The sequence below is a fragment of the Squalius cephalus genome (genome assembly GCF_949319135.1).
Source record: "Squalius cephalus genome assembly, chromosome: 20".
NCBI classification, from domain to species: domain Eukaryota; kingdom Metazoa; phylum Chordata; class Actinopteri; order Cypriniformes; family Leuciscidae; genus Squalius; species Squalius cephalus.
The window spans coordinates 25,390,368-25,444,503 of record NC_137141.1 but is presented as its reverse complement, the minus strand read 5'-3'; the positions used below and the strand labels follow the sequence as shown (position 1 = coordinate 25,444,503).

The 54,136-nt window shown below is 36.8% G+C and overlaps 2 protein-coding genes and 1 long non-coding RNA gene across 5 annotated transcripts; 1 reads left to right on the top strand and 2 right to left on the bottom strand.

Annotated features, from left to right (window-relative positions):
• Window positions 1–6,188: 6,188 nt before the first annotated feature.
• Window positions 6,189–16,412, bottom strand: gcfc2 (GC-rich sequence DNA-binding factor 2). 2 transcript variants are annotated; one of them, XM_079852947.1, is made up of 18 exons: window positions 16,046–16,412; window positions 15,872–15,964; window positions 15,634–15,774; window positions 14,689–14,919; window positions 14,508–14,605; window positions 14,274–14,377; window positions 13,479–13,662; window positions 12,606–12,729; window positions 12,375–12,435; window positions 12,091–12,173; window positions 11,629–11,828; window positions 9,685–9,829; window positions 8,668–8,789; window positions 8,488–8,564; window positions 8,305–8,371; window positions 7,430–7,576; window positions 7,209–7,348; window positions 6,189–7,104 (listed from the first exon to the last, which is right to left on the bottom strand). In XM_079852947.1, the coding sequence occupies exons 1-18, from the start codon at window positions 16,317–16,319 to the stop codon at window positions 6,993–6,995; spliced, it is 2,403 nt and encodes an 800-aa protein (XP_079709073.1). In that variant the 5' UTR covers window positions 16,320–16,412; the 3' UTR covers window positions 6,189–6,992. The 2 variants fall into 2 exon arrangements, with proteins under 2 accessions (XP_079709073.1, XP_079709072.1); XM_079852946.1 differs by having other exon boundaries at window positions 6,875–7,104; window positions 14,274–14,407.
• A 1,396-nt stretch (window positions 16,413–17,808) lies between these two features.
• On the bottom strand, window positions 17,809–29,853 carry ywhaqb (tyrosine 3-monooxygenase/tryptophan 5-monooxygenase activation protein, theta polypeptide b). 2 transcript variants are annotated; one of them, XM_079853732.1, is made up of 6 exons: window positions 29,717–29,853; window positions 28,011–28,402; window positions 20,714–20,837; window positions 19,975–20,138; window positions 19,790–19,885; window positions 17,809–19,205 (listed from the first exon to the last, which is right to left on the bottom strand). In XM_079853732.1, exons 2-6 carry the CDS (start codon window positions 28,302–28,304, stop codon window positions 19,146–19,148), a joined length of 738 nt encoding a protein of 245 aa, XP_079709858.1. In that variant the 5' UTR covers window positions 28,305–28,402; window positions 29,717–29,853; the 3' UTR covers window positions 17,809–19,145. The 2 variants fall into 2 exon arrangements, with proteins under 2 accessions (XP_079709858.1, XP_079709859.1); XM_079853733.1 differs by having other exon boundaries at window positions 29,691–29,812.
• Window positions 29,854–43,605: 13,752 nt separating this feature from the next.
• Window positions 43,606–48,924, top strand: LOC307148637. Its single transcript, XR_013819472.1, has 5 exons — window positions 43,606–43,881; window positions 44,141–44,219; window positions 45,257–45,323; window positions 46,934–47,059; window positions 47,882–48,924. It is a non-coding gene; the product is annotated as an uncharacterized lncRNA (long non-coding RNA).
• Window positions 48,925–54,136: the final 5,212 nt, after the last annotated feature.

The following is a 54,136-nucleotide window of genomic DNA, read 5'->3' as shown; positions in this document are numbered from 1 at the left end:
CACTCATTAAGCTGAGTTTCTGTGGCTTTTATAGACCATAAAAGCCTTAGATAGTCTTTGACCTGCCCACCCAATGTGGCCATCTTCCTCTAATCTGATAGGAACCACTATAGCTGTCTGTCTGTGACTGAGACCTGAGCTTTTGATCGCTCAGCCTGATCTTCTAACAACTCCATCATCACCATCCATGAAATGATCAAAGTTAGTTAAATGTGACCGGAAGGAACTGTGGTTAAAAATCAAGCAAATCACTAACGAACAGTGTTTTAATATCTGAAATCTAAATCAATGAAAAGATAAGGAATGGACTAAAAAGTGGGTTAGATTTGCTGCAGCTTACATTATTTTCATTCTAAACAATGAAGTGCCATATTAGTAGTTGCACAAATAGTCCATATTGCATGAGAGTGCATGATCAAAGAGTAGCCGAGCGTTGACATGCCTCATGTAACCTTACTAGATAATGGCTGGTAATAAAAGCTGTTTGAGCAGAGACAGCCCGCGATAAACAAACAGTGGAAAACAATGAGCTCTGTACATTTGTTGTCTTGTCTGTCTTCTATTTTCAATTCTCAAATGGCTGAAAAACACTGTCACTAACCAGATAAACGTAATGGGGCTGTCATGATTAAGAAAACCTCTTTTCCCAGGGAAGGTAATTAAGCATTTAATGGGCATGTTAATAGTTCACCAAAAGCACACGAGACCACATGAGCGAATACAAGCAGAGAGACAGAGCCGTGCTCTGCCAGATGAGATCCACAGATTCTGAAGGCACATTATGTAGCAGATTGCAGAGCTACTGAAGTCCAAACTCACTCATGGAGATGATTAGATTAGCGTGATTGTTCAAAAGCTTTATGTAACGTCGGAGCATCTCTGGGGAAAAAAATAATGAGGAAATCTTTTCCTGGCCAAAGATTACATCTACAGCAAAAACCATATTGATGATGCACACAAAGTGAAAAACAATGCATTCAACTAAACTATGTATTAACAGGTACAACATTAAGGCCTGGTTTCACAGACAGGGCTTAGATTAAGCCAGGATTAGGCTTTAGTTCAAATAGGACATTTAATAGCTGTTAAAGAAAAAAGAAAAACACTACCGGAGTGCATCTTGAGACAAAACAGTTATGTTAAGATACGTCAGTGCAAGTTGCTTACAGTTGAAACAGCTCAAACATGCATTTTAGTCTGCGACTAGGTTTAAGATTTGTCTGTAAAACCAGGGGTATGACTTACCAGCTTTGCGATTCAAAATGTTACTGCTTTAATTTTGATAATCTGGATCCAGAACTTTTCAATGGATATAAACATAAACCACATCCTTAACAACACCCCGTCCCTCATTTGTGTTCCTGTTGAACAGGCATAAGGGTCTGCTGAAACAGCACAATTCAGCATCAGCCTTTCAGCTGCCCCATGTGCTGGCCTTTACTGCCCTGCTGCCCAGAGTCAACACATTTCACACAGAGCCCCTGATGGGTCAGCACTGGAAAAATGACAGTATGAAACTATATCAAAAACACTGATGCCTTGCATACACTTTAGGACATTCAACAGTATTCAGTTCAAGGTGTGTGGATTATTTTAATTCTTCCGAGATTTTGTCTATTTGATGCAGAACAAACATAAATGATGTTACATTCTTATATTTCAAGTATAAAATACACTCTTGGGCAAAAAAACAAACAAAAAAAAGAGCCCAAAATGGCTATAATATGTAAGGGTTAATGCCCGACGAGGTGTCCATTGTCAGGTATTAATGGACGACGGCGAGGCGTGAACCGTCCGACGCGCAGCAAAGTCCATTAATACCTGACAGTGGACACCTCGAAGGGCATTAACCCGCTTATACCATGGTCACTTGCCAAATAACACATTTTTAAAACATTAGTTTATATTTAAATTAGTTTTACAATCGAAATCTAAAGTTTTTACAAACAATAGCTTGGTTTCCCTGGTTACGCCTGACAGTTTATTTAGCAACTAGAGATATTTATAGTCCGCTCGATGTATAGTCCGTATAGATACTTTGACTGCCTGTTGCTATGGTTACTCACAGCTGATGTAGCCAGCGCATTTATTTATTAATTTCGAACGGTAAACAGTCAGTTTCACCAGAACTCCTTTACTAGGTGTCCTCTATCACTTTTTAATGGACACCCTGCACCCAATCAGAATTGAGTATTCACCCAGACCATGGTATAATGATTTAAAAATGATTGTATTGCTTCCGCTAAAGAAAATAGTCCGTTCCGTCTCTACGGTTAGAATCCTGCATCCATAGCAACGCTCTGTTTTTCATGGCAACGGTGTGTTATACTTAGCAGCAGTCTGTTATCAAGAAATAACAGGCCGCATTCTACATTAGAATTATATAACCTTTATTTAAACAGGAAAAGTCCCATCAAGCCATGTAATAAATATATATATTATAGCCATTTTGGGCTCTTTTTTTTGTTAATTAATTTTGTGTCAAATTATTGATTTATTTGGTAGGTAGCCTTGTAATAAGCGGGATAATGTAGAGCGAGGCGGTTGTTATATAATATTATATAAACACAACTTTTATTTTAGAATCAATTAATCGATTTGACAGCAGTGGCACTAATTATTAATAATAACAAATATCAGCATTCAGTACCAATACTGATTAATAGTAATAATAATCATAAATAAAATAATTATAATAATAAATTACAAAAAAATGCTGCTAATGGAGTACATGGAGATGATGCTATTCTGGTCTCCTGACAGGCTGTCTGAACAATGCCCACCCAAGCATTTATATGCCCTAGTTCCTACTTATCCTGCTGGCTATGTCTGCTTTCACATGAAATGTTTTGATAATGGTCGTCTTTTTGATATTACATTAGCTGAACATCTTAAAAAAAATCTCTCACTTTTAGAGACCACAGAATAAATTCTTAATGACGAATTAAAATGTGTATGTGTACATGTATTTTATTGAAATGTATTTTATCATATTTTATTGTAATCTGTGAATATAAATAAAATATGGATTAGCATAATTTACTTGAAATAAAACAATATCTTTATATATATATAGCTAATCAAAACCAACAGATTAGAAATCAGAGCATGGCCGTAGCATTAGACGTGGTTAAATCTAGAGTTACTTTAACAGTGCTTGACATTTGGAGTCCTGCTCTTGTTGCCTCCAGATAGTGTGTGTTAGCCTGGATTTGACAGTACAGTTATAGTGCATTAGACCTGAGTGCCCTTAACTCTCCGTGTCTAACAGCCTCCCTACAAGACACAATTAATCATGTCCTTTTGTGCCTGACACAAAAATATGGACTCTGTGAAGCTAGCAGACAAATATTACCTCAGTGTACAGTGGAGTTCAGAAGACACATTGAAGAGCTGGGATTCAGAATCTATTTAAAACCTGCAAATAAACAGAACGTTAAAAGGGTTTTAAATATTGAAAACAAAGAAGTGTTATGATGCTCTTTGGAACATAGTAAATGCTTTAATTAAACGTTTTACTCCTAATAAAAATTCTAAATCATTTTTATGTGTGTACTAAAATATCTGTGTTGATTCGTTTTACTCGTAAATGTCCTGTTTATTGTGACATGCTTATTGGATTCTTTGTGAGTCATCTTCAGAACTGACGCAAAAGGCTCTCGCTGTGTGCGTAGAAACTGTAGAAAGGGGGCTGACGATATAATTCTACCTTGTGACTCTTAAGATGGAGAAATCTGATAGGAAAGCAAAAGTTCAGGCTGAGGCAAAATAAATGTATTCAGCAACTCCCGTTCAAATGTTCGGCCTTTGTTTTCACAGAAGTTGAACTGTGTCTGTTTAAGTCATTTAGAAGGATTACCACCCCCTCCTGACCGAGACTGGAGAAATTGAATCCTCATCAAACTCTACCCCTGGGATAACCTCTGTAGGTATTTTGTGTAACCAAAAAGACATGAATGAATCAAGAAAGACACAACAAGGATTGAATGCCTCTGCCTGAGGGAAGGCAAAAGAAAAAGAATATTGTAGTTTTATGAGACCCCCATCTAACAGAATACTTAATTCAATCTGAGAATGCAAGCCAAATCCTTTGCCCCAAATCTGCTTTTCATGAGATTTTTAGACCATTTGACCATTTAGACTTGTACTTGTAGTGTATCCATAGTTGGCATATAACATTCATGCCACTGCAAATCCTGGATCAGAGCTTTTGAATTGCCAACCTAAACTTCAGAGAAAAGATCTTTGAGGCAAGTACAATTCAGGGCCGTTTTAGGTGAGTTCATTTATAGAGAAACTTTAGATTCTACAAGATTTCTTGATGAGCAGTTTTCTTTTCTGTCTTCATGTACTTCCTATTGAGCATTGTAAATTCTTAAAAAATAATAATAATCTTACTCACCCAAAACCTTTGAATGGTAGTGTATCTAAATACCAAATAGCTTGCTATTGCTAGTTCAAGGAGTGTGGTTTTGGGGGGCGGGATTTTTTCACTCTAGAGAGAATCTGATTGGACAAAATGAGCGAGTGCAGGATGAGTCATCAATTTTTTTGTGCGAACTAAAAGCTACATAACTCAAAATGTGAAGTTGCAGTCTACAAATACATACATAGTTGATTTGATATTGGCGCATATAGTGAGATCTGAGACCATCAGATGAACTCCAGGGGCATCATTTATAAAATGTTGCGTATAAACCGTCCTACATTTGATCTTACGATCATTTGCGTACGCTTGATTCAGAGAATGAATGTACACACAGAAAACGTGCGTACAACTCTTCCTGATGTGAAATTTATAAATCGCAAATGATCATGAAATTGTGTGCAGCTGATTGGTGTCAGATCTCGGCTTTGTAAACGCCCCCTAATTAATATCATTAACATATGAAAGAGCACCAGTCAGCGTCTAAATGCTTTACTTGAGAACGGCGAGTGGAAATAATCGCTTTGATTTCCAAATACCTGCTTTACTCCGACTCTGCCACAAGGAAAAGTGTGTCCGTCTGCTAAGACCCTGACGTGGCGTTAAACACTTTTCCACGTCAAAGACAATTTGTTTTATAAAAATGAACGTTGGCATGGATATTAGTGTATGCACACTCGAAGTTAAAATCTGTGCGTAAACGTTTTATAAATAAGGCCCCAGAATTTCAACTGATAAGGTTAAGATAGAAGACAACAAACAAAACCCCTGTCTATCTGTATAAAACAATTGAGATCTCATCTGTCATGTGGCTGGTGTATAGAGCTCATGTGATGTGAACCTCATACAGCATGATAACACACTTCCATTTATCTAGAACTCCTGATCATATTGATTCTGCTATATTAAATGTGAATCAGCACTTCAAAGCTTTGAAATAAAAAACTTCTGATATATCGCATGACTCTGATCACTTTGAACAGACTACTCAGAGCACTACTATTAAATAAGACAAATTATTTTAGCCTTTTGTCACACACCAATTCCATTGTTTCCCAGGCCCATGGAACACATCCATCCCGACAGCAAAACCTGATTATAATATCCAGCCTGATTTGAAAATGTTACAAAGAGCATCTTGTGTTGTTACTGAATGCTTGGTTTTGTTGTACCTTTTGTTTATTTCCAGGGCTAAATGAAACTTTAAATTCCCAGATTTTCAGTGAGGATTTCTTATCCCTACTGTAGTTCTGTTCCTACATTTATTCCTCCTTTTGCAGAGCTTTCCTGCAAGGTTTTTAATCCTATTAAGTTTGCAAAGCCCCACTTCAGGGGTCAAAGGATAGAACAGTAAATATTTCACAGCATAACAAATCCTCGGACAAAATACACTTTCTCAAGAGGCTTCTGGTTGACATAGCAACAGTAATGAAACCATTTCACGAAATATCAACATAGAAGAATCAAAGAGAAATAGCTAAATTAAAACAAACCTCAACGCAATGACGGACTCGTCAAGAGATGAGATAGGCTAAAATGTTCTGTGACAAATGCTGAAGATCTCAATCGCGACGCATAAACGATTTAAGGGGCAGCTACGTTCTTGTCATGTGTGTCTACTTCAACTGGTCTGATAGAAAGGCATTCTGGAAATGCAAGTTGTCTCTGAGGATCCATTCAATAAAATGCCATTGTTTGGTTTAGCGGTAATGATGTCATCAGTCATCCTCATAAATCGAAACATGCACAGGGGAAAACAAGCCACAACAAAACAATAAACCTATTTATTGAGTCTCTTCAGTCTCTACTGAGAAATAAAAAAACCCTATAAAATATAACCAGGCTTATATATTTTCTGGATGCTTGCCATTGCAAAACTCGCAGCATCAATGCCAGTGTGTTATCAATTTGTTAAAAGTCGGTATGAAATGAAAGACGCTACCTCATCGTCTTCCATTTAGGTATTGACGATAGTCTTTTCTTCCCTATTGTGACCGAGTCAAATGGCTTCCCCAACAAGAAAAATGTAAAAATGATATAGCACCACTAATAATTACATCACTGAAACATGAATCTCTGTACAGATGCAAATAAAGTGGTGGAAAAAAAGGTTTGCAATTGGGGAAACATCAGTTGGATAGCTTCTCAGATTCAAACATCTGCAAGATTATTTTCTTGGAAGGCTGAGTTACTTCACAACAGGAAATCTTCTAAAAAGAATCATATTCATGGAACCTAAATCACCGTTCATGGTGACTCTGAATGGTACGTCTTTGGCTAAGCCAGTAATGTTAGATCCAACGCTACTTAAAGTCCAGGAAAAAGCTCTTTTGGGATATACATGTACAATGAGTACCATATATCATTTCATAAAAATAACTTGTGGAATAATAAAAACTAAAATATTTCATTATTTTGACAGAAGTAAATGACAGTTCCAACCAAGGTAAGGAAAATCAAAACCATGTGGGCCAAAATAAAACATTTTATTCACTATACATACACATATCAAACTGACTTTGCAAATTAAAAACGTATAAAACCTTCTGCAAACACAAGATGGCTGCTACTGGAGAGCTTTTAACAGATCCTCACAATGATATTTTTCTGTTATTGTCCTAATACTGTCATGTGCCTTTATGTTCTTAAGGACGAACAGCACATCAGATAAAAGTGCTCTGAAAAAAAAAAAAAAAAAAAGGGAAAATAGAATTAGATCTATTATACAATACAATATAAATAATACCGGTAGACTGCACACACACTACTGTACAATACATACCGCGTGTTTCTGGAGTCATTGTTGTCTCTGAATATCGCATGAGCGGTCTGAAGAAGATGTTTGCTGAAGTTCTGCAGCTGAGGAAGTGACGATCCAGTGTTCACATCAATAAACCATGAGTTTGGAAAAACATCTGCAATCTTTTTAGAAAGATAAAAGTTAGTTTTATAACTACCCTAGTAGTAACCATGAGATTAGATTGACACTGTAAATTTATGCACCTTTTTGCATTTCTGGATGGTGTGTTTCGGATCAGATATGTTAAGAATGGTTATCATCAAGTAACGGCCAAGAAGTTTATCCAACATTAGCTCTTTAAGAACATGTTCAGGAATCAAACCATCCCATAATGCCATGTTACCAAGCAACTGAAAAAAATAAAAATAAAAAAGATTTAATCTACAAACAATCAGCATGTCACAAAGAAACAATTCACTCTAAATATTAGTTTAATTAACATGAACACATACTCTACCATTCAAAAGTTTGGGGTCAGTAAGAAGAAAGAAAGAAATTAATATTCAGCAAGAACACATTCAAGATCAAAAGTGATATATAGCAGTTTGCTCTAGTTTTCAAACTTGTAAGTATTATTCTAACAGACATAACTATAAATAAATTCAGTAAATACACTGAATTAGTTATACAGTTTTTAATTTAAATAGATCCTGTTCTTTTATCAAAGGATCCTTACAAATGTCATATGTTTACATGCAGCTCAACTATTTTCAGCATTATTGATAATAAGAAATGTTTCTTGAGCACCAAATCATCATATTAGAATGATTTCTGAAGGATCATGTGACACTAAAAACTAGAGTAATGTTGCTGAAAATAATCTTTGCCATAATAGAAATAAATTTCATTTTAAAATTGAAATAGAAAACAGTTATTTTAAAATGCAATATTTTTCACAATATTACTGTTTTGATGTATTTTTGATTTAAAAAAATGCCGGCTTGGTGAGCATAAGAGACTTCTTCCAAAAACATTTTTAAAAATCTTACCTGCCCCAAACATTTGAACGGTAGTTTACATTAATGTACAGAAATATGATATGAAAAGTCACAACATGACCAGAAGTGAAATGTCACACCTTCACTGCTGACCAAAACTGTTTGTTCTGAAACTGGAACTGTGGTGACCTCTTATCCTCTAAAAACCTTACACAAAAACACAATGTCTTTCACACACAAACGTAATGTAATCTTACAAAACACATCAACCTTTTAAATTATGATCAAATAAAATATTCAAAACAAATCAAGATAAAACTTACTTTTTTGGGTACAGTGGGACAAAGACGTCATTATCAACTGAACTCCTTAACCTCTGAATAACTGCTTCAACAAAGGCCTGCAGGATGAAATCACAGGTTCATTATACTTACTGACATTATATCCATAAAGTTACATTCGTTTTTATCCATACAGAGTTTTAATGCATTATAGGTCAATACCTTGACAGGTTTGCTTTGTTCACCATCAAATACAGAATAATCATCCTGTATTCTCTTGCACAGTGTTGTGAGGGTTTGAGACTGCTGCGTAGACAGAGGGTCCCAGACCAGCTCCACGAAACCTGCCCAAAACAACAAGCAACATTTTAATTAATTCGATAATTAATTCTGATCTTCTGAACGAATCCTACAGTGAAAGCAAGACATTCTAATCTACTTAAAGTGCAACTTCATGTTTATTTGTCAGCAAGTCTGCCGGACGCAGGACTTTCATGAAAACTACAGATTATACTTTTGCATTTTTGTATCCCCGACCACGGACAGTCGGATAGACAGAGTGTTATTAACAGAACAGTTATTCTAAGGGTAGGTTTATCATTAAAAAAAATGATATCATTCTATGTCTACTCTTTAAACAGCAATTTAGTAAAAATGGAAAACTAAGGCAACAGCTTGCTTTCTTGTACGTAACAGCGTTTTGCTTTTACTACACTGTTCATGTAGTCATTTGAAATGTTGACTACAAACATTTAGTTTTTTGTTTTTTCCAGATTTTCTGTTGCAGCATTCTCTTTGCAGCATTTAGCCACTGCTTACAACACTGGACCCTTCACTGGAAACCGAAAGTAACTCACTCCCGCTAAACGTTTACTCTTTGAATTCTTGACCCGGGAACAATACAAGATGACACCATGACTAAATGTTTGCTAAGAAGTATTTCCTACTAAAGCAAGGTAGTATTTGATTCTGGTAAGCGCATCCATAGCAGACTAGTGGGAGTGGCCTTGGACGACAACATGCCCAGTGCATTATAGATTGGAAAACTTCAACACCCATATGGCAAAAATAAAGGCAACAGCCTTTTTTCTCTGATTTCTCTAGTCGGGTAGCAACGATTTAAATTTTTCATGATATTAAAATATTTTCTGAAATATTCTGTTCCCAAACTCAATGTAAATTGTAGCAGACTGGAGGGCATTATAAAAATGTTGGCGTAAATATGTGCAAATGACTCACCTTGAACTTTAGAGAGGATCGTCTTCTCAATTATGGTGGGCAGTGTCGTCTTATCCATGTTCTCAGATTCCTCAAAACCCAGACCGTGACAGAATTTCTCAACAGCAGAATACCACGGCAATGCCTCAAAGTCATCACCTTCTGCCTACATTACAAAAAAAAAATAAAAAAAATATATAATATAATATAATATAATATAATATATATATATATATATATATATATGTTAGTAAATCCATTACGTATAACATGAGTGGCAAGACGTCAGTGACAGACAGATATAAAAATAGTGAACATTTAAAGGCCATTAAAAGGAAACGGACTGATGCTTCTCTGATCTAAATCAAATCTGAAGATGGAATAGAGTTCTGGAAATAAGTGCCATTTCATTAAGTGAATCACACATTTAAAATACAAGTGTAGGGAGGCAGAGAGAGAGTTTGTAACCATTACTGTACAAAAGCACTTCCAGCAGACTATTTTTTTCCCAGCCCATTTTTTTTATGGAATCCTGAAAACTCCCACAATTGCTAGTTAACTTATACTCAAGTGCAGGTAGAGTGTCTTGCTTTTGCGTGTCATCTCCTCAAACATGATTCAGTGCGGCTGTTGTAGCTATGTTTTGTGACGGGTGGAAACCAGCGTTAAGGTGCAATACCGCCATCTGCTATATTGGATTGTCAGTGTGGTAGATTTCTTTTAAACCTACCTGACCTAAGTCTACCTCGGTCTCGTCTACAATCGACGTCCCCGAACGTCTACAGTTGACGTTAGTTTCTCTGGGTCTCGTCTACAATCAACGTCCCCGTTCAATAATATTTATACTCTAGCGTGTCTCCTCATTGACGTCGGCCGAGTCCCCTAACCCTAATTTGCTGCGCAGCAATAATTACCGACAGACTTCAGACAATGCCTTTGAATATGCTTTAATCACAGCCGGAGGATCTCAGACAAATTCAGAGAGAATCCCACCCGCAAAAGGATTACAACAGTTTTTATTGAATAGAAGCATGGCGAAAATGACATGAGACATTACATAATTTCCCAACAATTTGATTGGTTCTTCATAGGCAAACCCTTCTGTTACTAGTTTCTTCTGTTACTCAAACTCCGTTTTCTTGATTACTTCATTGTTAGTCACAAGTTTTCAAACCTAGACATCTGTCTAGTTTAATTTCCCCTATTTGTTATTTATACACTCACACACTCAAAGTCACGAGTTTTAAACCAAAGGTTTTGGAAACATTTAAGATTCAAAACCATATGAATGTTGTTCCTGCAAGAAAAATAAATGTTAGTTATGATTAATTAAAAAATCCATAGTTACTGTTAGTTACTGGTGCTGGATTATTTACAATATTATTGTATATGTACAGTAGTATTAACACAATATCAGTATTTCTTTTTTTACTATCATGGTTATCGTCAATACCAGAATAATTGGTGACTCAGCTTTTAGTGTTGACACTGCACAGCACTGCAGTTCTAATGATCTGTAATGTAATTATGTTTGTTAATGTTAAAAAGCTAATATAATAAACTAGTAATTTAGTGAAGAAATATGTAGGTTCTTTTGTAGAACAAAATCAGTTTAAATTTTATTCAGTACAGTAATTTAATTTGTCTGACGCATAAGTTGCTGAATACACACCTTCAAATCTACAATGCAGTCTGAGAGATCTGGCTTATAAAATAACAAAAAATATGCAGCAGAAGTGTGATATGTGCTGTACTTAAGCTGTAAAAATGCAATATTTGTGATAGCATTTGACAGTAATTATGAGTAGTAATTAAGTAAACTAATGAGTTTGTCCTGATCCACAGATCCTTATGGATGGAAAACGGGGTGTTTCAGGTCCAAACACAGCACATTTTGGTCATTTCCAGCTGATTTGAATTTAGTACAAAATGATCAGATGGAACATCAAAATAACCATAGATCACCTGAAGAGGATTCCAGCCAATGAGCTGGTGTCGGATCAGGGGTGCCAGGAGCTTAGGGAGGCACAGGCCAATGTAGGCATTACTGTAAGACTCTTGGAAGGAGACGCGCCACTCATTAAATCTGGAAAGGATTTTCTTCACGTCCCAGAAATCTGTCTGAACATCTGCAAACACTTCCTGTGCCTTTTTCAGTAGATCATCTGAAATTGAATCAAAGTTATAGATGCTGTACATATTCCACATGGACTTTAAACAAGTGTTGGATGCAATGTTTGTATTCTCAAAGTATTAGTAGGTGTAGGTGGGGTGAATTAGCTATTTTGAAAAAAGATTACAAGTGCATGGATCTATAATTTATAATAAATACTGCAATATTAAAAAAATAAAATAAATAATAATTTCATTTTCATTTCATAGTGACTAAAAATTATTTTATTTGTGCTTCAATAAAGCTTCTCCCACCTCTTTTACTTTGTAGCTCCGCCTCCTGCTCTACTGTTGGTTCCCAGTCACAAGGTACGCACCCAATGTCTTCATAGGACAAGCTTAGACATGAAAACACATAGAGAACAGAAAACCCAATGATAAATGACTTTGACAACTGTAATTTAAAGATTATAAGCATCTCAGAAAGCCTCCAAAGGCTATAATCTATAAAGACTCAAAATGTCAGGCTAAGTATATCCAGTATTTACAGCAATAACATTCAGTAATGGTGAAAGTGCATACATTATAATCCATCTCACCTCTGCCGAGTTGGGCTAGAGCCTCCGGTTGCGTCACCATTGCTGTGTGAATCAGTGTTATCTACGAGACATCCACAATACACAATATTATATGAATGAATGTGCATTCAGTCCTGTGACAGATGGAAGTTATGATTATTATAATCATATGTGAGGGCATAAGATGTGAGGCCTCCTCTACAAAATAATTTTGCAATGAAACTAAAAGGCAGTATACAGTTGTAGTCTTACAGGTTAATTTTTGAATCTGTGAGGATTCCTCCAGTAGTGAGTCTCTTCTCTGACTCAACAGCGCCTCAGCCTGGTCAATATAGAGACTGTGCATGTCCAGCTCAACAGAGTTTATTAAAGCCATCTGAAAAATAAAACAATCTACTTAAAGGCTGTGACACACCAAGTCGTCGTCAAAGAACTAGAGGTGACGAAAGCCGATTGTGTTGTCGCCTTGCGTCGGCTGCATCTGGGCCAAAAAGCTGTGCTTTTACACAACTCAAAGACTACAGCTGACTGCCAACTAGCATGTGTGTTCTTGCGCCTGTGTGTAAGAAAATAACTTTATATTTATTATTCCTCATTCAAAAAGGGAAACCGAAACTAGGATTGCAGCTATACAAACCGTAAATAAAGCAGCATTTGTTTACCACTTTGAATATCAATCATGCTGATCACTTTATTCATTCCAGGTGGCTCATGTTAATATGAAAATATTCATGTATTCAGGTAATGCTCAGGTAGGATGACGTAAAATTAGAACAGCTTTCTTTGACTTCTTTGCTTGCTTTCACCATTTTTGCTTTTATTCTCGTGCACACCTGCTCCCTAAACTAACCAGCCAATCAGAGTTATCTCTCACCGACAGCCCCGGCGCAGAGTCAACACGTTGAATTGGGCGAACTCCCGCCTACGTGAGCCCGACTACAGCCGTCGCGTGGAACACACAGCAAAAACTAGCCCGACAGATGATCACCAATGGCCCAACGTTGGCCGACTGTCGTCTTGGTGCGTCATAGCCCTTACACCATTAAATCAGTGGAGCATCTAAATTGGATATAATTATTCTGTATTACATGCATACTTCATTTAGTAAAGATTAACTTTGCCTACCTTCTCAGACAGGCATTCCAGTAGGTTCTGTGAGAACGCGTTCATGGTACGGTAGAATCGGAGCTGCTCATCTGCGGGGTGGTTTTCAAGGCTCTCTAAAGAGCTCTTGGCCATTTCCACATCCAGCTGCATCCTCCTCAGCTCTGCCTCCCGCGCCCTGTGCACCTGTTTCAGCGAATCCAACCTGGAGTGAGATTTTTTTAAATATAAATTATATACACTGCCATTCAAGTTAGTAAGATTAGTATGATTTTTTTCTAACGTTCTAGAGGCTGCTTTTAATCGATTAAAAATACTGAAATTTAATATTGTGAAATTTTCTTACAATAATAAAAAAAAAAATTTCTATTTGAAAATATTTTGAAATGTAATTTATTCCTGTGATGGCAAAGCTGAATTTTCAACATCATTACTTCAGGCTTCAGTGTCACATGATACTTCAGAAATCATTCTAATATGCTGATTTGCTACTCAAGAAACATTTCTTAGTATTAATCAATGTTGAAAACAGTTATACTGCTTAATTTCTTCTGGAAACCATGATACATTTTTTTCCCTTAAGATTTTACAAAAGCATTTATTTGAAATATAAATCTTTTGTAACATTACATGTCTTTACTCTCACTTTTGATCAGTGCGTCCTTGCTCAAAAGTATTAATTTATTCTTCAAAAATAAATAAATCTTACTGACCCAAACAGTAGTGTATATATAGTTAATATTCATATTTTGATTACATTTTATTTATTTATTATCCATTAAAATCATCTAAAATGAATGCATAACAGCAGCTTACTTTCCAATTATTCTCTTCTTAATGGCATCAATTCTGACTGGTGGTAGCGTTTCAGGGATGTCCATTTTCTTCTGTCGGGCTGGTCTAGGAGCCTGCCAATCCTTCTGAGAATACAAGGAAAGGTCCTTGAAACACTATGGAAGCAGTGTGTAATATAAAGCAAGTTAATGTTTAGTTAAATATTATCTGAAAAGGCTCATGGAGATTAAAATCTGTCACAGTGGCGAGTCTCACTTGGTGTCTTTTGACTCCTTTTCCAATCTGTTGCTCTTCCCACATCTGCTGGTCTTCCTCCTCCTGGCTATCAGAAAAACTCTCGTCACTATCACTTCCTACAGAACACAAACACAGAACATTCGATCTCTCTCCCAACTACTTATATACTTAATATACACAAGTAACACAAGTTTCTCACCCATCTTCTCAGCCATTCTCTCTCTCACAGTCTTGGGTTTGGGTGCAAACTCAATTCTGCGCTCATGATCATCCAGATCATTGTCGCTGTCTTGTTCTTCATTGCTCGGATCTTCTTCCTGTAGGCTTCCAGGAGTGTGGGGTGAATCCAGTGAGATGTAATCTTGCTGGGCTCTGGCATTTCTCCTTTTCTCTTTGGCAGCACGAATATTTCTAGCATCAGGAATGATGACTGCCGCAATTGACAAATAATGACATTAACAATTGCACTTACGTGTTAAAGCAATAGTTCATAAACAACATGATGATAGTGAGTAAACAATGACAGAATTTTGAACCACTGCTTTGAACCTCTGGTGGGCTTTGGTAATTTTAGACAGAACAATTTAATGTTTTAAAGTCCCCCTGTAGTCCAGTTGCAATAGTATCTTCTTCCCTATTACAACGTATATTCGATTGAAACGGCTTCTCAAACAAGAAAAAAAAAAAGTAGGGCGGGACTTGATTTTGTCGATCGGGAGTTGATTAGACAGTTTGTGTCATGTGAGTGACAGGTTATCCCGGCCTCAAGCCAGTAAACGAAGAGAAGAGACTAATTTTTGATTTTACGGCGACTTTAAATTTTGTACTTCAGTTGATGGTACGAAACTTGGTGACTTTTCTGGCACTTGCTATATAAACACAGTGGATTATTTATGGTCACAGTGGACCATAGGAAGTAAATGGGGAAAATATTATTTCCAATTAATACCGTGTTTTATTTATACATAAACAAATAGTGTCTAATTCAGAGGTACCATGAGGTCCCCTCAAAATACAAAATATTAATGAAATAATATAGCCTAGTACATTAATTTCATTAAAAAACGTTAATCATATTGTATTTAATCTGTTTTGTTCAGAGGGTAATGGTTACTTAGGCAAATGATTTAGTTGCAGACAGAACCTCTTTGTGGTTTTGAAGAACCAGATGAACTTGACATGGTAGAAGAGCTTTCATCATCATCATCACTGTCAGGAGGTATTTCTTCAACAGAAGAATCAGCATCACTGTCAGATTGCAAACTGACACCCTTATTCTTCTTAACTGAAAACAGATGAAGTGTTATGGACCATAACATTCACGGACAGATGAAAAGCATGTCTTTGCAGATCAGAACTATGTAGTTTTTCAGTTACTGTACCTTGTAACGGTACAGGAGAATCCTCTTTATTCCGTGCCTGGAACACAACTTCTCTATTGACTGACCGTTTTACTTTAAAACTTCCCTCAATGCCTGTAAGAGTAAGGTTTCTTCGTTAAAACGAATCTATTAGCCATTAGAAGTGCATATGACTGGTTATAGTAAAATGCTTACCGTCTTTATCGTCAAAGAAGCTGAGCGTTTTGCTCTTCGACTGGTGTTTTATGTCTCTGGACTGGAGTCCAGTCTCCTCTTCATCACTGGAGTCACACTCGCGAGCCTTGGAACTAACGTTACTTGAAATCCCTCCTCGCGGCAAATCTGCTTTTGAATCTGCTTTCTCCGTTTCCTTTCCACCGTCAACACCGCCGAGCTTTTCATTCTCATCTTCATCACTGGATTCATTTTTCCTTTGCCTGAAATTTCTGCGCGGCTTTTTATTAAACATTATTTTAAATACAATCCAATGTGAACGTGAAATCAACGTTTTGTAGTGACGTATTTTGTACTTCCTGGTCGTCGTATAAAAACATTACATAATAAAAGTCCTGCATCTGTATAAAGAAAGGCATATTTAATTTGTGTTGTAAAAGTTGGTAAATACATGCTAAATGTTTCCGAACTGAGTCTTGATTGTTTCTAATTGAAACAGAATTTTTAAAGGCTGTTTTCTTCAGCCTATAAGCTGAAGCTCTAGGAAGTATCACAGTACTATACTATATAACTTTTTACTTTATATTTTGTTATTGTTTTAATATAGCCTAAGCCTCTGCTCAACTAAAACTGGGAATCCTATCTTTAATGTTTGCTGTCTTATTTGGGATTTTAAAAAAAAAACGAATTACTAATTACTTTTACAACCAACTGAGGGTGCTTTGGGTAATACTGTGAATTACTGTATTAAAACTAGTCTTCTATTTTTAGTTTGGTAGGTAGGTAGCTTTATTGATCCCACGTGAGAAATTGAAGTGTTTTAGCAGGACAACAGATTATAATATAAACCCAATAAAAATATATAGCCTATAAAAATAAAAACCACATACTATACACATGCAATAAATTAACAAATTTAACCCACATTTAGAAATGAATCAAGTAGTTATATAAATTAAAAATATATATTATTGCATATTGTAATTATGCCAAGACCCTATAAAACAGTGCCAAAACAATAATTATTGCACATATTTGCTGAAGTATAATTTATTATTATTTTTTTTTAAACAGTAAAATGTAATAAATTGCACTATTCCTTGAATTTACTGCATTAAGGACAGCTATGAGATGAGCAGAGACCTAGTTCATAGAGTGAAGAGTTATAGATGATAGATGAATTCACAACAGTAAGCATAAATGACCTCCTGTAATGGTCTTTGATGCACCAGGGCTGGATTAATCGATTGCTGAATGAACTTCTCATTCTAGCATGCATGTCGTGGAGGGGGTGTGAGGTATTGTTTGTAATGGACAGCAGTTTGGACATTATTCTCCTCTCTGCAACAGCCTCAATAATATCCAGATCCACTCCAACAACAAAGCCTGTCTTCTTAATAAGCTTATTCAGCATCTCCAGCTATAATCCCAGTTCCCCAGCACATACAGCGTAAAACAGGGCACTCGCATTGACACACATTGAAGGACCTGAATCTTCTCAAGAAGTAGAGTTGGCTCTGGCCCTTTCTGTAGATCTCTTCTGTGTTCTTTGTTCAGTCCAGTCTGTCATCTAGTGGAGGATTGAGCTTCACAGTATTTGAATCATATGTTTGAAACCAACATACAAACCCAGAACAAGCAAAGCACGTGTAAATATACTTTTGACTCAAAACCTAATAATTATGGAGATACAGCCCAAGTAGTCCAATTCTCCATTATAACTCTCCAAAGTGAAGATTGTCCACTATTTAAGATGAAGCAAATGTAAAAAAACAACAACTCAGGACAGCAAATTGGTTTATAAAATGTAATTTTTAAGCATGTTACATAACATACATAGGGCATAAAACATTTTCACAAGGCTTTTGTGAGACTAAAATCCATGGGAAATTAAGAGAGAGAGAGAAAAATCACATACACAATAAAAAAAAGACAAAAAGGAGAAACAAGGTAATAGTGGTCCAAACTATAATGACACTCTCTGGACAACCACACACCTGTGCACAATGCATTGAAAAGTACTAAACAGAACTTTAATATTGGCAATATGGCATTGATTCCCATTCCAGTGTTCTGGACATACACAGGCAATGTTACTTGCCAACAACACAAATTCAACGCTAGCAGTCAGAAGAAAGATACTTGTTTCTGGTCTTCTATCGTTCTTAACATGCGTTATGTGAAATACATTTCTAGAGTGGGCCATTAATACGTGAATCAAACCATCAAGACCATATTACCACATTGTGCCACAGATCGTGTCAGAACTGGTCTGCATGCTAGTTGGGTACTGCTAAATACACAGTTTCACTTTTAACATAGCATTACTAAACAAATAAAATAAAATATGCCCTAAGTCATCTTACAAATGGTTTTAATTTCTATGGATGATTTTGATTTCCATAAAAAGCAAAGGGAACACTAAACAGGCCAAAATCAAGTGAAAAACTGTAAATATATATATATAATTAAACAGTTTATAAACTGAGGACCATCAGATACTACATACCACTGCAGATGCTAATATTTCCAAGTAAAATCTGAAATGCACGCCATTTCAACAAACGTCTTTTTTTTTGTTGTTAAATTTCCATATTGAACTATCTAAAGCGTGACTGACCACCGCTTTCAGTGGAAGTGCATAACCTGTGGTAGTGCTGAGGTGAAACAGGTAAGAGTGTTAAAGTACAAGATACAGTAGGTGTATATGACAACAGTTATCTAAATGCTTTTAATATCCCTGCACTTACTTTTTAGTCTCAGACTTAGCTGTGATGAAATGCATGTCCTTATTTTTAATTTACTCATTAATTTATTTTCCATTAACTATTACTTTAAGATTATGTTTGTATAAAATGACACTAGTCATACTTTTCTACAGCAGAAACTGCACATTATGGAAGGCCAAGACAAACAAACTAAGGAACAGGGTTTCTCCCCAAATATCTTTCTTTTCTTGTCCAAAAGCTGCACTTGTGAAAAGACTAAATGATTTTGTTTTTTCATAAACAGCTCTTCATTAATCATGGGTTTGATCTTTACTGGAGGAATTCTGACATGGAGTGATAAAGGAAAGGAGATGTGTAAAAAGGTTGTTTTCTTTGATGAAGGAGTGTGTAGATTAGTTCTCTCCTCCCTCGCCTCCTTCTCCCTCATCTGGTGCGTTGTCAGATGTCCATAACTGGTGGAAGAAAAAAAAATTATATACCAGGGTCAGAACATGTTATTTTAGAATGACTTATATACTACTATAGTTTATATTTACTTCTTGTTCATTTAACTGTGAAAAACCTCATGTAACGGCATGAAAAGCAGCCGATTGTAGTGCAAAACATTCAAAAATTAAAATTGTGTCAATAATTACTCTCCCTCATGTCGTTCCAAACCTGTAAGACTTTTGTTCATTTTTGGAGCACAAGTGAAATCTTTTTGATGAAATCTCAGAGCTTTCTGTCCCTCCACTGACAGTCTATGCAACTACCATTTTGACGCTTCAAAGAGTTCATAAAGAGATTAATTAATCTATATGAATTGAGTGGTTTAGTCAAATATTTCTGAAGAGACTCGATCGGTTTATATGATTGTCAACAGAGGGATTTTTCTGATCTCTTAAATCACATCTCTCTGTTTTTACATTTTACGGTATTTCTCCACTCCATCAAACCAAAAAAGCAATTTCAAAGCCTCTATACAACTGTTTGCGATGCCTCTACGCTCACTATCGAATCACCTGTGAGGAAATAAGATGGCTTTACTGTTACTTACTGTGAGGTTGTCTCTCAGTAGCTGCATGATAAGAGTGCTGTCTTTGTAAGACTCTTCGTTCAGCGTATCAAGCTCTGCTATGGCCTCATCAAATGCCTAAATTTGTACAAAAACACATTGTTAAAGATGAAAAAATGTCCACATCCGTAATGAATTTTCAGAAAACATTGTAATTTGAAACGTACCTGTTTAGCAAGGGCGCAGGCCTTCTCTGGAGAATTAAGGATCTCGTAGAAAAAGACAGAAAAGTTTAGGGCCAGACCCAGACGAATGGGGTGTGTTGGCTGCATCTCTGTCTTGCTTATATCAAATGCTTTCTGGTAAGCATCCTGAGAGTTTTCTATGGTTGCTGTAAAAAAGAAAAGAAAAAAAAAGTAAATGGTTAGTCATGCAATGCATATTGGGTACAATAATGTCAAAGTAGGGCTCAACAATAATATGAAGTTTCAGGCCAGTGCTGCTTTTACCAATTCTGAATGGCTTCAAAGTCATAGAATCTGTAATATTTTGCATATTAAGCATAACTGTGATTATTAAATCATGGAGTTACGTTAGCTGCATAAATTCTACCTTTTTAACTAACTAAAACAACATTGCTAAGTTATTAAATACTACTACAAATATTGTAAATGTTTTATAAAATATTGTACTTGCACATAAAATACATTGCTAATATATGACTACAACGCTGCAAAAAGAAGCCTAAAACCAGGCCATCCAAAAATACAAATATATGAAATTTAAAGAAAGTAAGAAAAAAAGGAAAGAAAATGAGCATTTGTATTGAGCGGATGACTCAAGACACGAGACAAACTTCCCCTTGTTTCGATGTTTCCAGTTGCGTCATACCAAGGAAAGTCCAGTCCTACATTTTATGCAAACATGTTTGTGAAACCTACAAAACTAGCAGCCATGCATTCTTACCTTTCTTGTCATCTCCTGAGGCAACTTCAGCAAGGTATCTGTAGTAGTCGCCCTTCATCTTCAGGTAGAAGACTTTGCTCTCAGGAGTTGTGGAATTCTCAATTAAATATTTATTCAGCAGCTCCTGTAGAAAAAGAGTAAATGAAAGAAATGAACCGGTGGAAAGGCATGAAGGCTTAGCTAGAGACCATGTCATTTATTCTTGTCATTTCTCCAAGACCCAAATAAACGTCCACAAACCACCAAATACAGGCTAAGTATCAGCTCATCCTCCTGTTAGTGCCGTTACCACAGTTTTAAGGGATTTCACTCCAAACTTCTTTTTAGTCCAGATTTAAACTTAATCTGAGTCTCAGAGGCTAGCCTTCTGCTGGATCTTCACATCCATCTAAGTCTGCTTCAGCAGTAATCTGTGTCAGTGAAAGCAACAGCTTTAAGGCACGGGTAAATACCAGATTAACCACCATACCAAGGATGAGACAGATTACCACAGAAAGGCCAACACAACATCATGAGGTATGACCCACTCCTTACCACGCTATGGTAAGATCAGGTCAGAAAATGCAACGAGAGCTTATTTTTTCTCTGCTTCCTCCTACACTTCTGTGCCTCAAAGACACTGTTACAACCAAGCGTGCCGCACAAGCCCTGAAAAGTGAAGCCAAAACGTCTCGATCGCCCCCCGGTGACTGGTCCTAGTATAGGTCATAAGCCCCGCCTCCCCGTGTTATTCAACGGGACGCGAGACCAACTAAACAATTAAATTACACTTCAAATATCTTTTTCCAAAGGTGGTTTCTTTCATTTGCTGTCGTTTTTATCACGCTGATGTAAGTTCAAGTGTCTGTTTCAAAAAAAAGTTGGTTTTTAGTTAGTTACGTGATGCGGTGGTGTAACGTCATGATTGACAGCTGTGATTGACAGGTTCTCAGAGCGAAGTAGTCACTGAAGCACCAACGGACATTTTTTTCGGATTTTCGGAGGACTGAGGAGACTTGTATTTACTTTATTTTAATAAGCCTCTTGTCGTACTGCAATCAATTTTTTAAAAAGTGTGCAGAATGCACTTTCCCTGCGAGAGTGAGGGCGGAGCGTTGATTTCGCGGCTTTACTTCCTGCTCACGACTGCGCAGGTCTGGTCCCGAAATCGCTACTGCGCAGACTCAAGTTCCAATATGTCAGCGCCATATCGGGACTCTGGCGGCTTCAGTTCTCATCAATGGAAGAGAGTGAAGGGGCGTCGTCCATCTTTTTTTACAGTCTATGGTTACAACACAGAAATCATTAGGAAACATATCAGCCCAGCTTCAGATCAGCACACAGTGAACTGCTAGGAGGTTTGATTAAATTTAGGACAGTCCAACATTTCATTGCTCTCTTAGTGATTAAAGGGAAAGTACACCCAACATTGTTATTTATTTTTATTTAGCCATCATTTATTATTTAGCTCATGTCATGCCAAACCTGAATGACTTTCTTCTGTGGTAACAAGTAAACATGTTTTTGGACATACAATGAAAGTCCAGGGTTTTGGACCCCATTGACTTCTATTGTATAGTTTTTCATAACTTATTTAGTGTTCCACCGAAGAAAAAGTCACACAGGTGCAGAGCGACATGAGTAATTGACTTTTTTTTTGTTTTTTGGATGAACTATCCCTCTAACCAAAGGCATGCAAATCATTTTTTGGGCTTTAAAGAGTACAAACTACACCCTAAAATGTCAAAGCAGACAAAACCAAAAGCATAAGAAACATTCTCTGGCATGAGGGCCTGTTTCTTCATGCTTGCCTGAGGTGAAAGGCCTGCCAGAGCATTTTTTTCATTCTTCACACTTGTCAAGGACTCTCAGCACAGAGATGGCAGTCTTGAAGATCAAACAAGAGAAACAAGGTCAGTGCTATACTAGAATCCTTTTTCTGACCTAAAATAACAGCATTTGAAAAAACTACAAACAGATGTACACAAAATAGCACAAAGTTGAGCATCCAAACTTAAAATCTCATTTTGAGACTTTGTGTTAGGCCTAATTTATTGTGTATGGACTTACATTAGGTTAAAAATTTGGGCTTGTTTTTTTTTTTGGGAAGAAAAGCATTAAAAACACTTATTCAGCAAGGACTAAATTAAATTGATTAAAAGACAGTAAAAACTTCTACACGGTTACAAAATATTTCAATGCTGTTTTTTTGTTTTTTTTAAACTTTCCATTCATCAAAGATACATGAAAAAAATGCATCACAGTTTCAACATGAGAAACAATGTTTCTCAAATCAACGTATTAGAATATTTCTGAAGGATCATGTGACACTTAAGACTGGAGTAATGCTGAAAATTCAGATCACAGCCATCACAGAAATAAATTACACTTTTAAAATACATTCAAATATAAAATATTTTAAATTGTAATAATATTTCACATTACTGTTTTTACATGCAGCCTTTGTGAGCATAAAAGACTTGGGGAAAATCTTACTGACTCCAACTTTTGAACTGCAGTGTGTTTGAACTAAGGATGGTCTACTAGTCTTCCAAACAGCTGACTGGTTTAAAAGTGAGGTAAACTTATCTTTTTGTTTAAGCTTTAATATTTTTAGTGGTGATGCTGTAAATGGGAGGAGTTTAGTGCCATCTTCTCTGTGAACATTTAACAGGCTGTGCTTTAGTGTGGAAACAGTAACTGCTGGACAGTCAGATATCTAAAACTCTTTCTGAGAAGTTGTTTCTAAATCCATCCCAGCTACAGTCAACGTGCTTCTTGTTACAAATTCACCAGATTAAACAATACATTTCAGAATAATTACTGTCAGACTCCTAATATTTGTAGTTGTTGATCATGTACACACACAGGTGAACATCTTTTTAAACATTCCCCTAATGTTGTAACAAATATAAATCAATGATAAATGCTGGAAACACTTGGCACTTGTTCATTGAGCCTAGTTCTCCCTGCTGTGAGTATGAGAGCTGGCAGCATGTGGCAGGCGGTCTGGACAGGTGGGGGTGTGGAACAACCTTGATCCCAGAGCAGATTCAACAGTGAGATGAGTCACAGACACACCCTTAGCCATCAAAGACAAGCTGGGAAATCAAACTCCAGTTCTCACTAAACCGTGCACAGAAACTGGCCATGACTCACTACACAAACACAGTTCACCACTCACATGGATTTAGACTGGACTACAGAAAAACCACTGATAACAGCCCCACTGACTTACTAGAAGGAAACTACAGTGACCGGCTACTTTCGCTTTCTGGTGAAAGCACTATCTTCAATTTTTTTACAGATAGTAAAAGTTAATATTTTCATGTTATAGCAGATAATTGATAAATGGCTGATATTAAAGTAGGCATAAAATGGAAATTCACCCTATTTTATAAATGCATGTTATTGAGCTTATTGTGAAGGATTCATTCATTCATATTTCTTCTTTTGTTTTCCGTCATTTTTAATCAAAAATCCAGTGAAACGACATCTCTCGAGGGTGGATGCTTGACTTCTCCAATCATTTAGTCTGCTTAAACCCCGCCCCTTTCTTACAATGAACTGCAAGCATTCAGGGGTGCGTTTCCCGAAAGCATCGTTGGCCAACTATGGTCGCAAGTTCCGTCGTTACCAATAGAGTTCAATGGACATTGCGATGAACTTGCGACCATAGTTGGCCAACGATGCTTTCGGGAAACGCACCCCAGATCTGCCGCCATTAAAATCAACAACCAATGAATCGAACCAAATCCCTGCTTCTGCATTTTTTCCCGACAATCTGTTTCACTTAAATGCATATCTCACAATACAGAGGAAAGGATCTGTCACTACTTCAGTTTCATCGCAACTTTAGTATTCAATTATTATTTTCAAATAATTTATTTCTAATTTATTAAATATGAATTTAAATAAATATATATCGGCTTCATTTCGGCCATCGGCCACCCTGCTCTCTAAGATATCGGCATCGGCTATTTAAAAACCAATATCGGTCGAACACTAGTTGCTATATAGTTTATGATGTAAACGAAGGGCAAAGCTTTGCCTCCGCTAGCCTGTTAACTAACATTACAGTACTGATGTAGTTTACTTTAGCTTTTGTAAGCTCTTGCTTGTGTAAGACTGTTCACCATCCCTTAGGAAAATTATCCATGATTTTGTGATTGATTACTGTTGGTATTACCATAGTTTTCCAACAAGTATGATTAAATGGTGGATAACATTGTATCTATAAGAAAATTACAGAAAAAAACATACCACTCTGAAACGTCCTGTGAAATCTGTGCTTGCAAAGTCCGAGCTTGAAATCCATTCAACACGATTGTTAGTTAAAATGGTCGGGGTCTGAATCGGGCTCGAAATGGTTTGAAATTGACGGCATCATTAATATTTAGATCGGATTAGAGCCAGCGGTTATAAAGAGGCGTGACAATTCCCGAACACGCCCTAAGCGCTGCCAATCACAACACACTGGGCCAGCTAACCAATCACAGCACATTTCGTATTTCGGAAGGAGGGGCTTCACCGAAAATGACGAGTTCAACCAGACTGCGGAGAGAGGAGCTGTAATAATGTAAAATATGTGAAAAATAATGAATTTTTTGAACAATCAAGCATGAAAAAACATTCTAGTAAACCGCAGAAACAAAATCTAGACTTCGTAAAAGGGCATAAATAGGAACCCTTTTAAAAAAAGTAAAAACTACAAGTGAATTTAGCCATCACAACATTCAGTAGAGTAAGAAACATGGTTATTCATTTTTAGATTGGCCAAAGCTTTCATTTAAATGTGTTATTAGAGTTTTAAAAGTTTAACTTTAAGAGAGCGTTAGATGAGTAAAATAGAGGAAATAAGCATGTACACATTAATAGCCAATAACGACCAATATTTATCTAATACCGATAAATAAAATATATCAAATATAATTAAAATGTGCTAATTTGTCTATATCTTACATGTTGTCAGGGTCTTCTTTATTAATACACCACTTTTTCTGATGCACAATAGCAGCCTCGTCCTACCATTTCAGCACAGGCTATGAGAAAATAAACCACAGCTTCCATTTTTAGAACAAACCTCCTTCAGGCAATGTTAAACATTGTATTTATTTAAAGAAACAAAGTGTCTGAGAGGATGAGGCTGAATTGTTCCACCAGTAGCACAAGCATTGAGAATGAGGAACTGCACAAATCCCTATTACCCAACAGCAATTCAGACAGCGTTACTAAACTGCACCAGAACGCACCTTCACACACACCCACCTCTGACCTTTGATCATCTCATCTCTCTGTGGATAAGGCAAAGACAAAGCCAAGCACATGATTTGACTATATAAATAAACACTTCCCTCTGTGGGAAGTATCTAACTGGAAACACTTCTCATTCACTTCATGCCAATTCCATCAAGAGAGGTTTGCTTTACAAAAAGGTATTAATACAAACTGCACACCTTCTAATTGGACTTATCACTACACAAGCTAGATATAAAAATAATGAGACTGTGACTGTCCTTGTGCAAGACTGTGCATGCTCCCCTTAATATAGACACCCTCGTCTCCAGCGAGAGCCAAAACTGGGCTGCTGTTCCATCAGAAAAGAGGACATATTCTCTGCCATGTTATGTGTATTGCACATATGTGGTCTACAGAGGAACACATATTCTGATATGTACACATAGCAATGTCTATGGCTGAATCGCAGCAGTGCTAATATTCAGAACAACGGCACTTTGCTTGTGTGATTTATTCAGCAAATACCACTTAAAGGAGAACTCCGGTCAATTTTAACATTGAGCTCATTTTTTTGTAAATTTGGAGTGCTGTCAATACAGAGAACAACGACAAAAATCGGTGTTGCCTACACCGTGTTATCCTCTTTTTAAAATTTGCACCCTGTTGACTTCAATGGGGCAAGTTTTAAACCTGCTTTTAGCCTCTTAACATCCTTGATGTGTCATTACAAGTGCACAGCCAATGTGAGTGTTTCCTTTAGAGTGAACACGGTGAATCTGTCTGCAGTAGATGTGCAAGATATGAATAAAAATGATGTTAATTCGGCCAGCGCTCATACCTGTATTTATTTCCTGTTTTCGGTCGAAGTCCACAGTAGTCGATTGTTGAGTTGGCGCAGTTAGTTAGTTACCTATGATCACGCGCGTGAACTCGACAATCGACTACTGTGGACTTCGACCGAAAACAGGAAATAAATACAGGTATGAGCGCTGGCCGAATTAACTTCATTTTTATTCATATCTTTCACATCTACTGCAGTCAGATTCACCATGTTCACTCTGAAGGAATCACTCACATTGGCTGTGCACTTGTAATGACACATCAAGGATGTTAAGAGGCTAAAAGCAGGTTTAAATATTGCCCCATTTAAGTCAACAGGGTGCACATTTTAAAAAGAGGATAACACGGTGTAGGCAACACCGATTTTTGTCGTTGTTCTCTGTACTGACAGCACTCCAAATTTACAAAAAAATGAGCTCAATGTTAAAATTGACCGGAGTTCTCCTTTAATGGTACAGATTCTGTTCAAAATTGTACATTATTTTGGTCTTTGGTGTGCTGTGCAATATATACTAAACAATATACTACGCAATATATACTAAACATTGAAGATTAAAGTGAAAAAAATCAAAATGGCAGCAATGGAATCTTTGTATTATGTGTATACTGATTTGAATTGCATGATTAAAGGAATTGCTTGATTTTTCTGATAATTCTGGTTTAAAATGTAATTCAGCTGTTATTTAGGCAAAACACTGCCAGGAGCCCTTGAAGGAGCCCTCTCATTTGTTGACAACAGGCGTTTTATAAGTACTTCTCATTACAAATTTGGGAAGATTTTTGGCACATAAAGTTATAAAGTGACCCAAACACAGAAGATATGTAGAGATTAGTTTGCATTAGGGGCAGCTTTTACAGTGACACTGGATCACGAGCTGCTAGTGTTTAAAATGTATATCACTCTAAAACACACAGTGCATATATTTCATTATTTAAACTGCAAATTTGAGACATATCATGATTTATTTCGATTAATCGAGCATTTTGTGCTTTGATGTTTTATGTAGTTTTTTTTATAGCCTATATATATTTGTATTTTACTGTCTGTACAGTCCTTTGGTCTACAGCGTAGTTGTAATGGGCTCTTATAAATAAACTAGACTTGAGCCCTATTACAGATATTTGCATTCTTCATTGTGTGTAGGGTTTCCTTTCATACTGTTCATCCATTGATATCACAAATTATTTTATCTAAAAACGTTACACTATGTCTTTGCATTGTATGGACGTGCTTACTCACCAACACATCGTTGCAGATGTCTCGCAGTTCGGACTCCACTTTCTCCCGGTATTCCTTCACCATCTGCAGTTTCTTGTCGTTTCCTTCAGTCTTCTGCTCGATGCTGGAGATGACCCTCCAGGCAGACCTCCGGGCACCCACCACGTTCTTATAGGCGACGGACAGCAGGTTTCTCTCCTCGTTAGACAGCTCGGACCCAGCTTCAGTCACCAACTTCATACAGGCTGCCATATCGTCGTAGCGCTCGGCCTGCTCGGCCAGCTTCGCCTTCTGGATGAGCTCTGTTCTGTCCATCCTGCTGCTTTTCTTTAAGTCTGTGAGTGTTTCTAGGTCTATGGGACACTCGACTGATCAAAGGAGGGGAATGAACCGCTGCTTAATCCCTGGAGAGGCTGAGGGGGAAAGATAATGACAGTCACACTCCATATATTGATTAGAGAATCATTTATGTGAACGAATCATTCTGTTCACTGAAGTAGTGTGCGAGTGCTTTGGCTGTAGCACAAGCAAATAGCATTTGAGTACAAGCGGTGTACCATATCATCAACAAATACTCCCTTTACTGAACAAGTTAGGAGATCTAAGGATGTCTAACAATGAACTCTTGTAGTAAATTATCTGAATAACAGAATTGGTTGAGAGAATAGTTCAATTCCTCGTTCATACCACGTCAAAACACGCCATTTTTTTCGCCACCTACAGGCGAAACAATGCAATTGTTTGAAAGAATCAGTGAACAAATCTTTTTTGGTGAATGATTCAAAAGATTCAAATCACTGAAATGAGCCAAAATCGCTACCAATGCTCTTCCGTGTGAATCTTACACTTTCATTCTCAACACACGGTCTAAAAACACGGATTTTAGCTAAGATTAATGGATGCGTCTTAAAAGTGAGCTGCCCACCAAAACAGACAGCATTTCTGGGCGCGTTCCGACAGATGCTGTCTAGATAGACAGCTCACTAGGTTTGGAGACAAGGGCAGGGTGTGTGTGTGTGTGCGGCTTAACACATCTGTGTCAGTGTGATCCATATAGCCCTGCCCTGTTCACTAAAATATCATACATATACCATACATATCTCCAAAGTGGACCGGATTTAAAGTAACGTTACACAAAGTAGGACATCGCAGTTCAATATACCGATCACAATCATACCGAGTCAATATGAATCAATGAAATCCAGCCTGATTTCCGTAGCAATGAGGTTACTGCTCATTATACAAGGCGTTATTTGACCATTTCAGCCGTCAGATATGCATATTATATCAACATAAATTTTAATTTATATTACCAATAAAGCTCTATGTCAATCACCTTCAGGCTGATGTAAATCATCTAAATATATATATATATATATATTTTTTTTTTAGAAAATCAATTGTAGCGATGTGACGACCCGCCTTCAACAGCGATGGGTCTCATCTTGTCCAATCCATGTTATATTTTTGGACAACAAATATTCAATCTGCGACTACAAGTATCGCACATCAAAGGGAAATAAATGTTTACTACATTGTAATAAGCAAATCAACATTTTTTCCCCTGATCGATGTGGACGCAGTTTGGCAGCCCCTCCTGCCTCTCAACCGAGCAGCGCGGTTATACTGATTACGCCGTCTATTGCAGCAATATAAATTATATTTAAGAATCTAAGCTTGTATAATAAATAAACATAACACCTTAAATCTATTAGATGGCATCTCACCTCTCGATCAACGGTTGACTCCAACGGATTGATAGCCTTTGAGCTCGGATGGTTAGGGAAAAAATGTAGTAGAGAAAGACAATCGAAAGTGTTACCGTAGGACGTCGCTAATCCCGCCTGTCAACCAATCAGATGCCGCGCTTCCCGACTGTAACGCGTTATTCTTCAAATGATCATCCAATAGCAGCTTAGCGCGGGGAATGGAGGCGGGCCGACGCGAATGAGTTCGGTTGACCCGTAGACTCTGACTTGTAGCCACGGGGTTTCCTCCAATTAGAGCAAGGGGGATGACGTCACTATTGCTATGGTGATCCCCCCTCCTCCTACTCATCCCCAGCATCACCATCAGCATCATGATTGGGAACTGGATGCATCAACAGCAGATCTAGCCTACCTACTGAGACCCAAATACCATCTCTCTAATTAATCAGATTGGAAAGATAATTGCTTTGCTTCTTCTAAGGGCTAGTTGAGTGTATACAAGGTGTGTTTGGGGGTTTGCAAACATGTACAGTATTCAGCTCTATATGACAAGAAAAGATGCTGAAATTCCAGCACAGATTTAAAGAGAATGATAGATTTCTGAACACAATAATAATACACAAGCACATATAGCATGTAGAAATAAACAATAAGGTACGAGAGGCCAAGCACACATTGAGAATACAGACATGGCTAAATAAGGACATCATTACAAGGTCATAATTGCAACACATTTAACTATGGCTTTAATCACAATACAGCAAGGCATGGAGTGATTTTTTTGCTTTTATAAAACCAGTAAGGCTACTTCATATTTAAAAATATTAAGGACGCAATGTTTTATTAAAATGGTGGAAAATTCATTAAGTGCCATCCTTCCACAGTCCTTAACACAATGTTGCTATGCAACAAAACATAACAGTCTGCTATGGGTAATAAACAGATATTTCATCTGTTACAATATTATTATGGACACATATTTCACAAAATTTGGGGGGCAGTATTTTTTTTTTTAATGTTTATGTTCACCAAGGCTGCATTTAGCCTATATGATCAAAAAATACTACAAAAACGGTGATATTATGAAATTTAGTTCCCACTAGGCAATAAGCATTCTAATTTTGTTGAAGCATGTTTTACTCTCCACAGTCAGTTTCCTGTGAGGTAACACGAGTCAGTGTAAAAGGGTAGGGCTGAATGTATGACAAATTCGAACATCTTAGCTTTGTCTGAACAGGTTAAAGTAGTCATCCATTTAAGCACTCAATAATCCACATAAGTGACTGTAGGCTAGTTAGTAAAACATGCTTCTTCTTTTTTTTGTGTCGAAATTATGAAAGAATTGACGAAAGCCAATTCAAGTACAATCAAAAATTTAATTAAACAGGTAATTTATCAGATATTTAAAACATAGGAATTTTAGATGTTCTTAGACAACTCACGCCCTACTTGGCTTTAAAGTATCTCAGAATATTACAACTTGCATGGGCGAAGACCAGGCTCAGCTCGAAGAGGAGAAAGCTTGTTTAATCTAAGTTGAATGGTGATGTGTTAAACTCCAGCAGGTCATGTCATGCAGAATCCTACAGATATATATATGCATTAAACCGTCAACTCATTGTTACCAGAAACTGAAATTTGTATACAAGTGAAATCTGCTGTGATATTGGATCAAGTTGCAGCATTGAGCAGTCTGTCGGGATGGTGCTGTCACTGTGGCTCACAGGTCACACCGCCTGAGGGGAATCAATATGTGGCGTCAGAGTTCTGTCAGAGAGGAACAAAGACATTCGCCAACATATAACAAAGTCCTGAAAATGGCTGTAAACAGAGAGCAGACAGACAACAAGATTTTCTGACTGTACCATGGTGGTTGAGGACTGTCCTGCCCGCAGAAGGTCTGTTCAGTTAAATCTAGACTTGCTTTCAATGCCTGTGGTCTTAGAGAGCCATATACAGTACAGTAGCAACTACATGGAGGTGTTAAAAGAGCTGTTTCACATGAAGCGAACAATCCGCCCACCCATAAGCAAAAACACCAAGCTGCAAGTAAAAGCTCAAACAAATGGTCAGTGTTGCGCTTCTTTACCCTGTCCAAATTTCCTCCAACCCAGTTAAACAACACCGTTTACATTTTCACAGTCTACGTTTCACACAGTAACAACATGATCAGTTTAACAAGCAGGCACTGGTTCAACACATTCATCCATCTTTACTTAAATTAGATTCTGTTCTAATTACCATATGAAAAATACAATAACCTTGTCTCAGTGGATACATCAAAGCCCTTGCTGAAAGTGCTCAAACCTGAAGAACTGATTATCTTATTGCTTTCCCACTGTAAATGAGGAGACTGGGGGGATGTAGCAGTTACGTAGGTGGGTGGGCTCGGGGAGTTGTGTAGGCAATCTGATTGAATGAGACGAGGGTGTATTTCGTACTCTGCATGGCTGTGTGTGAGTGTGTAGGAGTGAGGGGGGTGTAATTGGCCCTTGGCACTCTAATTTTCTGTCCTTTCACCATTGTTATCATTGTCAGTGAGAATGTAGCGTTGGATCTACTACTACACAGCATTAACACAGCAACAAAGAGATCCTTTCTTTTCTTTTTCTTGCATCATTTGTTAATGCTAAAACCAATTCAAATTGAGTCTATTTACTTTGCATTTGACTTTTCTTCCTTTAATTGTGCACAGTTCAAATGTATACTCTTTTATTTATTTGCTTATTTCCTTATAAATAACTTCTTCTCTTATTTGATCAAAATGTAACAATTTTCCTGGTTTTAAATGACTTTCCTTTTTGTATGACATCACAAATCCCTCCTAATTTCCAACTCCTTCTCTCCTACTAACTGGCTCAACTCTATAAGGAACACCCACTTTTTTACAATCCATTTCCCAGTAGGAAAAAAAAGACCTGTCCTACATTTTCTCTCTCAGAATATTCTATTGCACTTAGGAAAATGTCACTTTACGACGCTTCACATTGATTTTAAAACAGTGATACAGCAACAACAATACAGTAACACTTTACAATAAGGTTCTGTAACATCAGTTAATGCACTAGATATCTTGAAATAACACTGAGAAATAATTTTACAGCAAGTTAATAATATTGGTTAAAGTCAATTTCTACATATATATTTTTTTGTGTGTAAATGTTAATTGTTAGTGTGATACCTATGCATTAAAGTTTAATTGAATTTTTCCCTCTACCACTCATGGGGGATAACACTTATGGGCTTTTAATGACACAGCAGAAAGGCAAAAATAAAAATAAATAAATAAAATTCTGAAATCGGTGCTACATGAGGAAAAAAAGAGAAAAAGATCTGTGGCCCTTTTGCCCAAAACTTCAACTCTTTTGGGCAAAAGGGTCTTCTCTCACCACCCCTCTGGTAATCTGTCCATGAGCGAAACAAAAATGTGGAATATTGGGACAGTGGCTAACAAATAAACGGGGATATGTATCTGGGTGCAGGTAACACAGAGAAAGAATAGACATTGTTAATTTACATGTAGGGGTGAATAAATTCAGGTTGATTGGGACACTTTTCCCCATTCATCTCAATAGCAAAAAGTGTCCCAATCAACATGAATTCACCCCTACTACCAACATTGTAACAATGCAAAGCTAATTATCATTTAATAGCTAATTACATTTAAAGATTATGTTGCTATATGCAAAAAAGAAAAAAATTGTATTTCACTGCATTGCACTTGCATTCTTGAAATATATGAGCCCTGCTCTATAAATAATTCACACACTAAGTGCAGAATGCTCAAAGGACCTTAACCACACAATCACATGTGTAAATGCATATGTGTGTGTCAGTCGGGTGTGTGTTTGCATGCTCTGTCTTAAGCTTAGTCTTAATGGTTCCTTTGCATTTAAGTCATTCTGACCCTGTCTTTCATTTCCTGGGATTCTGCACTGCACACTATACGAACTGCACGCACTGACAGACAAGACACAGTAGGTTGATCTAATAAAGTCTCAGCTTTCAAATTTTTGAAGTTTTACTACGAAATTCAAACAATTGATACCGTTTTGATGCTCTTAATGTGTCATGACAGATCGCTGTATCGCCTCAGTTCAAGTAGCACGTAAAATGATCATCTTTTCTTCTTTACTGATAGTTACAGCTCCAAATAAACACGAATGAACATAAGAGGGTATGTTGAAAGAACCAGTACATTACAACATAATGAAATGTATTGCTCAATCAGTGTTTCAACCACAGATAAAACAGCTTGTAAACCTCAGAAAAGTCATTCAACTACAGTTAAAAATATGCACTATATTAGGTCTATATTCATTATATTTTTTACTCTAATACCATTAAAAAGGTTTTAAAAGTTTCAAAACAGCCTTATATGTAATTGTATACAAGATATGTACGAGTTTACAACTTTAGTTGAGAAAAAAAATGTCCCTTGAAAAAAATTAGCATGTAGCCTACTGTAATCAATTGATATGGAATAAGCTTATGAATCAAATTATGAAATATGTGTCAATACCACCCCCGCCCACGGCCTAATTCTCATTTCAAGCTGAACTCAGTTGGTAGCCCTGATCCTATATATCCATTGATAGCAAATCTCTTTCTCAGCCTTGCACAAGGTTTTAGTGAAAGTTGGTGTTTTGGTGTTTAAGGTGTGATATTAGCGTCAGTGGTATTTTTGCCTTGTTCAAACCTGTCTAGCTTCACTGAGTCACAACCAAGGGCTTCAGTATAGTCTCTTATTTATCATGGATATATTTTTGCACTGTTTCCATGGATGTGTATCACCGCTACATATGAAGTGAGGTGGATGGAGAGATGAGAAGGACATGAGAAATAGACTAAAGAGAAACATGCAAGCACAATCAGAGCAAATGCTTTTTTTTTTTTCTTTTTTTTTTAAATCTCCCATTGTTAAGGGAATCAAATTCCCCATGGGGTTCAGAAAGGTTAGAGTTTCCCCACTGTGATTCAGGATAAAGAGAGAACATGGTCATGCCCGAATTAAGATTATTGTGTCTCTAAACAATTTAATTAACACAGCTGTTGTAAGCAAAGCAAAGCAAGTTCTTGTTTCCAAGCTGTAGACAGACATAGAGTGGTTAGGAGGACGTATAGATAACTTGTGTGAGGCAATAATCTCTGCTCTCTGTGCAGTGTGGAGGTGGAGAGCTGTTATGTAAGAAGTGGGTGTCCTCCTACTAGCTGCTGCAGATTTCACTGCACAACTCTCGTGTGTGGGACGAAGTGCTTTTGTCCCTTTTCACTTTCTCTCTTCCTCCTTAGCCTTCCCACCTCCTTTATTATACTTACTTTCTTCCAAACTCTCGTGCCAAAGTTCACGACTGAATTACGTAAAGTACACACACGTGTACGTACTGTGCGTATGTCTTCCTGGGAGGAAACGCTGTTGTAGTGCTGTGTCAGCAACAATGCTAAGCAACTGCAGGACAAGATACTTCATGGTTTCATAGCAACCCGTTTAATCTGAGAACATAAATACTAAATATAGAACACTTTACATTATTTTTTTTTATTATTGTTTGCTACACAGTGATTAATTGCAAACCCTCAAATGAAAAAAAAACAAAACATAGTAAACAATTTTTTCTTTACATTTTATGTTAATGCCAGGCTGTTGCTATGTGGTTGCTAATTTTTTGCTGCATGGTGTTCTGAGTGGTTTTAGAGTGTTGCTGTGTGGTTTCTAGGGTCATCTGTTGAAAGTTGTGTAAAATAAACTTGAAGCCTATTAAACTTGTGTCCAATCATTGCTGAATAACAATGGTGACCTACTTCATGCGAGGGAATGCAGGGCACTGACTCTAGTGAAGGAGTGGCACATTTAGGGTGTGTCTTCTGGCGGGGAGCCACTGGCTGAGGTGCCGTTGACTCAAGAGAACTCGGAGCGCAAGAGAGGGCACACCCGCCTATTAAATTCACATTAAAATGATTCAGTGATGGCTTCAGTGAGGGGGAACAGTAGCAAGGTAACAGGTGTGGCTGTAAAATCATGAATTTACACTCTATAGGGCTGTAGTGTATCTGGGGGTATCTGTGTGTTTGTGTCCCCCTTGGTTGAAATCCCGTACCGAAGGGGGCGTGGGGGGTTGGTTTCGGGGTATGAAATGGGTGGGGGTCCCCCTCTGTTGAAATTGCATTCCGGGGAGGGGCTGAGGGGGATGTTTGTGTTTGTGTCCCTCTCGGTTGAAATCGCATTCTGGGGGGTGCAGGGGTTGCGGGATGGTGTTTGTCCCCCTCAGATGAAATTGCAGGGCCCCTATAGTGACAGCCCTGTTACACTCCATTATGTTTTTTTAATCCCCCCTAATTTTTATTAATCCCCCTGTCTCCACACACTGGTCAATAATGCGATACCTTGTCATGAGCTATCTCTGACTTTATTTTGTGGAAGTATTTAAATTTATTTAATCGTGTGACTTTTATCTGCCAATCGTGTATGTATTCTTCTTTGGTCATTTTCCCTATTTCTTTTCCTTTTGAGTGTCTGAACTGAATTGTTGAATTAAGTTGATGTTTTTCCACTAAATATTGCATGGGGTCACTCTCTGTGTCCTGCCCTGTATCTGAGAGCACAGTAATGGTAACTCTTTGTCAGCGCGTCTGATTGATGGGACCAGAACATCACGGCTCTCTTCTGGATTTCAGATAGGAGAGGGAATCTGCCTAATTCTGCCCGGCAACCCAGACTTGGAGCATTTCTGTGAGTTCCCAGGATGTTCTTGCAGAACTCAAGGTGGAAAATTTCAACAGGGGTTTTGTCCCAGGATTCATAATTTAATTTAAATTTGGGGCCCCAGATTTCACAGCCGTATAGAAGGATGGGTTTGATGATGCTGTCAAAGATTTTCAGCCACAGTTTAATGGGTGGTTTAAATTTTTCTTTACTATAATTTCTTTACTACTTTATCAGTCAGATCTTTTATTGCAGTGTCAAATTTTCCAGAAGCTGAGATTGTCAGACCCAAATAATTATAACAGGTGACATGATTGAGAATTGTTCCCCCAAATGTATATTTCTTGTCAATAAGGCGAGTTTTTTTTTAAAGATCATTATTTAGGACTTCTCCATATTTATTGTTAAGGCCCAGTCGTTGCTGTACTGTTCTAGAAGGGAGAGGCTTTGATGCAGTCCTTCTTCATGAGGAGACAGCAGCAGAAGATCATCAGCATACAGGAGGCTTTTGATTTCTCTGTCCTCGAGGGTCAGACCAGGACAAGAGAACTTCAGGACTTTTCTCTCTCTCTCTCTCTCTCTCTCTCTCTGCAAGACAAATGTAATTACAGTTCTGCTGAGTCACTTTGTTTTTGCCTCCAGATGAGTATCTGAAAGATCACTGAGGTCACGCAGGGAAAGTTGAATTAGGCTATAAAGCTTTGAATTTATATGTGTATTTACTATTTATTTTTTTGGCAAACAAAAGCTTTACAGTATTATTCATGGCACTTAAGGACAGAGGCGAATGAAGGTTGTTTTGAATTTGAGTTTTATTCTTGGACCTCAGAGGTTTCAGTTCTGGTCTTTGATGCTGATTGTAATCACTGATCTCCATGACAAACCTCATCAAAAGGAAAGTATTGCTGCCTATTAATATAAAAAATACACCTTAAAGGCAATTTGTGTTTGTTTCAATTTGGCTATTTTTTGTTTAGTTAAAGTTGAAGCACTTAGCTAACTAAATAAACTAAAACTATAAAATAAAATAAAACAAAAACTATTTTATTCAGAATAGAGAAAAGCAAACCAAAAGTAAACCTCTTGATGTGGTTTAAGTATTACACTGACACCGAACCCTTCCATCTCATACATGATGCATGATGCAAAGATGCAAAGATGTTGATCCAGGAACATGTTGCACTTAGTGAAATCAGGTTCTGCTGTTGGCTCATCCTGTAGTGTTGCCTTTTTATTTATTGTTCAATTAGTTCTGTCATTTGATTGAATCCTACATTTAGCCAGAGCTGAGTTCATATTTAATTTATCATAGTTCATCTTTTTTCTCACTATATTCTCACTCTTTGAAGGCCTGCGCACCTCTCTGCATTTCTCCCTCCGCTTTTCTTGTTATGCGCATAACACCACCCTCGTGGTTACTATAGCAATCCTCCAGGACAACCTACACTTCCTTTTGTTGTGACGTAGAGATTTAATGCACAGGACAAAACCAACAGGACCACGTTTGTTTATTGCATTGTTATGGAATAATCAAGCAAAAATGCTCCAGGATATGCTTTGCACATTGACACCCTCCTAAAGAAAGTTGCTTTTGGTCTCAGGACAAGTTTCTCTCAGCTAAACTTAAGTGAAGCCTTTGCAGATGGTTTCTGTAAAAGGTAACGTAATGTGTCATATCAGAGGTGATACAATAGAAGAGGTTTGAGGGGGCCTGCAAAGAAAAAAAACAACAAGAGCATATTTGCATATTCATCCTCTCAAATGCTCTGTGATATAAAGCACACTTTATAAAGATCCATCTCATTTGGACGTTGCTGTTGTCATGGGGATTTGGTTTAATAAACAGCATGGTTCAAGAAGACGTTACTTATGTCTTTCCATGAATCACTGTTGAGTTCACTTGTTCCACACACACATATAAATACACAGAGTGAATAATTTGTGACTATGCCTCTCTCTGACAGCAGAGGTTACAGTACGTCTGTTACAAATCCCCACAAAAAAATAAAAAATACTATTCAGCCAAGGTTTGAAATGTTGAATGAGCAGATTCTCCATTTTCATTTTCATTCATCTATTTGTAATGCAGCGAATGAGACGATTTCCGCAAAAATGAAATGCACTGATGGCTGCTGTATCTGTCAGTTTAATAACAGAGTATTAAAAATCAAATTGTTTAAGCTGAAATCAGTTAGACATTATGTGGTAAGAATACATTTGACAGCAATATATTGAATATATGATAGTAATGGCTATCATTGATTTCAAATTACATTTCTCCGCAGTATGTTATAACATATTGCATAATGTTAAATTGCTTGCTTCAATCTCTGTTTGAGATTTGTGACATCATACTCAGTGTAATTAAGTTACACACTGTGACTAAAATAATGCAAGACAGTAATGCATTTCAAACAGCAAATCCTCTGTTATTAATACGATTCTCTTGTCTCCATGGTTACCAATATGCTGGGGCCGAATGTGGGCCGAAACTAATAACAAGTCCACTGAGAAAATCAGTGAGGAAAAATGTGAAAACTGTTTCTGTAAATGTAGTGTGTGTGTATGGGTGTCTGGATGAAAAAGGTGAATGGAATAAATGTCTTTATCTGATCCAAAAAACATTTGCGCATTTGTTCTCTGGAAAAGAGGGAAGAATAATGCATAATGCAAATAATCAAATACAACTAACTATATAATTGTGATAGTTAGAATAGCCTTTTAACTTTTAAAATATTTTTTCAGTGATTTTTGATGCCAAGCATCCCTAAATATGATGAATCCGCGTGTGGGACCCCTTTTCTCAAATATTAAATGCTGCATTTTCTAATACTAAAAGACCCATTAGGTGAGAAAATAATTTTCATGTTTTTTATGCCGAGCCACTTCCCCGTACATATAAGGGTAAATAAGATGGTGGCACGCATCTACTCATTCAGGTTCATGCTGAGGAGCCGAGACAGAGGTCCCAGCCATTCAGCAGTGGTTCAGGGTTGTGGCAGGAGGGACACAACATCTCTGCTCCCTCCATCAGGAATCGAAGGTTGGATCAGTAACCAAGACGTTCACTATCTGTCAGTTACGTTCAACGTTATGTTGAAGACAAACGGGGTCCCTATGGAAAGTACCACAGTCACTGAGCTGTGTTACGAGTGTGGAGCTTAAACATTAAAAGCTAAAACCTGTAAAAAAAAAAAAACTAACACTTAAATAAAACTGCTTATATTATATAAACTTCTTATATAATTTTATATTTTATTTTTATACTGTACAAACTGTATTCTAACCCTAAGTCATAAACACAACCCTCACAGAAAACATTCTGCATTTTTACATTTAAAAAAACATCACTTAGTATTAATAGGGCCCAAGCACCGATGGTGCGAGGACCCTTTTGGAATTGCTCTGTTCATTATTTATAAACTGTTTTCCTCTTGGGGACCAAAAAATGGCCCCTCAAGGACAAGGATTTCAGATACAGCCATCTTTCAAGAGACATTTTGTCCTAACGTAGGGTATACCGGAACCACACACACACACCCACACACACACTGTAGAGAGTAGATGCTCGTTACCTTCTGCTTCGATAACAGGACATTTAGAAAAATTGCCCACAAGAAAATTACAATCTACATTAGAATATATATATATGCATACACTAACACATAATAGCTGTTCTTTGGGAGAAGAGCCGTAGGTCGCTTTTGTGAATAGGTGCATGACACACATGTAAGCAGTTGCACATGAAAGATAAAAGGCCATACAGAGAAAACCTATAGAGCAGAAGAGACCAAATTAGATACTTATCATAACATATAATTCGGGTGCTTCTACAACTATGGGCACTTTAAAGTCCCAGTAGTGAAATTTTAGATTTATGTTAAAATTTGTCATTTGATGCTTCATAAATATAAACGTAGTGTCAATACACACCTTGACATCAAAAATAATGCATAAATAATATGAATGTAAAATTATTCCAAACACCATTTTTGCTCATGTCCCTCATTCTTTTACAATATGACATTATTTTAAATGAATTAGTTTTATATACATATGACTTTACACCATCTTATAGTTATTTTTTTGTTTACTGATTGTTTATATGTTTTTTTTTCATCTAAATAAACCTGTCCCACACTTTTGAGTCCTTACCGCAACACTGAAAAAGACTCTTAATGACATTTCTTCAAAGCCAAACAAATCTAGTTTCTATGGAAACAGAAATTAGCATGTGAGCACATGTCTGACAGATTGGTCCCACCTCCATTAGGTCACTCACAAGATCCAGAAAAAATAAGATAAAGATCATCTTTCCTTCTTAAGTATTTATTGTGCGTCCTTACCATTCAGCTTAGTTGTGTATTTTGAATTACATTTCCGCAGCACGTCTTTATCGCAACATTTTTAGGTGTTGCGGTAAAGACTTTGTGTTGCGGTAGAGACAAATTCAAGGTTTATACTGTATTATACATTGATCAGCCACAACATTTAAACCACTGATAGGTGTGGTGAATATAATTTATTATATCAGTACAGTGGCACCTGTCAAGAGGATATATTAGGCAGCCACTGAACAGTCAGTTCTACCAGAAAGACTCGGGAGAATTATTTCAATAAACCGTACATTTATTGACAGCTCAGCAAGCTGATAATATACAAAGTCATTTGGCGTAGGCCCCGTCCGTAGTGCATAATCCGAGGGTATCGGATCTGCAATTGGTCCGATTGGCAATTGGTACCTGGTCCGATCACACAAAAGAGCTACTGTAGCTCAAAAAATTGCTGAAAAACGTAATGCTGCCCATGATAGAAAGGTGTCAGAACACACAGTGCATAGCAGTTTGCTGCTTAGCAGCAGACAGTACAGACTGCCTATGATGACCCCAGTCCACCACCGAAAGTGCCTACAATGGGCATGTGAGTGTCAGAACTGGACCAACCAACCAAGAGACAGCAGCAGGATGCACTATGGGAAGAAGGCAGGCCGGTGGAGGGAGTGTGATGCTCAGGGCAATATTGGGAAACTTTGGGGCCTGGCATTCATGTGGTTGTTACTTTGACACGCATCACCTATTGTTGCAGACCGTGGCAATGGTGTTCCCCCTGATTGCAGTGGCCTGTTTCAGCAGGATAATGCACCCTGCCACAATGCAAAAATTGTTCAGGAAGGGTTTGAGGGACATGACAAAGAGTTCTAGGCGTTGCCTTGGCTTCAAAATTCCCCATATCTCAATCCGATTGAGCATCTATGGGATGTGCTTGATGAACAAATCTGATCCATGGAGGCACCACCTCACAACCTGATACCACAGGACACATACAGAGGTCTTGTGGAGTCCTTGCCTTGACATATCAGAGCTGTTTTGGCAGCATGAGGGGAAACTACATGATATTAGGCAGGTGGTTTTAATGCTGTGGCTGATCAGTGTATATTGCAAATATTAAATCTATTGCAAACTAAATATAAACATGTCATTTTTGCAACCCTTGATGATACCAGATTAACCTACAATAAGATGACAGAAGAGGGGTACTGAGAAAAGACCCAGACAGATATGAAGAGTTATGGAAAAAGAGCATTACAACAACAACAACAAAAAAAAAAGTTGAGGATAAACAAAAGAAACCATAGGACAAAACAAAACACTGAAGGCCTCAAATTAAGTTTGTTACAACAATAGAAATTCATACATGTATTAGTATTTGAAACAAGAAAATAATTTTCTGCAATACCTCTACTATCTTTGACAAAATACCTTCTGTTTTTATCTGTTACTGTTTTTCTCTACAGTAACCTATTGTTTAAGGTTACATTATTATGTGCCATTAACATTGTGTCCTTACCGATACAAACTGTCATTACCGCAGCAATGATTTATTTTAATTATTAATCAGATTTTTGTTTGCAAAAATTATTTTAACACTTCAGTAGAGATGATTTACACATTAAAATGATAATATTTGTCATAAAAAGGAAAATGTTTTATCTTTGGCATGTATGAAAGCAATTGATATCTAAGGTTAACATAAACATTTTCCACGGCATAAAGAAAATCATAAACCCCCCTAATTTTAAATTACTTTTTAATATTAGTTTTTACAAAAATGGACAAATCTTGAAAGTAACTATGTAAATGTATACATTTTTTATAGAAATTAAAAAAAGAAAAGTGTTTAAATTTAACGTTATTGTAATGTTGCGGTAAGGACATTTTGTAAAAAGGAGAGATGAAAACCATAAAAAATAAAAATATGTTCCAGATTAAAATCTTAACGACTGCACTCAATTTTGTGTACATCTTTTTTGTATTATAGACTGTGATGGTTGAAATTCATAGGGTTTTATTTATTTAAATTTGGGAGAGTCAAAAGTGCCCGTAGCTGTAGTTGCAGAAACACCCCTTCATAGGTAGCTTGCAATCTGCTCATCAATTCTGTTTTTATATTGTCATGTGCCTTCAAAACATGCAAAATCATTGTAAGTAAAGGTGAGGTGGGAGTAAGAGTTTATCAAACCACACATCTACAGCCTCAGCACTCAGTGATTTCCATAAACACTGGATGAAGGGGATCATTTGAATAAAACATAGCTGTGAGTAAAGAGGAACAACTGTCATTAGACAAGACTGATGTCATGTTAGTGTTGTATAGTCAAAACATTGCATCAATCATTAACGTTTTTTGTGATCATCAATAACCAATTTCTGAAGCTAAAATTCACCCATAAACGCCGACCGACTAAGAATGTGAACATAGGATTTATATTCTGTGATGTACTTTATATTTTAAAGATGAAGCAAAACTATATTTGAATTGTTCTAATTGCTGGTATAGATATTTTAGTGCATAAAAAAAATGTCATGAAAGCAGTTCCGTGTAGCCTATATGGTGATGACGTTCAAATACAACAGGAATAGGTCAATGCTGCTCCCTTGTGGTCATGAGTTAAAATTACTCCTTGCTTAATAAACCTGATACTTTTGTTTTCAGATGCATATATTCCAACAGTAATGCATAAAAAAAAATTGTACAATGAGAATGAACATAATAAGAACAATTGTAACAACCGAAATGTACATATATATATATATATTTATGTATATTCCCAGAAGTAGTTTGTTATATATATTTCCCCTTTGAGTATTTTACAGATCTTTGTGGAAGCTGGAATCACAACTGGCACCAGCCAACAATCTTCCCCATGTGGTAGTTTGCTCACATAGCAGCTGAAAGTCTTGGCCATTTACACTCTAAAAAATGCTGGGTTATTTTTTAAACCCAAATGCTGGGTTGAGCATTTTGACTATGTTGCTGGGTTATTTTCTCCGTAATCAGCTGGCAATGACCCAGCATTTGGGTTTTGGAAATTTTGACCCAGCGCCTCCTCGCGACTCGCGAGTCGCGCGCTTTTGTCCACACTGTTCAAATCACTACGTCAACAGGAGGACGAGAGGTTCAAGCAGGAGCGAGCGTAAAGGTGAGCAACCCTGTTTTATTACAACTTTCCTAATGTTAAGTAACGTTAGTCAAAGAAGTCAGAAAGTCAACAAGAAGTTATGTTGAAATGAACTATGAATTATTGACGAAGTCGACGTCTGTCGAACTAGCGACCGTTATGCTAACGTTAACGTTACGTTACACATAACATACATTATTTGTACACGGTCTGTAATCAATTATTCCACTTAAAACACGGTTACAATGTCTAAGTACAGTTGTGTCTGTTTTATCTCCAGAAATGTTGCGGGTTACTTGATTTCGGCGGTGTTGGATGGATGCAGTGTAACGTCACTGGCTGGATATGTTAAAGAAGCTGTAAGTCTAACGTTACCTATTATTTAACTGTGTTTGTTAGTCATTTTCGAAAGGTAGCTTTACATAAAATATTGAATTATGCTGCAGTATGTTCTCTGTGTTTGGGTGCGTGCGCCTTAATTCAATTTGGCTAAGCATTTCTGCAGAAAACAGTGATGTCATCGTCCAGCTCAGTACAATTCTTATCAAAAACTGTCATTGTTCATTTAAAGTCAGTTCAGTGTTGCTTCAGTTACGTTCAGAAACTATGTAAAGATAATCAAAGTAGTTACTGAAGTACAATTTGGTCTTAAACCGGCTCTGAAAAAAAGAGTCATTCAGTTCAGTTCAGTTCAGTTCTCATCTGATATTGTCAGTGCAATTAAATCAATAATATTGTTGAAAATTAAGTGCCCCTAACTAAGCAAGCCAGAGACAACAGTGGCAAGGAACCCACACTCCATCAGGTGACAGAATGGAGAGGGAAAAAAACCTTAGGAGGAACCAAGCTTATGTATTAAATAGCCTAATACAATTTATTATTTTGGTTTGTCATGCAATTTGGTTCACAGTCATTAAATAACTATGATGATCATTGAATCGTGAATGATTTTAAAAAAAAACTGCCAGGAAGAATAAACATTAACAACATTTATTTATTATTTTTACTTATCTTGAAACTGCAATCAAATAAGTCAATGGGCGCAATGGGCAATTATTATAATGATAGACTAATACATTGGAATGAATAAAAATATTCTATGAAATATCTACAGGTAATTTTATAAAATATTTTTTAATTCTCCACAAAATTAACATTTCTTCTGTTTACAGTCTTGTGAATTAACAATAGTTAATTAAGCTGTTAAAAATTATTTAGTCTATTTATTTTTTTATTTTTTTTTTATTAAGTAATGATTCATTCAAATTATTTATATATTTTTTTTTAAATTAACTGGAGCCAGCATAAAAATAAATTTTAAAAACATTGTACATGTAATACATGCTAAATTTGTAAAGATATTACTAATCAGATGTTTCCTTCTTTTCTTTTACAGCAATGGACATTTTTGTTCAACAAATCTCCTCAACTGGAGTCTTGAGTGCCTCATTGAAAAATTGCTGGTAAATATGTGATGAACAATTTTGTATTTCAAATTCTGTTTCTTTGTAGGTAATCTTTTTTTCACAGTTGCATCCAGTGCCAACCCTAACCCTTAAAGGGATAGTTTGCCCAAAAATGATATTTAACCCATGATTTACTCACCCTCAAGCCGTTTGAGATGCATATGTCAATCATTTTTCAGACAAACACATTTTCAGTTATTTTAGAAAATGTCTTCGATCTTTCAGTGGTTATAATGTGAAGCTATGGGGTCCACCTCCTTCAAGTCCCAAAATGTGCATGCATCCTTCACAAAAGTAATCCATCCGGCTCCAGGGGGATAAACGAAGGCCTTCTGAGGGTAATCCGTGCGGTTTTGTCGTAAAAATATACATATTTAAAACTTTATAAATGAAAATATCTTGTTTCCGGTAGCGGTCGATGCGCGTTCATGGAGATGGATGCTGGTGTATGACGTAGGACGTAGCATAGAAAGCGTCTTGACGTAGAATGAATGTAGAGTTTTGTTTTGCTCTGCTCTCTGGCTGCGCTGTCACGTTCGTTCTACGTCACGACGTTTTCTACGCTACGTCCTACGGATTACTTTTGTGAAGGATGCATGCACATTTTGGGACTTGAAGGAGGTGAACCCCATTGCTTCACATTATAACCACTGAAAGATCTAAGACATTTTCTAAAATAACGGAAAATGTGTTCGTCTGAAAAAAGATTGACATATGCATCTCGAACGGCTTAAGGGTGAGTAAATCATGGGTTAAATATCATTTTTGTGCGAACTAGACTTAATGTCAAACCATGTAGGGTGAATTTAAATCAGTTATATTGTAGGGCTGGCATAGGGTACCACTTCTGTGCCTAGTCGTTGTCAGTGTAATTTCATAGATAGCCGTGCTTGTTTGCCCCTTTCTTGGTTTAAGGCAGTGGTTCTCAAATGTCCTGGGACCCCCATAATTTAGGATGTCTCACCCAATTTAAATTTTGCAGTCTGTACTAATGAGCTGAATCAGGTGTGTTAAATGAGGGAGAGATACAAAATGTGCAGTGGTATGGGGTCCCCAGGACGGGTTTGAGAAGCACTGCTTTAAGGGATAGTTCACCTCAAAAGGAAAATTCTGTCGTCATTTACTCACCCTCATGGTATTACAAACCTGAATGATTTTCTTCTCCTGAACACAAAAGAAGATATTTAAAAAAAATGTTGGTAACAAAACAGTTAACAATAGCCATTGACTTTTATAGTACTTTTTTCCTATTATGGAAGTCAGTGGCTACCGTCAACTATCTTGTTACTGACATTCTTTAAAAAATCTTTTTGTGTTCAGCAGAAGAAAGAAACTTCAAAAAAAGTTCCAAAAAAAGGTTTGGAACAACGTGAGGGTGAGTAAATGAGGCGAGTAAATTTGACATGAGGGTGAGTAAATTTGCATTTTATGGTGAACTATACCTTTAATAACACTAAATGTTTTCAGATTACCAGAGTACATATTTAACTGTTATATATTTAAGCTAATTTCACTCATTCTAAGTTGACCTTAGTTAGAAATGCACTTTGCTTAATTTAAAAGCTGATGAACGAACATGTTCTAATCTGCCATTTTTCTATTCTTAGATTCCAAAGGCATACTAGCACTTACAATCCTGCCTGTCATTCTTCCCCCGCCTGTGTAAGATTGGCCACAAAACCTTTCGGCCAACTATTCAAGAGACAAGAACCTCATCCATTGATGTACAACCGGTAAGTAAAACAACAGGGGACAAAAAGAGCAGGCTCATTTCTTTACACCTGTTTGTAGGGCTGCACGATAAATCGTTTTATTCCTGCTTGAATCTAACATGCATTTCATTTTCTCACAACTCTTTAAAGGATTAGTTCACCCCAAAATGAAAATTTCCTAATAATTGACTCACCCCAATGTCTTCCAAGATCCATGTCTTTCTTTCTTCAGTGGAAGAGAAATTCAGTTTTTTGAGGAAAACATTTCAGTATGTTTCTACACAGAATAGACTTAAATGGCAACCAACTATCCCAACGTTCAAAGAAGGTTCAAATGTCCATCTCAATGCAGCTTCAGAGTCTCTACACAATCCCAGTCGAGAAATAAGGGTGTTATCTAGCGAAACCATAAGCCATTTGTGGTTTAATAGTATATAAATGTTTTTTTTGTTTTTTGTTTTTAAATGACCGATCGTTTCGCTAGATAAGACCCTTATTTCTCGACTGGGATTGTGTAGAGACTCTGAAGCTGCATTGAGACGGACATTTGAACCTTCTTTGAACTTTGGGATAGTTGGTTGCCATTTAAGTCTATTCTGTGTAGAAACATACTGAAATGTTTTCCTCAAAAAAACTTAATTTCTTTTCGACTGAAGAAAGAAAGACATGGATATCCTGGATGGCACTGGGGTGAGTAAATGATTAGGAAATTTATATTTTGGGGTGAACTAATTCTTTAAGTTAATTTAAGATGGTATTTAACTAATTTAAGACTGCTCTTATGAAAACCTAAGACACACTTTTAAATAATTATGTGTCTGATATTGTCTTTCCCTCATTTAGTCTGGAACCAACATGGTGCTTTACCTGGAAAGGCAGAGAGAAGCAAAACCCTTCCCCTTTGTCTTGGAGCTTGGAATGGCTGGACAGTTTTTTGGTGAAGGGGAAACTCTGGAAAAGTTGACTCAGTTTTTTTTTTTTTTTTATCATTTTGTGAAGATAATTTTTAGATAGGTTATTTTACAGTTTATAGGTATAGAGTTTCATGTTTTTATTTTGCTACACAGGACTAAATGATTGCTTATTTAAAATGAATTGCAATGTATGTACTTACTGTTTATACGCAGAGATGTGCCTCCCATTTTTGCTGCACAGGACTAAATGATTGCTTATTTAAGTGAATTACAATGTATGTACTTATGTGTTTTTATTGTATTCTTTGTGAATAGAATCTTAAGCTGTAGGCTATTTTACAGTTTATAAGTGTAGAGTTTTGAATTTTGAGAATCTTACCATTTTATAATATTTTAACATACCAACATTTTAGCACAAATGATTTTTGTGGGCCTCAGTTTATGTTGCAGATGTCTATTTTTTTTTTACATGAATGTATTTATGATTATATTAATTTCCTGGAATAAACACTTTAATTGAATCAATAAACAGTAGTGTTATTATTGTTATTAATATTTTTGTATTTTTCTATTCGTTTTTTTATTATTATTATTATCTAAAATTAATAACCTGTAGCATGGGGGTTGTTTGACCCAGCACTGATTAAAAACAACCCAGCAGATGGGTTAATGTATAAAAACCCAGCCTGCTGGGTCAAAATAACCCAGCATGTGTTCTGTCCAATATTTACCCAGCGCTGGGTTGCCAAATAACCCAAATTGGGTTGTTTTTAACCCAGCATTTTTTAGAGTGTATGCATGCTTTATATTACCTATAAGTTTTATCCACACTGTGCAATATTGGATATTGAGCAGAAGAATGAAGTTGCCACTCATTTCAATCATATGTTGTAACAAGCACACTAAATCCTAAAATGTTTTGTTGCAAATTTAATATACTGAGTGGAAAGGAAAATAAATGCTCTTTATACCAAAATGCCTCATTCCATTTATAGGTGAAAAAAAAAAAAAAAAAAAAAAACCTCAGTAGATCATAAATGCACAAAGGTTGTTGCAGCAATCTGACAGTTGAAGAAACAATCCAGCTTTCTTGTGAAGTGCACTGATTTAGATCTTGAGGAGCATGGGATGGGCAGTAAGACTAGTTTAGAGGTTAACACAGGGCAGGTCAGACTGGTTTTCTTTAAGAAACAGTACATTCACATCCACAGGTGCTGAGATTAACCCAGCAATGACAAGACACGGCCAACAACTTTCTCTTAAAAAAGTCCTTTTTTAAGTGGACAATACGCACACACCCTCTAAAACGCACACACACACGTCATATTTGTAAAAATTATACCATTAATAGAATATATGATATGTCATATAATCAAGACATTTCAGTGTTTAGTCTAAAAATGTGTGCTTTAATGTCTCTTAAAACCACCCATAAAATTCCATAGCGCTAAAACACAAACACGTTTTTGTTGTCAGTGTCAAAAGAGATTTTCACCAAACCACATTGCCAATCTAAAGCAATTTAGACGTGATAATTGAAATGTACGGCAAAGAGTTTGAGTCTAAATCTGTCAAATTGAAATGGCCAATTGGCTTTTAACATAACTGAATACACATTTGCCTTTCAGATCAATATGGATTTACAGCATTTGATTTGAATGATAGTGTCTGTGAGTGGTGTTAATCATTGGATTACTCTTGCCTTGCAGTAATACCTTGAACGCTGCCTTTTCCCCTTTGTCTAAAAGATCTGGCTACGGTTCAACTGAAACTGGAATGTTTTTCACAGGGAGTCGTCTTGCCCTGAGTTTGTCTGACACTGTGAAATCCTCTTCAATTCCACAATCTCTCACTTCACTCACTCAGTGAACATCAGCTGATCTTCTACTCTGGCAGCTGTTTGGAGCAAATGATCTGTGTTTGGGTTAAAAACTCTCTAAGAACAAATACAGGTTTAGTCCAGAATCCAGCTGGAATTGCCAGTAACTTTGAGTCAGAGTGCAGTTTCTCATGTTTTGATTGATGACACACTTGCAAGGCTTATTAGTTGTGCCAAACCCCTGGATAATTACTTAAAGTGTGTCATTTCAATAAAGCATGAGGAAAAATTAGATGATGAGGTGGTTTGGTTCATATGGTGACTCACAAAGCATTTCTTAGCATAGGTCATTTCAAGAAAAGCTTAAATTGGTTATTTCCAAGAAGATCAGTCTAAAACAAACATGCAGATTTCTGTGTAAAACGGTCATATTTGTAAGTAAGTTGTCCTTTTTTTTGTTGTATAATGTAAACTAGAATTTATATAATGACTAAGGCCCATTGTTTAAAAAATATATGTGTGTTACGGAAACAGATTTCCCAGTAGTTTGCTGTAATTTTTGTGTTTTATCGAATAAGCCAAGACATATAGTTCCAATCTACAACTGACACTTCCAACCCACACAATCCCTCACTTGAGATGGTTCACACAAAATCTTTTGAAAGCAAATGTGGTTTTGTTTTTGGATTAACAAGTATCATGTGGCAGATGCTATCATGATCAGATCAAATCTAAATTTGATTGTGGTTGGAAAATGGTATAAGGAACAGGAACATGTGCTGTTTCATCAAAACTGAGCCACTTTTCAGGATAAAAGGGAAAACGATGTCAAATCTAGAAATAACCTACAGCCTTCGTTTTCTCAGGGAAATGACAGTGGGAAGATCCACATTCACATTCAGTCAAAGGACAGGATGAACAGTCTTGATTGAAGGGCAGTGTTTTATCCAGTGTAATTTAATAGACTATTTGGGAACAGACTTCACAGTTATGTCACTGCACCATTATGGTGGCAGAAAAACAGTGGTAACAAGTGTAGGAAAAGGGCGAAATGCACAGAATAAGAGGAAAAGTCTTATTGTGCCTTTTGAATGTCAGAATCGGATTGTCTTCATTTTGCCAGCCGTTAAACGGACAGACTGGACTGATGAAACCTGCGAAGATTACCCTGTTAAAGCATGAATTTGATGTAAACAGTAGACATATATAATGATGTGCCCTATTAAACCTGCGACGATTACCCTGTTAAAGCATGAATTTGATGTAAACAGTAGACATATATAATGATGTGCCCTATTAAAGCGAGCCCGATCTCACGGGAAAACGTACAAATTCTACGAGGTGGCTTATTCGTACGAATTCATACGACCTGACTCGTACGAATTAGTACGATTTTTGCAAAATCGTACATATTTTACGAATTGTCCAATTCGTGTGAATTCATACGAATGACCTACCCCTGACCCCGCCCCTAAACCTACCCATCACGTGGGTTTAGACAAATCGTACAAATTCGTACGAGCTAGGTCGTACGAATTAGTACGAATTAGCCAACTTTTTATCATTCGTACGAATTCGTACGAATTGGTCGTGAGATAGCGTATTCTAACCTATAACATTTAAACCTATAACATTTATATCTCCCAATTTTGACTTTTTTTCTCACAACTGTAAGTTTATATCTCCCAGTTCGGACTTTATAGCTTGCAAATGCGGGGTTATATCGCAATTCTGAAGAAAAAAGGCAGAATCTTGAGTTTATATCTTATATCTCGAGTTTATATCACAAGTTCACATGTGTCAAACAGGTAAATTTCACCAAATTAACTCAACATGATCTATGATTTTAAACAGTATTTCTATAAGTTATATTAAATTGTAATAATATATGCATATATATATATATATATATATAAAAAATTAACTTTTAAAATGGTATTATATATAACAAAGATAACTATATATTTTTTTTTAAAAATAAGGCTAAATTGTCCAAATACTTTTTGAGGTCAGTTTAAGAAGAAAAAAAAATCAGATTTTTTACTCTTTTCATTTCGAAGTTGCAAAGTACAGTGAATAAATTATTGTATTAAAATAATTTATACTATAACTAGTACTAATAATAATCATGATGATTTAATGTTTTGTTTTGACTTTTTTTTTTTTTTTTTTAGCTTTTATTCTCATTTTTTGATAGGCCGTAAATAATTTTACGGCCACTGCCCTTTTATTATAATGATAAATGAGCGGTTAGCAGCTTTCTGCAAAGCTTTGTATAAGAACGTGTTTTCTTTCATTCCTCATTGACAGACCTTCACACTGCGACACTAAAACGGGCGACAGAGCATTGTAATGGGAGACAGATGTGTGTGCAGGGCTGTTCGTGGTTCTGAGACTGAGGTGACTGTAATAATTTCAGTGTAAATACTTTGGCTTGGACTCAAGTGAAACCTACCTGTTCCTACCTGCCCAAGTGCTTGACTGCAGCAGAGAGTGAATGTTACCTCCATCACACAAACATACTGTATATTTGACTGACTGTCTGACTGCGTAGGCCTATCTGTGCAACAAACTGACCGTTTTTCTTCCTGTTTGTTTTTCTTTCCATCTGTCTTTCACAACTGCCTGAGTATTTAACTCATTCTGCACTCTCGCTCACAGTATTCTGGAATAGAAAAGTTGATTTAATTCCTTTCTTTTATTTGCATTGTAGTCTACAGAACCGAATACTAAATAACCTGAAAATGTCGGACAGAATGTTGAAGTGCTTTCTTATACGATCCACTTAGAAATCTGAAATCTCTGTATAGCTGAAAACTTGACAGTGCTGTAAAAGAAGCCTAACCGGGTATTGCGGAGAAGCATGTTTAACCTCTGTAGTTTGAGGTTGTTCTACAGGTCCTAATCTCTGTTCTTCACAATGTAAACCGCCCTTAATAACGGCCACATTCACAGCGCGTTTCACTCTAATGAAGGTTTAAACGCTGTTGTTTCGAGTGGAAAGCTCTGGGTGTGACATACACATGTGTTAACTTGCTCTTTTAAAGGTTCTTCTCGTATCAAGCTCCTGTCCCTGTATCTTTGAGCATCAGGTGTCATCTTGTGAAAATCTTTGTGGTGTCAAAAGCAGTAGCGTGTCGTAAAGAAGGAAAGAGAAATGCTACTTGATGATCTGAGATCATTTCATAGCATGGCTCATGAAATTTTCTCTTCTCATTTTGCACTCATGTCATCTGTTATTGCTGGAGTTTTTCTGTGTTTTGCCATGGACCAAGTGCAGTTTTGTGTGTGCATGCATGCTACTACTGTGACTAGGTGTGTGTGTGTGTGTGTGTGTGTATGTCACGCTTCCCTGTCTTATAACCTGAAAACAAAGGTGAGAGGTATTATTCATCCATGCAACATTCTGTGAAACTTTGCAATAGTATTAGTACAATGTTGGTAGTGTATGTAAATGAACAATGCATACTTGTTTTCTGTGGCATACTGGACCTACAAATTCACGTTTATTTGTCAGCAAAAGTGCAAAAATTCTTTCAGAGTTGTGCGACAGTCAATCACTGTTTGCGGATACCATATAAATGAATGAAAAGTGCAGTAAACTGAATCCTACCTGTCGCACGATTGACCAAGGCTTCTCTTATAAAACTTTTTTTAAAGTCTTTATGTACATTTGTTTATTTACATAACTTACATTTATCTAAGCAGTGTTGACAACAGTGAATTTTACTGCACACATACATCACTCAGATGTCTGTTTCATGTTGTGATGTGCTCTACTGCAATACTTATCGAAGATTTTCCTGTCAGATGTTAAATAGACATTTAAGTGTCTTTAAGATATGGTTTAGAATGTGTGTAAATCCACTTCGGAGACATATGTGCTTACTGGAGCTCCCCTGTCAGCTATAATAAAAAGTGTTTTTACAGCAAAATCACAAATATACTATCTAGCTAGCTTCTTTACACATTCAACAATTCAACAGTTTACTCTACAGTAGTTCAACAAATGCGATTTTAACACGAGGAACTGTGTTTTTGGTTTCTAATACTCACATTTGAAAACAACACCGCGTCGCTGTCCTCCGCCATGTTGGATGTTTATGACGTATCCATTCCCGTGAAAGTATCCATCGATGAATGTAGAAAGCAGCCGTTACAATTTTTTTTTTTTTTTTTTTTTTTTTTTTTTTTTTTGCTAACCGTGCAGGCTTTCCTTCAGTCCGGGGCTTTCATGAAAACTACAGATTCTGTTTCCGCATTTTGTATCGTTGTATGTTGATTATTCCGATTTTTCCATCATGGTGTTCTTTCCATATATTTGATTTATTGCAGCCTTTAGTTTTACTGTCTACATCCTTCACT

What these genes read in the sequence shown, in the direction of transcription:
- gcfc2 (XM_079852946.1), bottom strand. Translation starts at nt 16,319, where the DNA reads ATGTTTAATAAAAAGCCGCGCAGAAATTTCAGGCAAAGGAAAAATGAA. An exon ending in CTTCTTTGACGATAAAGACG is followed by an intron (nt 15,965 to 16,045) that starts GTAAGCATTTTA and finishes TTACTCTTACAG; the next exon opens with GCATTGAGGGAAGTTTTAAA. An exon ending in TGGAATGCCTGTCTGAGAAG is followed by an intron (nt 12,730 to 13,478) that starts GTAGGCAAAGTT and finishes TTTATTTTTCAG; the next exon opens with ATGGCTTTAATAAACTCTGT.
- ywhaqb (XM_079853732.1), bottom strand. Translation starts at nt 28,304, where the DNA reads ATGGACAGAACAGAGCTCATCCAGAAGGCGAAGCTGGCCGAGCAGGCC. An exon ending in CTCAGGAGATGACAAGAAAG is followed by an intron (nt 20,139 to 20,713) that starts GTAAGAATGCAT and finishes TCTTTTTTACAG; the next exon opens with CAACCATAGAAAACTCTCAG. An exon ending in CCTGCGCCCTTGCTAAACAG is followed by an intron (nt 19,886 to 19,974) that starts GTACGTTTCAAA and finishes GTACAAATTTAG; the next exon opens with GCATTTGATGAGGCCATAGC.